The sequence below is a fragment of the Engystomops pustulosus genome, chromosome 5, assembly GCF_040894005.1.
Source record: "Engystomops pustulosus chromosome 5, aEngPut4.maternal, whole genome shotgun sequence".
NCBI classification, from domain to species: domain Eukaryota; kingdom Metazoa; phylum Chordata; class Amphibia; order Anura; family Leptodactylidae; genus Engystomops; species Engystomops pustulosus.
The window spans coordinates 203,449,985-203,522,073 of record NC_092415.1 but is presented as its reverse complement, the minus strand read 5'-3'; the positions used below and the strand labels follow the sequence as shown (position 1 = coordinate 203,522,073).

The window sequence follows — 72,089 nt, the reverse complement described above, 5'->3', positions numbered from 1 at the left end:
TGGCCCTCCTCCCTACTTGTAACAGTATCTGCACACGATAGTCAGTTCTTAAACTATCCCCGATCGGTATCTAATCGGTTATACAACCTACTATTTACAGCTTCTTAATATATCATGGATAGATGCCCTTTTTGGGTAATTAGCATACGTATTACCAGTTCGAACTGTGCAGAAATATCACCTAGCGGTTAATCAGTATACCCGTTACCTCTATACCAACAAAAGTGCTATCAATTCAGCATGCAGATGTACGACCATATATGCGTAATGAATAATATACACAGCAAGTACACTTATATCCTATTGTCCGTGATCATAAACCAATATATAAAGGCAACATAGGACTTAAGCAATCAAGCACTGATTTCCGTCTGTTCCTCTCGCAAGTTCCTCAACTCAGATAAGGAATTAGATAGTAGAGTCAGTATTAGTAGGGGTTAATCAATAGCAGTTAGTAGAGATTTCTCGCCTTTCCTTCCCCTCCTTAGTCCGGCATCCAATCCAAAGTATAATGTTAGTAAAAGTAATGATAATGATGACAATTAGTGGTGACCAGAAACAGTTCTCCACAACGCAGCTTGCACTCAGAAAGCGGCCTTATCCATATACCAACAGTCGTCCAGCACACTTGTTACATGGAAAACACACAGAAGCGGGAAAGAATAACAGCGAAGCTCTTCATAGATATTACACTGCCAAGCCAGTTAGTACAGAAGATAGAACACAGTTAGTTTACTCGCTTTCCAGTTAGGGATTAAATGGATTTAAATGGATTTATCTCACCAATCCCGCAACTTCCATAGGCTCCCAGGGGTATCAGGGCTTCAACGGGACCATCCTATGTCACTATCATCTTCAAAAGTAAAGGGCTCCAGACAACATTAGACCTCCAGGCTTCCAATCTGGACAGCAACCATCCGCGTGGACCCCCGACGTGTCACAGCTCACCGCACGCTCTCGGCGTCCTCCACGTCGTCCACTGTTTGCCTCCACTTCCTGTACTCGAGGTCACCGCTGGAGCTCCTCGTCGATCAGCTGACGGACCCTCAGCCCCGCTTACCACCATTGATCCCCAGACGTCCACGGCGCCACCAACGGGTTCACCCCACATGCTAGAGGTATTCACCCTCTTATTGCAGCCATCCGTCCAGCGATAGGGGTTCTCCTGTATGCGGGACGGCTACGGCGCTAGGCTATCACGATCTGTCCGATCTAGCTGGCAGCCGCGGAGACAGCAGACGAGGGGAGCCGTGCAGCATGACTTGCGTATTACGTCATGCCGTTACGCTTCCTCGCTGTTCCATCAGCTTTTTGGGTTTAATAGGGGATTCCTAGGGTTCACTGTATGAAAGATTAATAGAGATGAGCGAACATGCTCGTCCGAGCTTGATGCTCGGTCGAGCATTAGGGTACTCGAAACTGCTCGTTACTCGGACGAATACTTCGCCCGCTCGAGAAAATGGCAGCTCCCGCCGTTTTGCTTTTTGGCGGCCAGAAACAGAGCCAATCACAAGCCAGGAGACTCTGCACTCCACCCAGCATGACGTGGTACCCTTACACGTCGATAGCAGTGGTTGGCTGGCCAGATCAGGTGACCCTGGGATAGACTAGCCGCTGGCCGCGCTGCTCGGATCATTCTGTCTCTGGATGCCGCTAGGGAGAGAGCTGCTGCTGCTCAGGGAAAGCGTTAGGGTGTTCTATTAGCTTACTGTTAGGCAGGAGTGATTCTCAAAGAACCCAACAGCCCTTCTTAGGGCTACAATAACGTTCTACTTTTTTTATTTTAATTTGCATCTTTTACCATTTTGTGAGGAATTAGCAGGGGGACTTGCGACCGCTGTGTTTAGCTCTTAGTGGCACACATATCCATAGCAAAGACCGAAGTGGGAAAATTCAGTAGGGGTTGGATTTCTATTAGGCAATAACTCAGTGTCATCTCATCTGGCATAGTAGTGTGCTTCCTTTGATACTTGGCTAGAAAATAGCCATAGGAGAATACAACTATGCCAGATGAGATGACACTGAGTTATTGCCTAATAGAAATCCAACCCCTACTGAATTTTGCCACTTCGGCCTTTGCTATGGATATGTGCGCCACTAAGCGCAGAACACAGCGGTCGCAAGTCTCACTACAAATTGCTCAGAATTGGCAAGTACATGCACTGCAGAAACTACAGCCACCAGCAGATCAACCAGAAATCAAATATATAGAACGCTACTGTAGGCTTCAAGAAGCTGTTTGTATTCTCCTATGGCTATTTTCTAGCCAAGTATCAAAGGAAGCACACTACTATGCCAGATGAGATGACACTGAGTTATTGCCTAATAGAAATCCAACCTCTACTGAATTTTGCCACTTCGGCCTTTGCTATGGATATGTGCGCCACTAAGCGCAGAACACAGCGGTCGCAAGTCTCACTACAAATTGCTCAGAATTGGCAAGTACATGCACTGCAGAAACTACAGCCACCAGCAGATCAACCAGAAATCAAATATATAGAACGCTACTGTAGGCTTCAAGAAGCTGTTTGTATTCTCCTATGGCTATTTTCTAGCCAAGTATCAAAGGAAGCACACTAACAGCTTCTTGAAGCCTACAGTAGCGTTCTATATATTTGATTTCTGGTTGATCTGCTGGTGGCTGTAGTTTCTGCAGTGCATGTACTTGCCAATTCTGAGCAATTTGTAGTGAGACTTGCGACCGCTGTGTTCTGCGCTTAGTGGCGCACATATCCATAGCAAAGGCCGAAGTGGCAAAATTCAGTAGGGGTTGGATTTCTATTAGGCAATAACTCAGTGTCATCTCATCTGGCATAGTAGTGTGCTTCCTTTGATACTTGGCTAGAAAATAGCCATAGCAATAGGATAGGATTGTTTGGTTTTAAAAACTCAAAAAAAAACAAAAAACACAAAAAAAAAAAAAAACACAAAAAAACACCCAAAAAAACAAAAAGAAGTAAAAAAAAAAAAAAAGTTATAACTCTCATTTTAAAAATGTTTAACCCGAGGGCTAGGGGTAGAGGACGAGGGCGGGGACGTGGGCGTCCAACTACTGCAGGGGTCAGAGGCCGTGGTCCTGGGCGGGGTGAGACACCACCTGCTGATGAGGGAGCAGGGGAACGCCGCAGAGCTACACTCCCTAGGTTCATGTCTGAAGTTACTGGGACTCGTGGTAGAGCACTGTTGAGGCCAGAACAGTGCAAACAGGTGATGTCGTGGATTGCTGACAATGCTTCGAGCAATTTGTCCACCACCAGTCAGTCTTCCACGCAGTCCACCCATGTCACCGAAATCCCCACTCCTCCAGCTCCTGCACCTCAGCCTCCTCCCCCCCAGTCTGCCCCCTCCCAGGAAAATTTGGCATTTGAACCGGCATACTCTGAGGAACTGTTTTCTGGACCCTTCCCACAGTCACAAACCACTTGTCCGGTTGCTGCTGAGCAATTTTCCGATGCCCAGGTTTTCCACCAGTCACAGTCTGTGGGTGATGATGACCTTCTTGACGTAGTGGAAGTGTGTAAAGAGGTGTCCGACGATGAGGAGACACGGTTGTCAGACAGTGGGGAAGTTGTTGTCAGGGCAGGAAGTCCGAGGGGGGAGCAGACTGAGGGATCGGAGGATGATGAGGTGACAGACCCAAGCTGGGTTGAGAGGCCGGGTGAACACAGTGCTTCTGAGACGGAGGAGAGTCCTCGACCTGAACAGGTTGGAAGAGGCAGTGGTGGAGCCAGACGGAGAGGCAGGGCCAGAGCTGGTGCATCAGCGCCACTGTCAACTAGTGAAGCTCCCGTGGTGAGGGCTCTTGCGGCGAGGGCTAGATCTTCAGAAGTGTGGAGGTTCTTTAAGGAAACACCGGATGACCGACGGACTGTGGTGTGCAACATTTGCCAAACCAGGCTCAGCAGGGGTTCCACCACTACTAGCTTAACTACCACCAGTATGCGCAGGCATATGAATGCTAAGCACCCCACTCAGTGGCAACAAGCCCGTTCACCTCCGGCCGTGCACACCACTGCTCCTTCCCCTGTGTCAGCTGCTAGTCAGCCCCCTGCCCAGGACCCTGGCACAAAAACCCCATCGTCGCCTCCACGATCCTCCACAGCATCCACCAGCGTTCAGCTCTCCATACCCCAGACGCTGGAGCGGAAACGCAAATATAGTGCAACCCACCCGCACGCCCAAGCCCTTAATGTGCACATCTCCAGATTGCTTAGCCTGGAGATGCTGCCCTATAGGCTAGTAGAGACCGAGGCCTTTCGCAACCTCATGGCGGCGGCCGCCCCTCGGTATTCGGTCCCCAGCCGCCACTACTTTTCCCGATGTGCCGTCCCAGCCCTGCACCAGCACGTGTCAGACAACATCATCCGTGCCCTGACCAACGCCGTTTCTGACAAGGTCCACCTGACCACGGACACGTGGACGAGTGCTGCCGGGCAGGGCCACTATATATCGCTGACGGCACATTGGGTTAACTTGGTGGAGGCTGGGACCGAGTCTGACCCTGGGGCTGCTCATATACTGCCGACGCCGAGGATTGCGGGGCCTACCTCGGTCCAGGTGTTTCAGGCCTACTATGCCTCCTCCTCCTCCCACCCCTCCTCCACCTCCTCCTCCGAACTACCATCCGTGGGCACGGCGCCATCAGTCGGTAGCTCTAGGCACAGCAGCAGTGCCGTCGCTAAGCGACAGCAGGCGGTGCTCAAACTGCTGAGCCTAGGCGACAAAAGGCACACCGCCCAAGAGCTATTACAGGGCATCACGGCGCAGACTGATCTGTGGCTGGCACCGCTGAACCTCAAGCCGGGAATGGTTGTGTGTGACAACGGCCGTAACCTGGTGGCGGCTCTGCAACTCGGCAGACTGACACATGTGCCATGCCTGGCCCATGTGTTAAATCTGATAGTGCAGCGTTTCCTCAAGACATACCCCAATCTGTCTGATTTGCTCACGAAGGTGCGCCGCATCTGTGCGCATTTCAGGAAGTCCAGCCCAGATGCTGCCACTCTCAGGGCAGCGCAGCGCCGCCTCCAACTGCCCGCTCACCGACTGTTGTGCGACGTGCCCACGAGGTGGAATTCAACACTGACCATGTTATCCAGAGTTTACCAGCAGCGCAGAGCGATTGTAGACTGCCAGATGTCAACTTCCACCAGAACTGGTAGTCAGGTCAGTCAGCTTCCTCAAGTCTACAATGAGGAGTGGACGTGGATGTCTGATATCTGTCAGGTGCTGAGTAACTTTGAGGAGTCAACACAGATGGTCAGTGGCGATGCCGCCATCATCAGCCTCACCATCCCGCTGCTTGGCCTGTTGAAAAACTCTCTGGTCAGCATGAAGTCGGAAGCTTTGCGCTCGTCACAAGAGACGGGGGAAGAATATTCCCTTGTTGATAGCCAAAGCACCCTGAGGTCTGTTTCTCAGCGCATATCGGAGGAGGTGGAGGTGGAGGAGGATGAGGAGGAAGAGGAGGAGAATGTTGGCGAGACACAAGAGGGGACCATTGTTGAGTCCTTCACTGTTCAGCGTGTATGGGCAGAAGAAGAGGAGTTGGAGGAGTTGGAGGAGGAGGAAATGGACAGTCAGGCCAGTGAGGGGAGTGAATTCTTACGCGTTGGTACTCTGGCGCATATGGCAGATTTCATGCTAGGCTGCCTATCCCGTGACCCTCGCGTTCAAAGAATTTATTCCAGCACCGATTACTGGGTGTTCACTCTCCTGGACCCACGGTACAAGCAAAATCTTCCCACTCTCATCCCTGGAGAGGAAAGGAGTGTGAGAATGCATGAATACCAGCAGGCCCTGGTGCACAAGCTGAAACAGTATTTCCCTTCTGACAGCGCTAGCGGCAGAGTGCGTAGTTCTGCGGGACAAGTAGCGAGGGAGAGTAGGCGAGCAGGCAGCTTGTCCAGCACTGGCAAGGGTACGCTTTACAAGGCTTTTGCCAGCTTTATGTCACCCCAGCAAGACACTGTCACCTGTCCCCAGTCTCGGCAGAGTAGGGCTGATCTTTACAGAAAGATGGTGAGGGAGTACGTAGCTGACCATACCATCGTCCTAAATGATCACACAGCTCCCTACAACTACTGGGTTTCAAAGCTGGACATGTGGCACGAACTGGCGCTGTACGCCTTGGAGGTTCTTGCCTGCCCTGCCGCTAGCGTCTTGTCCGAGCGGGTTTTCAGTGCAGCTGGTGGCATCATCACCGATAAGCGTACACGCCTGTCGACTGACAGCGCTGACAGGCTGACGCTTATTAAAATGAATAAAGGCTGGATTTCTCAGAATTTCCAATCTCCACCAGGTGAAGGAAGCTCAACCTGAATAATTGATCCACTCCTCCTCCTCCTCCTCCTCATTTTCCTCCTTCTCCTCCTCTTTGTACAGTAAAGCAGAGGAAAATGGCTATTTTTTGACAGGGCCCACTGGCTCTTGCTATAGTACTTCATGCATTTAATTTTTCTGGAGGGCCACCTACCCGGTCCTCTGTTTGAAACAATTTTTGTGAGTGCCACATACAGGCACTCAATCTATTCCATTTTTCTGGAGGGCCACCTACCCGGTCCTCTGTTTTAAAAAATTTTTGGGACTGCCACATACAGGCACTCAATCTATTCCATTTTACTGCAGGGCCACCTACCTGCTCCTCTGGTTTGAACAATTTTTGGGACTGCCACATACAGGCACTCAATCTATTCCATTTTACTGGAGGGCCACCTACCTGCTCCTCTGGTTTGAAACATTTTTGGGACTGCCACATACAGGCACTCAATCTATTCCATTTTACTGCAGGGCCACCTACCTGCTCCTCTGGTTTGAACAATTTTTGGGACTGCCACATACAGGCACTCAATCTATTCCATTTTACTGCAGGGCCACCTACCTGCTCCTCTGGTTTGAACAATTTTTGGGACTGCCACATACAGGCACTCAATCTATTCCATTTTACTGGAGGGCCACCTACCTGCTCCTCTGGTTTGAAACATTTTTGGGACTGCCACATACAGGCACTCAATCTATCCCATTTTACTGGAGGGCCACCTACCTGCTCCTCTGGTTTGAAAAATGTTTGGGACTGCCACATACAGGCACTATCCAAATTAAATTGTCTCCATAGCAGCCTCCACACGTTGTCTCCATTGCTACCTCCAAAAGTCGTCCATATAGCTGCCTCCATACATCGTCCCTTTATCAAACGAGGTGTGTCAGGCAGAAATTTGGGTTGTTTTCATGGATTCCACATCAAAGTTGTTAACTTTGTCGCCACCCTGCTGTGTTATCCACAAAATATACTGGCAAACTTTTACCATTTAGGGATATTATTTCAGCGCTTCTTGCGCATCTGTTTACATTCCCCTCACCCGGCATATCCTAAACTTATAAGAACGCTACTACACTTGATCTTATACAAAAGGTTCTTAGAAGTGCTGTTTGGGGAGTAGCCTAGAGACAGGGGCTTGGATTGGCGAAAGCTCGCCTGGCAGCGGAACGCCAGCTCCATGCGCATCATGCGCTTCTTGCGCATCTGTTTACATTCCCCTCACCCGCCATATCCCAAACTTATAAGAACGCTACTACACTTAACTTGGTGCAGGCTGGGACCGAGTCTGACCCTGGGGCTGGTCATATACTGCCGACGCAGAGAATTGCGGGGCCTACCTCGGTCCAGGTCTCAAAGGCCTACTATACCTCCTCCCACCCCTCCTCCACCTCCTCCTCCTCCGAATTACCATCCGTGGGCATGGCGCCATCAGTCGGTAGCTCTAGGCACAGCAGCAGTGCCGTCGCTAAGCGACAGCAGGCGGTGCTGAAACTGCTGAGCCTAGGCGATAAAAGGCACACCGCCCAAGAGCTATTACAGGGCATTCCACATCAAAGTTGTTAACTTTGTCGCCACCCTGCTGTGTAATCCCCAAAATATACTTGCAAACTTTTACCATTTAGGGATATTATTTCAGCGCTTCTTGCGCATCTGTTTACATTCCCCTCACCCGGCATATCCTAAACTTATAAGAACGCTACTACACTTGATCTTATACAAAAGGTTCTTAGAAGTGCTGTTTGGGGAGTAGCCTATAGACAGGGGCTTGGATTGGCGAAAGCTCGCCTGGCAGCGGAGCGCCAGCTCCATGCCAAGATCCAACTAACATAGTTTTAACTGCAGCACCTTTAATCTACTACTAGTTCACTGCCTCCATACATGGTCCCCTTATCAAACGAGCTGTGTCAGGCAGAATTTTGGGTTGTTTTCATGGCTTCCATGTTAACTTTGTCGCCACCCTGCTGTGTAATCCACAAAATATACTGGCAAACTTTTATCATGTACCGATATTATTTGAGCGCTTCTTGCTCACCTCCTTTGGTTCCTCTCTGCCACCCATTGGTTTGAAGCCTGAGTCCATTTAGGGTATGTCGCCATGACACTCTCTAGCCTGCTGCCGCTGCCTCTGCATGCCGTCCCCTATAGTGTCAGGGTCAATTATTGGATGTTTTAGATGCTATCTAGCTTCATTCTGTCACTCTGTCATGGCCATGCTGTTGCCCATAATTTTGGCATAATGGTGCGATTAAGCAGCCTCAGAGGCATCCATGCATGCTGCCCCTGCTGTTTCCTGTCCATTTCCGTGGTGTTTCCATCCTTTTCTGAGGTTCCCAGGTGTTTGGCCAAGCTTCCCTGTGCAGAGCCTTGGTCCCCTTGAAAAATGCTCGAGTCTCCCATTGACTTCAATGGGGTTCGTTATTCGAGACGAGCACTCGAGCATCGGGAAAAGTTCGTCTCGAATAACGAGTACCCGAGCATTTTAGTGTTCGCTCATCTCTAAAGATTAATTATTCCATTAACCTACGGCCATAATCGTCATCTGAATATGGGTTTCACATCTAAGCTTTATGAAGCTTTATCTACATGTTATATCATTCCTCTGCAAACCCAGTGGCATAACTGGGTTTCTCCAACACCCTTTCTGTAGCCCCTCAAATTCTGCCTCCTTTCTGTACCCCATCTTATGTCTTTCTTATGAAGCCCCCCATGTCTCCCATTGAAGCCCACACATACCTTATATCTAATTTTTGCCTCCCTTTCTTTAGCCCTCACTTCCCCATTTGCAGCCAAAATTGGAAAAGAAAAATCAGATCCCTACCTTTCCCTCTTACCCCGCAGAAGCTCTTCTCTGCGCCTCTGTTATTTTTGTGGCTCTGAATCCGCCAGTTGCAATGATGACATCACATCGCGCCTCCTGGTCACTGCCGCACTCAACAATGGCAGGAGCTTAATTATGGAAAGGGGAGTCTATGGCTTCCTCCTCCTCCATCAAAGTTTGGCCAATGTTGAATGGGTCGACCGGGGTTCCCCATTGTGAGCTGTGACGCTTCTACTGCTCAAACCCAAGGAGTGAAATGTTCTGCTGTAAGTGCAATGTATCTCAAATTTTGTCCCAAATATTTATATTTATAGGGGATAAATATTTCAACACAGGGGGTCCAAATGCTGGGACACCCAGTTATCAGCAGAAGGGGGACAACAAGTTGGCCTTTACTGCCTAATGATGCTGACTTCCAACATTAAGGGTTTTTTAATCAGATTATCCAATTGTGTCTAAGGTTATCATCGAAACACGTTGGTCTGATCTGTGTGTGTTTATGTACTGCTGTGGATGAAGCTTCAACTGACCGAAATAATCAGTTTTTTCACATTTGACTTCCAACATTGGCTTGTTCCATGCTAATGGGACTTCTGATGCCTCACAGGACAACTAAGGTGATGCCTTGATTGTGAATTCATGGATCACAATGTAATTGCTCATCTGTGGGATGTGTTGGAGAAGAAGTCCAATCCATGGTGGCTTCACAGAGCAACTTCATGACTTATAGTGTGGTGTCAGATACTACAGGACTCCTTCATAGGTCTAGAAGAGTCCAGCGCTTGATGGGTCAGAGACAATTTGGATAACAGAACGGACCTAGACACTATTAGGATGTGGTTTTAATGTTATGGATGTCTGGTAGAAGGTCTCCGTTGGCGCTGCTTTGATTGACGGATCAGATAATAGACCCTTCCCGGCAATAATCTGCATGTAGTGGCCCTGAACAATGTGGTCGTCGAGCTCTGATCACACTTCACCTCCGGCCCAGTTTCATGACTTTATAACAAGATTTTGCAACTAATCAGCAGTGAATGTCAGCTGATAATCAAGTCTATTGTTCAGAAGCTTCGTGCCATGAGCCATTGGAAATGATTTGAGGGCAGGCAGACTTATTGAATTATAGGTTTGTATTCAAGTATTGTATCTGGGAAACATTGAGAGTCCCCGCATGAACTCAGAAAGTTACTGAACCTCCGAATACGAGAGAGGAAACAATCAGCACAGAACCGTGCGTTACATTGTTACCCGGTACACCGCCAATTATTCCGCTATAATATTACCACTCGTATTACAACACAATAGAATATATTCATAAATATCTGTATCTCATCAACCTCTACCGAACTTCTGGCTGAACATTGCGGTTCTGATCTGCTCATCCCCATTTGTAACTGAATGTTCCTCTTTAACGCTGAGGTTTTCTTAATGACGCGCCCCTGGACCGGGCTCAGGCGTCTCCACAGTGATTGTCGCTAAAAGGTTTGTAAATATGAGCATTTTAACAGAAGTTTTGCAGTTATGATCACATGACTATTAGTTCTAGAACTGTGAGATTTGTTAACACCTTGACTACATTTCTTCACTTATCAACACCTTGTCCTTAATTCCTCCATGTCTGAACACAATGCACCCGGCACTGTCATCAGCTCTAACTTCTAATTAGTTTGCAATTAGATGGATCTAGACCAAAGCCGTGACAGTTCTGTTCTTCACGTGGGTGCATCTTACCACCAGTATCGGGCATCTTCTTCCTCTCTTACATAGTATCCCATGATAAAAAGCCCACCCGTCGTATGGTGATGGTGGCGGGTGGCCAAGCCCAGACGGCCATAAGGTCTCCAAACGGAGCTCCTGTAAATAAACATGGGAACAGCATGTAGGGACTGCGGTATCACCATTATGAACAAGTTTATTTTTTTATTCAGCCCCGCCCATCTCGCTATTTTTTTATTACTTTCGGACAACCCCTTTAAAAACCTGCACTTATTGAGCAGTTCTGTAACATTAACTGATGTATTAAGTATTTGAACAGTGCCAATAAAATATTTATAATGGCCTTCGGGGTAGGCTCTAGTTTCCCCTCAACCTCCTTCTTCACGGGAGAAATAATAAGGGTTTTTCAGGCTGAAAATATTGATGCCCTATCCTAAGAATAGGTTTGCACTATAAGACAGGTGGGGGGACCCAACACTTGGCACCTCACAGATCAGTTATGAATGCATCCAAAACAGGCAGCTCCGTTCTCTGTGTGGTGAGTCATAAATGATCTGCAGTATCCTGATTGGATCACCACACAGGAAATGGAGTTTTTTTACTTCCTGTTTCCTGCTCCATGCTCTATGTGTGAGAGTGCTGGGTACTGGACCTCAAATATCCGACGCTCCGAGTTCTTTACAAAGATTGTTCATGAAAAATTGTATTTGCTTAATTTATTTACAACATGGTCCCCTTGGTATTGTTCTAGTAAATGGGGAACAAGGCAACCAGCCCTCCGGTTTCTCCTAAATGCGATGAATAAGGAGTAGACCCTTCAGTCTTATCATGTTGACCAGAGAAGAAAGCATTTTTTGTATTTTTTTTTTGTAATAAGGTTGTCTCCACCCCATTGGTATCATCCTATATACATGGACATCCATATCATCTATCCCATTATTTTTAACCTAAAATTCCCATATGATGTCCCCACCTCCCCTCGTGCCTTTTTGTTTTTTCGACTTAACACAAAGAATGCTCCATGCCCCATAGTTAATAACAAAAAAAAAAAAAAAAACACACACAAAACAAGAACGTGCAGAGACCTCCTCCTTCCATATGGCTTTATTTGTGTTCTACTGGCACAGCTAGAGACATACAGTAACCAACATAAATTTTTAGTTTTATTATCACCTCTAAAAAGAGACAGAAATGTGAAAATTGAAGCCAGAAGGTTTGTATCACAGGATTAATTAAGCAGGGCCAAGTGAAGTCACACTCCTCTTGGCAGTGAATGCCTTGAGAAAGTGCCTGTCTTCAATTATGAAGAGCACAAAGCAATTAAAAAGCCTGTTTCTTTTTTCCTGAGGTGTTACTTGTTACTAGATAAATCTCTCTCTTTTTTTTTTTTTGTTTCTAATTCTCTGGGGACTTGAACCGGCCTGAGGTGTAGTCTACCGGGGTAAATTTCCAACAAAATTGATTTAATCATAACAAAAGGTGTAATAGATTTACAACCAAAATGAAAAAATTGAACCAGGTGGACAAGTTAGTTAGTTATTTAGTTAGGATGCAAGTTCCTTGGTCAAGTTGACTTTAGATTTTTTTGATGTACCCGAAATTCCCGTCGTGTTACATTTTTGCGGGGGCTCGAAAGGAGTCAAATATGTAATATTTTGTTTGACTCTAAAATATTTGTTAGGACTTTACCAAGAAATGTTATCTTTGAAAATATCCTTGAAGTAGTAGGCTCCTAAAAAAAACCTTAGTTTTGGGAAACTTTCAAGGAGTTGGCTTCTCAAAACCTTAGTTTTGGGAATTGTTTTTTTAACTTTTTGTAACAAAAAGTGAAAAGTTGGAAAGAAAGAGATTGAGATACAGTAAAAGTCACCTTCTAAAACTGATCATACTCTTAAGATGCCATTTGGCTACAGATAAGTCAATTTACCAAATTTTTTTCAGGTTCTATTTTGTTAAATTACCCCAGAAATTCAATTTTGTAGAAATTGAATTGAAAGGTTGTATAGAACACTCAGGGGTGTCCAAAACAATTATTAATGGACAGTATTGGTATTGCCAAATTAAATGGTTACATGGCTAGTAGTACATTGTGGAATTTTAAAAACTATTAAAAGAAGTTTTTTTTAAAGATACATTTTTTTTGTAAAAATGTGCATTTTTTGCTACATTTTACATATACAATAAATAATACAAAAAATTCATACTCAAGCAAACAAAGTATTCCTGCTTCCTAAAAAGATGCCCATACTCTTAAAATATAATAAGAATTTCCCCATGTGAGATAATGAGATAAACAATGTAAATACGTGAATACGTAAGTTTTTTGCCATTTTGGCCCATAACAAACTGAAGAAAAAGTAATCAAAACCTTGTACATTTTTTTAATGATTTCTTACATCACACAAAAATGGAAAATATGAAATATGAAAATATATTTTGCCCCAAAGGTTTAAATTCTTAAAGGCAGGTAATGCAGGGAATGGGAACAGACTAAATACACAGCCAGAGACAGTGGGCCTTGAGACTAATCCCCCTCCCAGATGTGCCTACCTACTTGCCTCATCTTACTGTAAGCAATAGGTGGCAACTAGAAGACATTTCCTCCCTGCAAAACGCAGAGACAGCCCAAGATAAGACAAACACAGAATTTTTGGTAGTTTCTAGAGTTTGGTTACAACGAAGATGGTAAACACAGTACAAAATCGCAAGACAGAAGAAAAATCACCAGGAGCTTATTACAAACTGGGTCTATAGGAGGCACAGAAATGAGAGCAGATGATGCCAGAGTTCTGGGTCCAGGAATGATGGAGCAGAGCTCTAGACCAAACAGACCAAACAGAACTACATGGGAGTGATGTGAGTGGATGGAGAACTTGTCAGTAACAACGGGTTCATTGTTGATGAGCAGAGCTGTAGGAGAAGGATGGGTGTAGTGTAATGGGTGTAATAAACTACTATTTGCAAGGTAAAAGCAAAACATAGCTCCTATAGGCAATGGCCGGAGGAATAAAGCTAAAGGGGCATATTTATCAGGACCTGAAATAATCGAAAATGCTAGCTTATTGCTAGCTCTTGCAAATATTTAGCCGTCTTCACCACCTTCACGCCAGTGGGGCGTGAAGAAGCGTGGTGGGGGGCACGGTCGGCCGAGCAGAGGGCACGGCCGGCCAGGAGTGGGCCGGCACTTAACGTTACTGACCCCGTGTCGGCGCACTCGGTGCTGCCGGCAACTTATTCTGTCTGGCGTAGAATAAACGCTGTGCAGCCTCCAGCCCGATACATCAAGAGGCGGACCTTTGAAATTATGGGTATGGCCAAGTTAGTCCGAACCCAAACTTGAAAAATCTGTTTGGGTTTAGGTACTGAACCTTAATCCGAACCCCCAATCACTAAAAATTGCTGAGCCAGACCTGAACCTGTTGAACCTGAAATTCAAATGAAGTTCGGGGTCAGATCCCGGGGACAAATCGTAGGCATGGAAATAGTGATGAACGCTATTAAAACAATGAGGGAGATTTATCAGAAGTGTCCGAGGGCAGAAGTGTCCGAGGGCAAAACTGTTCTGAGAAAGCTTCCCAGTACGTTGTTCCTTGCTCCTGTTCCCATTCCTACATTTATCTCCAGTTGTGACCTTGGACCTGCCCTTTGACCTCTGCATTTCTGCCACCTGCCCTGACTTTCTGCCTGATCACGAGCCTGGACTCCCATTGTGTACTGCGACCTCGGCTGACACCGCGGGCTAGTCGCACCTGTGGAACGACCTGGTGGTACCCTGCAGCAGCAAGTCCATCCCACTTTGCGGCGGGCTCTGGTGAAAACCAGGTGCCACTTAGACTCCGGTCCCAGGCATTGGCTAGTACCATCTCCTGTGGTGGTCCTGGGGGTTCACTGACCCTGAGCCCTGACATTGGGCCATTTTCTATCAGTAAATCTGGTGGTAGATTTCCTTTAAATATACAAGAGCAAAACAGCACCTGCAATAATAGCCGAATACACATATGAAATAAAAAAAAAATAGATGAATAATAGAAAAGAATAAAAAAACATAGAAAGAGAGAGAATATTCTCCTCTCTCCAGAACATATGTGATACATTTTTAAATTCATACTTCCACATTTTACATTTTAGAGGGCTCTTCCCCTGGCACAAGGTCTTCTACTTCATTAAAAGTCATTTTAGCATCTTCCTACTATTTACCATCTAAAGCTTTCTAGTATGCTTCCATGAAAAAAGAAGAAAGGAACAAATATTCAGACATACACCAATATCAACAAAGGATGATCAAGAACCAATCATACACTACCACACATCACCTTCTTTTTGTGCCGTAGCAGGTGGCGCCAAGTTAAGAGAGAGAAGTTGAGGTAACTTTTCTGGTAATGATGACCCTTGGCATCTTTTGCATCAGGGCTATTGCCACCAGTCCAGGACTATTTTGAGGACCATGTCACCTATGATCCTTCTGTAGAGGTCATTACCTAAATGTGGAGGAAGACTAGAGGATTCCTTAGGTGACATATGGCTGCACCCCAACGTCTTTTATCCATTTCCTGAAAAAGGCCAGCACCAATCAGCTGTGCACTGGCCCTTTAAATCTTCTGATTTCCTAGGAGACGGGAATGTGTGCACATGGCCGTCGGATGGGAGTCAGGAGCGGGGAGAGGTAAGACAGAGCAGCGGGGCTCTGGGGCACACAGATGATCACAGGTGAGCCCACGACCCGCGACACAAGGGGGCAGATTTACTTACCCGGTCCATTCGCGATCCAGCGGCGCATTCTCTGCGGTGGATCCGGGTCTTCCGGTGATTCACTAAGGCAGTTCCTCCGACGTCCACCAGGTGTCGCTGCTGCGCTGAATGCGCTGGAGTTTACCAAGCCGGGCCGAGTGAAGGTAAGTGCATGCCGGCGCCGATGCGCCACAATCCGGTCGTGTGCACCAAAATCCCGGGGCAATTCAGGGAAAATGGGCGCAAATCGGAAATATTCGGGTAACACGTCAGGAAAAAGCAAATCGGGCCCTTAGTAAATGACCCCCAAGGTGTTGGAAACCCAGCCCGAGGAAAGATGCAATTAATATTAGTTTTCAACGTCAATTAAAAGTTTGTTTCAAAAATAGGAGTCTGTGAAAAACACAAAGTTCCTCTTTTCACATTTGAGGGAACAACCTCATAATGAGATGTATTGTATTGGAATGAGGTGTTCACCAAATATCTCTGGATGTGACTCTTAGTTGGCCACCTATTTGCCACGAGCTATGTGTCGTAGACTCATCATGGCATCTACACGTTGGATGGTCTTGCTGATCCTTCACACCTCAACACGGAATCGATCATTTGCAGCACAGTAGGAGATCCTACTAAATTATACATCTCCCCATCTGGACCTAACCTGTAAATCAACAGCTTTGAAGGGTGGGATGACCCCCTGCTATCAATCCCATATAGCGACTCTCCTCCGTGCTTCTCCATTGCATCCTTGATAAGAAGGGCACATGGTCATCTCTATGCCGGAATGTATCCATATAATACAAGTCATTAAGGTATTACCTATTACACACCCTCTGGGGTCACTGTAGGTTTTATTTTAAGGTCGTATTAAAAATGATGATTTTACTTTTACCATAAAGTAGCGTATTTATGTCCTGATGTAGGGAGCACAATGTCAGAGATATTCATGGCCATTGTGAATTTTAGTCTAGTCCAGGATAAATTCTACCCCCGGAGATTGCAAAATTTACTTTTTTGGCTAAAAGTCCAACCCCATCGGTATAAACAAGGGCCGTATAAAATCTATTAGTCTGAGGTTATAATTTTATATCTTCATCATCACTTCTGGTAATAACGAATATTTTACTTTAATTACTCAGAAGAGGTGAATTAGCTAAATACTCAGGAAATGACCAAATGACTTTAGTCCAGGAGACATGTTTCTGTTGTATATCAACACTATGGAAATGGGAAGATTTGTACCGTACCAGGAAAAAAGAACCAGAAATATCCCATTGTATAAGACTTCCATTTAGTTCTTGGGACTCATCAAGCCTCAGGACTTAACCCTTAAATGTCATGTGCGACTACTGTACAAAGCAGCAAGCGGATGGATCCCACAAGGCAGATGATAGTCAGGGGAAGTCCAAGTTCAGGGCAGGTGGCAGTCAGACAGAATCCAGAATACAAGCTATCAGGGTAAACGCGGATCAGGACCAGAATACAGAGTGACAGATCAGAATCAAAGTTATGAAATGGAGATGGGGTCAAGCACAGAAGTCCCGAGTGCACACCAGAATAGTGCACCTTTGCTGGACAACACTGAACCTTAAAAATCGTGGGTTGTAGGGATGAGCAGACACAATCAGGTTCGGATTCATCGGGTTAGACCGTAGCTTGAAAAAAGGTTCAGTTTGGGCACGCCAACCGAACCCTACCTCGACCGTCTGCAATCAGTGCCGGGCATTAACCCTTTAAATTCAGCCAGCAGAGTCTGCGTGCCACCAGCATTCAAAGAGTTGACTCCTGCAATTAATGATAGCACCGATCACAGGTTCGATGGGGGTGATCCTAAAAGTCAAACCTGAACTGAAATCCAAGTTCAGTTTTGAGGACCCGAACCCACAATGTTCGTCTGGGAGGTAAACATTGTGGTTTGGATAAGCTTACCCCTAGTAGGCACCTCTCATGTCGGAAGGCTGCCTTTCATCCTCAGGGATGTGCACTGATTCAATAGGGAAACTAGTGGAGGGACCAAGTTGTATTCACCTTTCCCCAAGAAACTGATTCTAGTACCAGATGTAGAAAGTGATTCCAGACTTGTAGGGGCCATAATATTGATACAGCCCAGGGCCCATGGCAGTCTTACTCCGCCCCTGGGTGTCAATGTGGGAAAGTAGTGGGAGCAAAGTAGTGGGAGCAGGATGTCATTAATGGTGGGGTTCCATGCTCTTGACCGATTCGCATCCAAGCAGATCAGATTCTTATCCCCTATACTGTGCAATACCAAATCTAGCCTAAAGGGTGGTTATTCCAGAACATGCCATAAAAATATGAGAAACAGCACCCCTCTGGCCTGAGGTGGAATTGCATCTTTTGTTTATTTTCATGGAATGCAAAACCAACACAGCCCATGAGAGGAGCTGATGCCCAGAAGGTTTTCTTACAACCCCTTTAATTGCTCTTCGTTTTGTACTAGTATATTTCTATATAGTCTTCTACCGTCCTCTCTGTCTGCTAAAGTCACATCTTTTGCATTGATTCGGTCTCGATTGGAAGGGAACATCTGTTCTGGCTCTTTGCCTCTTGATGTGTTACTCTTGCAGAATCTGTCATCAGGAAGAGAGAATGTACCCTCTGCCGTTCATTTGATAAAAAGTGTGACCCCCTTGAGAAACTGTTCCTTTGTAACAGGTCAAAGGGGACAAAAACTGTGAAAATATGTCACTGGTGTCCCGGGATAATGTGTGTGAAAACATATGGAGTTGCCGCTGTTTTCCATGTTACGTGTCAGACATAAGAAAGATGTTTGCGCACCGGTTGGCTCGCCCTCCATATGGCTCGTCGCGTGTTTTGCTTTCTCAGTGTAACACAGGGGGGGCCGATGACTGCTACCATTGTGTAAGAAGGGAAGACCCATCTGATATTTACACAACAGACCAAATAACAATATGTTTTACCATAAAATACCATATTTAGCCTCCAAATGGGAAAGAATAATGGGACAAGTGATGCAAAATACCATGGTGGTAGATATTCTGGTGCCAGGGACCTGGGGTCATTGATGAGCTCAACTTTACTTGAAGTAAAAATTCAGTTTTCCCTAGATATAAATCTTAATACCTTATTGGAACATCTACTGGATTGGTCAAATGGCTGGAAGGATGTTATACAATGGCTGGAGGGATCTCCAAGGGACATATAGATGAGATAAAATGGCTGGAATGATCTCCAAGGAGGCATCTTCCAGGAACAGGTGGATGGGATTCAATGGCTGGAGGCATCTGCCAGTTGACTAAGTGGATGAGATACAATGGCTGAACAGATCTCCCAGGGACATGTGATTGCAAAACAATGGCTGAAGGGATCTCTAAGGGCCATATGGGTGGCATACAATGGCTGGAGGCATCTCCCAGGGAAATGTGGATGGGGTACAATGACTGGATTTATGTTCCACAGACATGTGGATGAGATACAATGGCTGGGATCTCCTAGGGACATGCGTATGGGAAAATGTAGGTGGAAAAGATCCATTAGGTAGTTGGACATTGTAGGTTGGGGGTCAGTTTGGGGGAGTCCTTGCTCTACCTGCGTATCCTCTACACATGCAACATAGCATCACTGGGACCACCGGGACCCCTAGTAATCAGGAGAATGGGGGCTGACAATTGCCCCATGTGAATGGAATACTGACACTCATACCCAACCATCATTCTATTCAGTTCAGCTCTTAGTAGCAGTCCTATAGAACTGGGTGAACCACTGGTCCTGACAACCTATTTATATAGAAACCTAAGGGGCACTTACCATGATCTCTGTGGGTCCCATATGTCAAACACTTTTCCCCTTGATAGTTGATAAATCATAGATTGCTAGAAAAGGGAATTTCATTTTATGATTGAAAATGACCTAAGGATCAGCTCATATTTCCAGGGAAGGGTGTTCCCTACAGCAGCCACTAGAGGGGAAAAGTGGTATTGCATGTTGTCAATACAATGAACAGGCTTCCTCTCTAGTGGTCTACAGTACACTAGGTCATAGAGGAACCTCACTCTGTGACCTCCATATATCCTCACTGGTCTAATGGAATGGAGCTGCCTTTATGAGAAGACCCTTAAAGGGGTCAAACAGTTGTTACAGTCACTCTAGTATGAAGAACCAAAACCCAGTTTCGATTCCTCTAAGGATTTTTCTGTTTCCATCAGACGTTCCTGTATCACTGTACTAGTTTAGAATTGAACAACATCAAACTTTAAAATCCCATTAGTATGGATGATTCCAGCTATGAATATTTAACATTCAGTGTCTGAGCATTTTACAGAATCAACTATTCTGATTGCAAAACGCCAAAAAATGAACCTACTCCATAACATGTTATAAGAAGCCATAGTATTAGTCTATGGGATGGGGCCACTGGCCAAACATCAAGCAATATTTGGAATCAATGTGCGCCTATTAATTTGCGCTGCCCTTCCTGTAATAATATTGAGACAGACTGTCTGCCTGTTTGTGCATTATGACTTGCTCTGCAATCTGTATACAAACTAATGAGGTGTGTAATTCTGTAAACGCATCGATTGGGAATCCATCTGAATTGCTGGCGTGCATTTAGACAATTTTGATACTTTTGTGTCTCTTTCGAATAAATAATTGAATTAAAATTGGATTAAGCAACAATGTATCGATTTCGGATGTGAAAAGTCATGAACCGTTTCCAAGTGGCAAAAAAAAGGAGATTAGGTTAATGAAAGAATTAATGAAATAATTGTTACAATTACTAATTACAGATTATTAAAACTGTAAACATTCTATGACCTCACATCACTCTGCTGTAATACTCAAAGATCTCCACACTCAAAATACTCCAGGAGAAGAAGCAATGCTGACGTGTAGGAGTGGTACCTGCAGCTCATTAGATTTAGTGCATCACGTAATAAGGAAATGATTCTCTCCTCTACTACTCTTCACCGCTCCTCTTCTTCTCTCCTCTGCTCTACTACTCTTCACCTCTCCTCTTCTTCGCTCCTTTGATCTACTTCTCTTCACCTCTCCTCTTCTTCTCTCCTTTGATCTACTTCTCTTCACCTCTCCTCTTCTTCTCTCCTTTGATCTACTTCTCTTCACCGCTCCTCTTCTTCTCTCCTCTGCTCTACTTCTCTTCACCTCTCCTCTTCTTCGCTCCTTTGCTCTACTTCTCTTCACCTATCCTATCCTATTCTTCTCTCCTCTTTTCTACTACTCTTCACCTCTCCTCTTCTTCTCTCCTCTTCTCTACTACTCTTCACCGCTCCTCTTCTTCTCTCCTCTTTTCTACTACTCTTCACCTCTCCTCTTCTTCTCTCCTCTTCTCTACTACTCTTCACCGCTCCTCTTCTTCTCTCCTCTTCTCTACTACTCTTCACCGCTCCTCTTCTTCTCTCCTCTTTTCTACTACTCTTCACCTCTCCTCTTCTTCTCTCCTCTTCTCTACTACTCTTCACCGCTCCTCTTCTTCTCTCCTCTGCTCTACTACTCTTCACCGCTCCTCTTCTTCTCTCCTCTGCTCTACTACTCTTCACCGCTCCTCTTCTTCTCTCCACCTCTCTACTACTCTTCACCTCTCCTCTTCTTCTCTCCTCTGCTCTACTACTCTTCACCGCTCCTCTTCTTCTCTCCTCTTCTCTACTACTCTTCACCTCTCCTCTTCTTCTCTCCTCTTTTCTACTACTCTTCACCGCTCCTCTTCTTCTCTCCTCTGCTCTACTACTCTTCACCTCTCGTCTTCTTCTCTCCTCTGCTCTACTACTCTTCACCTCTCCTCTTCTTCTCTCCTCTTTTCTACTACTCTTCACCGCTCCTCTTCTTCTCTCCTCTGCTCTACTACTCTTCACCTCTCCTCTTCTTCTCTCCTCTGCTCTACTACTCTTCACCTCTCCTCTTCTTCTCTCCTCTGCTCTACTACTCTTCACCTCTCCTCTTCTTCTCTCCTCTGCTCTACTACTCTTCACCTCTCCTCTTCTTCTCTCCTCTTCTCTACTACTCTTCACCGCTCCTCTTCTTCTCTCCTCTGTTCTACTACTCTTCACCGCTCCTCTTCTTCTCTCCTCTTCTTTACTACTCTTCACCTCTCCTCTTCTTCTCTCCTCTTTTCTACTACTCTTCACCGCTCCTCTTCTTCTCTCCTCTGCTCTACTACTCTTCACCTCTCCTCTTCTTCTCTCCTTTGCTCTACTTCTCTTCACCGCTCCTCTTTTTCTCTCCTCTGCTCTACTTCTCTTCACCGATCCTCTTCTTTACTCTCTCTGATTTCCTTCTGATTCCCTCTCTCTTCTTCTTTGCTCTCCCTCTCAACTGCTTTATTTTCCTGTTTCCCTAACATTTGTTATCTCTTCTCTACTTTTACTCTCCTCTACTTTTATCACCTTTAATCTACTCTTCTCTTCTTGTCATTTTGTAATGAATGGTCTGGGAACAAACGGAAAAGATAGACAGAGACAGTGGGCCCTGAGACTAGTCCCGTTCTCAGCTGTCCCTTCCTATTGCCCAGCCCACCCTAGGCAGCGGATAATCAACTAGAAGATGATCCCTCCCTGTACCAAAGTGCATAACACATAGACCAAGACAAAACAGTAGAAACAGATATACATAGTTGCCAGAGCCAGGTCACAACAAAGAAAACGAAGTACAAAATCACAAAACGGTAGAGTAGTCTGAACAAGAGCCAAAGAACAGCAAAGCAATGAACAATGAGTAACAAGCAAAGTATGGTGCCAACTAGAGCGACTTAGGAAAAGTGGGCAGGACTCTTATTTCATCTCAGAACCCTGGACTAGGGATTGGTACAGAATTCTGAGATCCAGACAACACAGAAAGTAAGTGAGAAGTGTGAGAAGCTGTCAATCAGAGCTAATGCTGCAGCAAAGAGACAGGGATGGTTGGTGCTTAATCAATCCAAACAGTATAGCCAGCTAAAACTGTCCTCTTCCCCCTTCCATTACCTCTTCTCTTCTTTTCCATTCTTTTTTCTCTTTTCTTTTGCTTTAATTTTCCTTCTCTTCTATCTTTCTTGCTGTCCTCCTTCTCATTTCATAATTTCTACATTTCTCATTTTCGCTTTTTGTTTTTATCATTTTCTTTCCTTCTCTTTATCTCTTTTCTTACTTGGACATTACTCTCTTTCCCTTCCTTTCTTATCTTTTTTTCTCTCTTCTAGTTTGCTCTCCCTTTTCTCTCTTCTCCTTTGTTCCTAACATTCTTTCCCACTGTCTCCTTTAATCTCTCCTTTTCTCTCTTCTAGTTTGCTCTCCCTCTTCTCTCTTCTCCCTTATTCCTAACATTCTTTCCCACTGTCTCCGTCAATCTCTCCTTTTCTCTCTTCTCTTCTCTTTTCTTCTCTTCTTTTCCATCCCTTTCCTGTCTTCTCTTCTTCACATTCACTCCTACTTTTGTCCGCTCCTTTCATCTCCTCTACTCATTTTATTGTCATCTTCTCTTCTCCTTTGCTCTCAAACTGTTATGTGCTGCACATACTTTGATGCTGTAAATCTACAAAATTTGGTCAAGCCAACAAATTGCGCAGACGTTCATATCTTGCTCTTCAAATCCTGTCTCCCCTGCGAATTCCCAGTTATTTGACATATAGGAATCTTGTCCACTGTATGTATGATTGGGAACCACTCTGTAAGGACATGTAGTGCTGTACATTACATCCATCACCTTGGAAGTCTGAGGCATAATAATCAGTAACACAATGGCCCATGAATGCGGTGCACCATGCGGACGTCCAAAGTACTTAAATTAAGTGCACCAGTTTTTTTTTCTGGTGCACTCAGTTTAACGGGCCTGCACCACAATTATGCTGGACTGGAACATCCATTTATGTGCACAGTATTGCATAGTGCAGCCACAATACTGGAAACACTTCATAAATACATGTGCATCCAGTTTGCATTATGTGCGATCTACGCCTGAAATCAGGTGCTGATTGCCCCATAAATGTGGCCCATAATCTTTGTATTTGCTTGAGGAAAACCCCTGGGCATAGGTCCTCTTTTGCTTTATGGATATATGGATATCATAGAAGAATTCCACTTTCAAGGTCCTCTTCTATGAGATGAGAGTCACTCTACGAGAAACAAAAGAGGAGAGGAGGCAGCAATCCAAAAATCTGTAGTGTTTCAGATATAGGGTGCACGTAGTCCAGGGTTCTGGTGCTCAACAAAACCTCGTGGAGACATAGTGATTGGAGAAGACCACAGCACCGGAAGGGTAAAATTCCAACGATTTCTTTATTTACAATTCATCCATACTGAGGAGGACACACTAATAACTGTCCAATAATACTTGGACAAATACGTGGGTAGAATACCGGGGTATCGAATCCACGTGGAAGTGGTCGAAATTTGTCCCCGTGTAGGCCCTATACGTTCAGTCCTATGAGCTTGCATTGAGTGCCGTTCAGGAGTTAATGTTGGGACACGATGGTGTGATTTGCAGCAGTGTGTAACCTGACTAGCTACTTGTGGCACGAACTATAGTCTCTTTAGGTGGCCTATACTATACAAGTACGTCTGGATATGATGAACGATTGTACCTCCGAATCAAGGATACAAAAATCCAGTACTCTTATTGAAAAATCTAGAGTTATTTCTTTAATAACATAAGTTTTTTGTTTTTCTGTGGGGATCCATCTAGATATATCGTTTTATTACCTACATGTGGCTGGTCCATGATTAGGGAAATATTCTTCTACGAGATTTAGAGGTACCCTATGGACTTATGGATAGACCTGTGTCTGGGCTGTAATTTATTTAAATGTAGCCACCTATGCAGACTAATCCCTCAAATTAAATCTATGCTATATAGTTCGTTCATTATACTTACCTAGAATCCTCGTCTGTCTTCTGATCTCGGAATCCCGGAGGAGATCACATGATCGGGACGGATGATGACGTTCAACCTGAACAGATCACATGACGAACTAGGCTGCTATGACAACCATGCCAACTACGCATGCACACTGAGGATAGCTGGCTCGGAGACGAGGGGTGGTGTCCGATAATGAAGTTCACATGTGGAGTATTTGTATATGCATATAATGCCTGGTATTGTAAAGTATAATATAAAAATTTCACTTGAAATTCACATATATAACCTGTAGAGATGAGCGAACACTAAAATGCTCGGGTACTCGTTATTCGAGACGAACTTTTCCCGATGCTCGAGTGCTCGTCTCGAATAACGAACCCCATTGAAGTCAATGGGAGACTCGAGCATTTTTCAAGGGGACCAAGGCTCTGCACAGGGAAGCTTGGCCAAACACCTGGGAACCTCAGAAAAGGATGGAAACACCACGGAAATGGACAGGAAACAGCAGGGGCAGCATGCATGGATGCCTCTGAGGCTGCATAATCGCACCATTATGCCAAAATTATGGGCAACAGCATGGCCATGACAGAGTGACAGAATGAAGCTAGATAGCATCTAAAACATCCAATAATTGACCCTGACACTATAGGGGACGGCATGCAGAGGCAGCGGCAGCAGGCTAGAGAGTGTCATGGCGACATACCCTAAATGGACTCAGGCTTCAAACCAATGGGTGGCAGAGAGGAACCAAAGGAGGTGAGCAAGAAGCGCTCAAATAATATCGGTACATGATAAAAGTTTGCCAGTATATTTTGTGGATTACACAGCAGGGTGGCGACAAAGTTAACATGGAAGCCATGAAAACAACCCAAAATTCTGCCTGACACAGCTCGTTTGATAAGGGGACCATGTATGGAGGCAGTGAACTAGTAGTAGATTAAAGGTGCTGCAGTTAAAACTATGTTAGTTGGATCTTGGCATGGAGCTGGCGCTCCGCTGCCAGGCGAGCTTTCGCCAATCCAAGCCCCTGTCTATAGGCTACTCCCCAAACAGCACTTCTAAGAACCTTTTGTATAAGATCAAGTGTAGTAGCGTTCTTATAAGTTTAGGATATGGCGGGTGAGGGGAATGTAAACAGATGCGCAAGAAGCGCTGAAATAATATCCCTAAATGGTAAAAGTTTGCAAGTATATTTTGGGGATTACACAGCAGGGTGGCGACAAAGTTAACAACTTTGATGTGGAATGCCCTGTAATAGCTCTTGGGCGGTGTGCCTTTTATCGCCTAGGCTCAGCAGTTTCAGCACCGCCTGCTGTCGCTTAGCGACGGCACTGCTGCTGTGCCTAGAGCTACCGACTGATGGCGCCATGCCCACGGATGGTAATTCGGAGGAGGAGGAGGTGGAGGAGGGGTGGGAGGAGGTATAGTAGGCCTTTGAGACCTGGACCGAGGTAGGCCCCGCAATTCTCTGCGTCGGCAGTATATGACCAGCCCCAGGGTCAGACTCGGTCCCAGCCTGCACCAAGTTAAGTGTAGTAGCGTTCTCATAAGTTTGGGATATGGCGGGTGAGGGGAATGTAAACAGATGCGCAAGAAGCGCATGATGCGCATGGAGCTGGCGTTCCGCTGCCAGGCGAGCTTTCGCCAATCCAAGCCCCTGTCTCTAGGCTACTCCCCAAACAGCACTTCTAAGAACCTTTTGTATAAGATCAAGTGTAGTAGCGTTCTTATAAGTTTAGGATATGCCGGGTGAGGGGAATGTAAACAGATGCGCAAGAAGCGCTGAAATAATATCCCTAAATGGTAAAAGTTTATATATTATGTATATTTTGTGGATAACACAGCAGGGTGGCGACAAAGTTAACAACTTTGATGTGGAATCCATGAAAACAACCCAAATTTCTGCCTGACACACCTCGTTTGATAAAGGGACGATGTATGGAGGCAGCTATATGGACGACTTTTGGAGGTAGCAATGGAGACAACGTGTGGAGGCTGCTATGGAGACAATTTAATTTGGATAGTGCCTGTATGTGGCAGTCCCAAACATTTTTCAAACCAGAGGAGCAGGTAGGTGGCCCTCCAGTAAAATGGGATAGATTGAGTGCCTGTATGTGGCAGTCCCAAAAATGTTTCAAACCAGAGGAGCAGGTAGGTGGCCCTGCAGTAAAATGGAATAGATTGAGTGCCTGTATGTGGCAGTCCCAAAAATGTTTCAAACCAGAGGAGCAGGTAGGTGGCCCTGCAGTAAAATGGAATAGATTGAGTGCCTGTATGTGGCAGTCCCAAAAATTGTTCAAACCAGAGGAGCAGGTAGGTGGCCCTGCAGTAAAATGGAATAGATTGAGTGCCTGTATGTGGCAGTCCCAAAAATTGTTCAAACCAGAGGAGCAGGTAGGTGGCCCTGCAGTAAAATGGAATAGATTGAGTGCCTGTATGTGGCAGTCCCAAAAATGTTTCAAACCAGAGGAGCAGGTAGGTGGCCCTGCAGTAAAATGGAATAGATTGAGTGCCTGTATGTGGCAGTCCCAAAAATGTTTCAAACCAGAGGAGCAGGTAGGTGGCCCTGCAGTAAAATGGAATAGATTGAGTGCCTGTATGTGGCAGTCCCAAAAATTGTTCAAACCAGAGGAGCAGGTAGGTGGCCCTGCAGTAAAATGGAATAGATTGAGTGCCTGTATGTGGCAGTCCCAAAAATTGTTCAAACCAGAGGAGCAGGTAGGTGGCCCTGCAGTAAAATGGAATAGATTGAGTGCCTGTATGTGGCAGTCCCAAAAATTGTTCAAACCAGAGGAGCAGGTAGGTGGCCCTGCAGTAAAATGGAATAGATTGAGTGCCTGTATGTGGCACTCACAAAAATTGTTTCAAACAGAGGACCGGGTAGGTGGCCCTCCAGAAAAATTAAATGCATGAAGTACTATAGCAAGAGCCAGTGGGCCCTGTCAAAAAATAGCCAGTTTCCTCTGCTTTACTGTACAAAGAGGAGGAGAAGGAGGAAAATGAGGAGGAGGAGGAGGAGTGGATCAATTATTCAGGTTGAGCTTCCTTCACCTGGTGGAGATTGGAAATTCTGAGAAATCCAGCCTTTATTCATTTTAATAAGCGTCAGCCTGTCAGCGCTGTCAGTCGACAGGCGTGTACGCTTATCGGTGATGATGCCACCAGCTGCACTGAAAACCCGCTCGGACAAGACGCTAGCGGCAGGGCAGGCAAGAACCTCCAAGGCGTAGAGCGCCAGTTCGTGCCACATGTCCAGCTTTGAAACCCAGTAGTTGTAGGGAGCTGTGTGATCATTTAGGACGATGGTATGGTCAGCTACGTACTCCCTCACCATCTTTCTGTAAAGATCAGCCCTACTCTGCCGAGACTGGGGACAGGTGACAGTGTCTTGCTGGGGTGACATAAAGCTGGCAAAAGCCTTGTAAAGCGTACCCTTGCCAGTGCTGGACAAGCTGCCTGCTCGCCTACTCTCCCTCGCTACTTGTCCCGCAGAACTACGCACTCTGCCGCTAGCGCTGTCAGAAGGGAAATACTGTTTCAGCTTGTGCACCAGGGCCTGCTGGTATTCATGCATTCTCACACTCCTTTCCTCTCCAGGGATGAGAGTGGGAAGATTTTGCTTGTACCGTGGGTCCAGGAGAGTGAACACCCAGTAATCGGTGCTGGAATAAATTCTTTGAACGCGAGGGTCACGGGATAGGCAGCCTAGCATGAAATCTGCCATATGCGCCAGAGTACCAACGCGTAAGAATTCACTCCCCTCACTGGCCTGACTGTCCATTTCCTCCTCCTCCAACTCCTCCAACTCCTCTTCTTCTGCCCATACACGCTGAACAGTGAAGGACTCAACAATGGTCCCCTCTTGTGTCTCGCCAACATTCTCCTCCTCTTCCTCCTCATCCTCCTCCACCTCCACCTCCTCCGATATGCGCTGAGAAACAGACCTCAGGGTGCTTTGGCTATCAACAAGGGAATATTCTTCCCCCGTCTCTTGTGACGAGCGCAAAGCTTCCGACTTCATGCTGACCAGAGAGTTTTTCAACAGGCCAAGCAGCGGGATGGTGAGGCTGATGATGGCGGCATCGCCACTGACCATCTGTGTTGACTCCTCAAAGTTACTCAGCACCTGACAGATATCAGACATCCACGTCCACTCCTCATTGTAGACTTGAGGAAGCTGACTGACCTGACTACCAGTTCTGGTGGAAGTTGACATCTGGCAGTCTACAATTGCTCTGCGCTGCTGGTAAACTCTGGATAACATGGTCAGTGTTGAATTCCACCTCGTGGGCACGTCGCACAACAGTCGGTGAGCGGGCAGTTGGAGGCGGCGCTGCGCTGCCCTGAGAGTGGCAGCATCTGGGCTGGACTTCCTGAAATGCGCACAGATGCGGCGCACCTTCGTGAGCAAATCAGACAGATTGGGGTATGTCTTGAGGAAACGCTGCACTATCAGATTTAACACATGGGCCAGGCATGGCACATGTGTCAGTCTGCCGAGTTGCAGAGCCGCCACCAGGTTACGGCCGTTGTCACACACAACCATTCCCGGCTTGAGGTTCAGCGGTGCCAGCCACAGATCAGTCTGCGCCGTGATGCCCTGTAATAGCTCTTGGGCGGTGTGCCTTTTGTCGCCTAGGCTCAGCAGTTTGAGCACCGCCTGCTGTCGCTTAGCGACGGCACTGCTGCTGTGCCTAGAGCTACCGACTGATGGCGCCGTGCCCACGGATGGTAGTTCGGAGGAGGAGGTGGAGGAGGGGTGGGAGGAGGAGGAGGCATAGTAGGCCTGAAACACCTGGACCGAGGTAGGCCCCGCAATCCTCGGCGTCGGCAGTATATGAGCAGCCCCAGGGTCAGACTCGGTCCCAGCCTCCACCAAGTTAACTCAATGTGCCGTCAGCGATATATAGTGGCCCTGCCCGGCAGCACTCGTCCACGTGTCCGTGGTCAGGTGGACCTTGTCAGAAACGGCGTTGGTCAGGGCACGGATGATGTTGTCTGACACGTGCTGGTGCAGGGCTGGGACGGCACATCGGGAAAAGTAGTGGCGGCTGGGGACCGAATACCGAGGGGCGGCCGCCGCCATGAGGTTGCGAAAGGCCTCGGTCTCTACTAGCCTATAGGGCAGCATCTCCAGGCTAAGCAATCTGGAGATGTGCACATTAAGGGCTTGGGCGTGCGGGTGGGTTGCACTATATTTGCGTTTCCGCTCCAGCGTCTGGGGTATGGAGAGCTGAACGCTGGTGGATGCTGTGGAGGATCGTGGAGGCGACGATGGGGTTTTTGTGCCAGGGTCCTGGGCAGGGGGCTGACTAGCAGCTGACACAGGGGAAGGAGCAGTGGTGTGCACGGCCGGAGGTGAACGGGCTTGTTGCCACTGAGTGGGGTGCTTAGCATTCATATGCCTGCGCATACTGGTGGTAGTTAAGCTAGTAGTGGTGGAACCCCTGCTGAGCCTGGTTTGGCAAATGTTGCACACCACAGTCCGTCGGTCATCCGGTGTTTCCTTAAAGAACCTCCACACTTCTGAAGATCTAGCCCTCGCCGCAAGAGCCCTCACCACGGGAGCTTCACTAGTTGACAGTGGCGCTGATGCACCAGCTCTGGCCCTGCCTCTCCGTCTGGCCCCACCACTGCCTCTTCCAACCTGTTCAGGTCGAGGACTCTCCTCCGTCTCAGAAGCACTGTGTTCACCCGGCCTCTCAACCCAGCTTGGGTCTGTCACCTCATCATCCTCCGATCCCTCAGTCTGCTCCCCCCTCGGACTTCCTGCCCTGACAACAACTTCCCCACTGTCTGACAACCGTGTCTCCTCATCGTCGGACACCTCTTTACACACTTCCACTACGTCAAGAAGGTCATCATCACCCACAGACTGTGACTGGTGGAAAACCTGGGCATCGGAAAATTGCTCAGCAGCAACCGGACAAGTGGTTTGTGACTGTGGGAAGGGTCCAGAAAACAGTTCCTCAGAGTATGCCGGTTCAAATGCCAAATTTTCCTGGGAGGGGGCAGACTGGGGGGGAGGAGGCTGAGGTGCAGGAGCTGGAGGAGTGGGGATTTCGGTGACATGGGTGGACTGCGTGGAAGACTGACTGGTGGTGGACAAATTGCTCGAAGCATTGTCAGCAATCCACGACATCACCTGTTCGCACTGTTCTGGCCTCAACAGTGCTCTACCACGAGTCCCAGTAACTTCAGACATGAACCTAGGGAGTGTAGCTCTGCGGCGTTCCCCTGCTCCCTCATCAGCAGGTGGTGTCTCACCCCGCCCAGGACCACGGCCTCTGACCCCTGCAGTAGTTGGACGCCCACGTCCCCGCCCTCGTCCTCTACCCCTAGCCCTCGGGTTAAACATTTTTAAAATGAGAGTTATAACTTTTTTTTTTTTTTTACTTCTTTTTGTTTTTTTTGGTGTTTTTTTGTGTTTTTTTTTTTTTTTTGTGTTTTTTGTTTTTTTTTGAGTTTTTAAAACCAAACAATCCTATCCTATTGCTATGGCTATTTTCTAGCCAAGTATCAAAGGAAGCACACTACTATGCCAGATGAGATGACACTGAGTTATTGCCTAATAGAAATCCAACCCCTACTGAATTTTGCCACTTCGGCCTTTGCTATGGATATGTGCGCCACTAAGCGCAGAACACAGCGGTCGCAAGTCTCACTACAAATTGCTCAGAATTGGCAAGTACATGCACTGCAGAAACTACAGCCACCAGCAGATCAACCAGAAATCAAATATATAGAACGCTACTGTAGGCTTCAAGAAGCTGTTTGTATTCTCCTATGGCTATTTTCTAGCCAAGTATCAAAGGAAGCACAGTACTATGCCAGATGAGATGACACTGAGTTATTGCCTAATAGAAATCCAACCCCTACTGAATTTTGCCACTTCGGCCTTTGCTATGGATATGTGCGCCACTAAGCGCAGAACACAGCGGTCGCAAGTCTCACTACAAATTGCTCAGAATTGGCAAGTACATGCACTGCAGAAACTACAGCCACCAGCAGATCAACCAGAAATCAAATATATAGAACGCTACTGTAGGCTTCAAGAAGCTGTTTGTATTCTCCTATGGCTATTTTCTAGCCAAGTATCAAAGGAAGCACACTACTATGCCAGATGAGATGACACTGAGTTATTGCCTAATAGAAATCCAACCCCTACTGAATTTTCCCACTTCGGTCTTTGCTATGGATATGTGTGCCACTAAGAGCTAAACACAACGGTAGCAAGTCCCCCTGCTAATTCCTCACAGAATGGTAAAAGATGCAAATTAAAATAAAAAAAGTAGAACGTTATTGTAGCCCTAAGAAGGGCTGTTGGGTTCTTTGAGAATCACTCCTGCCTAACAGTAAGCTAATAGAACACCCTAACGCTTTCCCTGACCAGCAGCAGCTCTCTCCCTAGCGGCATCCAGAGACAGAATGATCCGAGCAGCGCGGCCAGCGGCTAGTCTATCCCAGGGTCACCTGATCTGGCCAGCCAACCACTGCTATCGACGTGTAAGGGTACCACGTCATGCTGGGTGGAGTGCAGAGTCTCCTGGCTTGTGATTGGCTCTGTTTCTGGCCGCCAAAAAGCAAAACGGCGGGAGCTGCCATTTTCTCGAGCGGGCGAAGTATTCGTCCGAGTAACGAGCAGTTTCGAGTACCCTAATGCTCGACCGAGCATCAAGCTCGGACGAGCATGTTCGCTCATCTCTAATAACCTGCATTAATTATGGGATATTTTTAACATCACCTTTTTAATGAAATTACATGTTTTTGATTGCTCATTACGTCACTGGGGGAAATGATGTCACATATGTTTTTACTATATATATGTTTGTCTTGACCATGTCTGTTATGCTTGATAAAGATTCAATGTGAATCGAAAAGTCACTCTACGAGGACATGTATTGCGTCTTTTTGGAGTCTGATCAGTAAAGACAAAACAACTTTTAATGTGCTCAAAGTTTGTGAGTCAAGGGATGAACACCATTTATGGGTTATCCTCAGGATAATTGATAGATTTGGGCTGATATCGGGCTCTTACCCTTATTATCTCATCTGCCCTGTCCAAAGTTGACTTGTTCTCCTTCGCAGCCCCTTGGGGTCCCCCAATGGTTCTACTACTAATGGCAGTGCATGGAGTCTATTACTTTAAGTTCTGTGATAGGTTTAAACTGGAGTCCTCGGGGCATCAGCATTGGGTCCTATCACTCCCTTGGGCCCCAAGCAATTGCATTAGATGCTTTTTGGGTAACTCCAACTGAGTTTAAACAAGATCCAAATGAATGGAAGCCTTCATTGCTTTTCCGCTACAGGGGTCCGGAGCCAAGTATTTCCAAGTTTATAGTGGAGGTTTACATGGTGCTGAACAGCGGATCAGTGCACTCATCCCCCACAATCAGCTATTAATGGTTTATCCCAAACAAAGTTGGCTGTACCTGGTACCATGCATTAGGTATTCGAGGGATCTCCCTCCAGGTCTGGGGTCCACAGACTTAGACCGATACCTACGTTGAGAACATGTCCGGAGCCAAGTATTTCCAAGTTTATAGTGAAGGCTTACATAGTGCCGAACAGCGGATCAGTACAGTCATCCCCTACAATGAGTTATTAATGGTAAATCCCAAATAAAGTTGGCTGTGCCTGGTACCATGCATTAGGTATTCGAGGGATCTCCCTCCAGGTCTGGGGTCCACAGACTTAGACTGATACCTACGATGAGAACATGTCACCTCCTTTGTGATCCTGGCAAATGAAGCCGCGTGTAACCGCACAAGACAAATGAAAATATTTAACAAGCCTAATTCTCTGTTTGATTTAATAGGGTCCAATAAATGGAATCTATAAACCCCTGGTAATGAAATGAGCGCGCCATTCATCTTCTTCTGTTGTCCTCTCCGTGTTCTTTTGTCCTTTGATTGCACTGGTGGATAATATTATTTTGTTCCCAAGGAAATCTGTCCCTTTGATTAGGTTGCTGATATTCCCTCATTTGTCACTGTTCTATCAAGCTAAGCCACGGAACAGCAGGGACTCCTGATTATTTAATTGCTTGTAAGAACTCATTAAATTTTCCTATCAATCACGGGACATATGGTGAATATCACCCAATGGTGTGAGAGGCTGAGACAAAGATCTTTCACCAATTATACAGCGCGCCCCTGCCGCACCCGCTGCCGCTCCTTGTTTGCACAGATCTTTTATGTGAAGTATAAATTGTCCCTTGTACAATACACAATCCATTATGTCACCTATAACCTGGAGATGTAGTGAGAGACTACAGAGAGGAGAGCGAGAGAAAGAGCCTAGTATATATGTAATATCTATCCAGCTCATGTCTATCCAATATCTGTCTATCTACCGTATGTACCCGAGTATAAGCCGAGGCCCCTAATTTTACCACAAAAACTGGGAAAAACTATTGACTCGAGTATAGCCTAGGGTGGGAAATGCATTGGCCACAGCCCCCCCCCCCCAGTATATAGCTAACAAGCCCCCAGTAGTATATAGCCTGCCAGCCCCATGTAATATATAGCCAGCCCCCTGTAGTATATAGCCAGCCAGCCCCCTGTAGTATATAGCCTGCCAGCCCCATGTAATATATAGCCAGCCCCCTGTAGTATATAGCCAGCCAGCCCCCTGTAGTATATAGCCTGCCAGCCCCCTGTAGTATATTGCCTGCCAGTTCCCTGTAGTATATAGCCTGCCGAGCCCTCATGTAGTATATAGCCTGCCAGCCCCATAGTATATAGCCAGCCAGACCTCTGTAGTATATAGCCAGCCCCCAGTAGTATATAGCCTGTCAGTCCCATAGTATAGCCAGCCAGCCCCCTGTAGTATATAACCACCAGCTCCCAGTAGTATATACACTGCCAGACCCTGTAGTATATAGCCCCCCCTTTAGTATATAGCCTGCCAGCCCATGTATTATATAGCCTGCCAGCCCCTGTAGCATATAACCAGCCAGCCCCCAGTAGTATATAGCCTGTCAGTCCCTGTAGTATATAGCCTGCAGCCCCTGTATTATATAGCCTGCCAGACCCTGTAGTATATAGCATGCCAGCTCCCTGTAGTATATAGCCTGCAGCTCCTGTATTATATAGCCTGCCAGCCCCTGTAGTATGTAGCCTGCCAGCCCCTGTAGTATATAGCCAGCCATCCCCCTGTAGTATATAGCCTGCAGCCCCTGTATTATATAGCCTGCCAGCCCCTGTATTATATAGCCTGCCAGCCCCCTGTAGTATATAGCCAGCCAGCCCCCTGTAGTATATAGCCAGCCATCCCCCTGTAGTATATAGCCTGCAGCCCCTGTAGTATATAGCCTGCAGCCCCTGTATTATATAGCCTGCCAGCCCCTGTATTATATAGCCTGCCAGCCCCCGGTAGTATATAGCCAGCCATCCCCCTGTAATATATTGCCTGCAGCCCCTGTATTATATAGCCTGCCAGCCCCTGTATTATATAGCCTGCCAGCCCCCTGTAGTATATAGACAGCCAGCCCCCTGTAGTATATAGCCTGCCAGCCCCCGGTAGTATATAGCCAGCCAGCCCCCTGTAGTATATAGCCAGCCAGCCCCATTTATTGATCTGTCAAATCTATCTTACTCAATCCCAATCTGTAAATCTATAGTATTATCTATTTATTTATCTGTCTAAAAATTCCAAAAATGCAGCAACCCCGGGTAGTGAAAAAAAAATTAGTTTCATCACCTGATGTGCAATGTTTCAGCTATACATATAATACAATCATGCAATAAACCTTTCTCAAGTCCTGAAATGGCTCTTGTGCATTGTGTAGAGCAGGAACATTCACAAGGATTTCATGGGTGAAGATCATTCTCAGTACAAAATGTGGTCATTGTGTGGTCAGTGGGTGCTCATGGGCCACTCCATGATAGGGTATAAATGTATCATTACAGCCTAGAAACCCCATCACCCATTTCATATGCAGAACAGGAGATCAGAGGTCCCTTTTATTTACCCCTTAAAAGATAGACTTTGAGTTTCAGCCACTAAATAGTTGACCTGTGCTCCACCGACCTTTGTGGAACTACCTGGCATTGAGCACATCAGGGGCAATTGGGTAGAAGCTACAATGGCACTGTCTACTGTAAAGCTGCCTCGTGGGGCCCAAATATGGGAAACAGTCTATAGGAAAATCCAAGTAGCAGAAGGAAAGGTGGCTATCATCCATATGAAGACTTTGAAAACCTTTATTGGTGCACAGCAGGTAGGTGAAACGGTGAAACAAGCCATTTTACGCATTCGTGGTTCTCCGAGCCTTTCCGGGGGTCTTGCAGTCTTCCCGATCTTAGGTGCTCCATTTTGAAAGACCATGATCGCAGATAGAGGATACATCCTATCAATGACACAAACCTTTCAAAGTTAAACCTCCGTTGACCTCTCCTCCGAGCTTCTAATAGCCAAAAAAAACTAGTTTTTGAAATTTTTGAAAGTTTAACCTCAAAGTTAAACATCCCCTGAAGACTGTGGTTTTTACGTGATTAAAAATGGAGGAGCAAATCCAGGATAAGAGACCCCGCACCTGTATATTCCTGGCTGCTGACGGATATGTACTGGATTACACTCTGGAGTATAATAACCACCCGGGGGGTCTCCAGAAATATTACAAGTCTTTGTTGTTTCAGGAGTTGGAAACGCTCAAATGGGTCATCTTATGTTATATTAATCACTGAATGAATATTTTAATTCCATTTTTCTTTCTAGTTTTGTTGCTTGTGGCATTCATCGTTTTACTCGTGAAAATACTGAGTAAGGATTTACTTTGATTATCGCGCTGTACCGCAGGGTTGGGAGATAACAGACTTCACAGATACTCTACGGAGATTCTTCCGAGATTACGAGGACAGTTAAGCACTTTTTTATTGGGACGTCGTTGTTGGATTGTAAGGTAATTGTTTCAGTAGGGAAGACCCTGGATCTAATGGTTCTACAAAGGTCGTTTTATGGAAACAGGTCCCATCGTTGTCTTATTGGGTAAAGTCTAAAGAGGTTCTACACAACTTTCCTACCGACATGCTATACTGAATCTTCAGTGTTGTTCATGTTCATCAATGTCATCAGTGTTGTATCCAATTTTTCTGATTTAGTTGATTTTCTAAAAATGTTATCAATTACAATGGGGCACATTTACTTACCTGGTCCGCAGAGTTCCCCGAAAGTGTATTGTCCATGTATAATGCCCTGTGCTGCGATTCACTAAGATGGTGCCCCGATATCCTGCATGTGTCGCTTCCCCGCTCAGGTCTCTGGAGTTCACCTTCTTCTTCCTGGTGCATGTAAGTGCATTGTCCGTGTATAATGCGCTGTGCTGCGATTCACTAAGATGGTGCAGCCGATATCCTGCATGTGTCGCTTCCCCGCTCAGGTCCCCAGAGTTCACCTTCTTCTTCCTGGTACATGTAAGTGCATTGTCCGCGCATAATGCGCAGTGTGGGGAGTCACTAAGATCGTGCTACCGATATCCTGCATGTGTCGCTTCCCCGCTCAGGTCCCCGGAGTTCACCTTCTTCTTCCTGGTGCATGTAAGTGCATTGTCCGTGTATAATGCGCTGTGCGGGGAGTCACTAAGATCGTGCGCCCAATATCCTGCATGTGTCGCTTCCCCGCTCAGGTCCCCGGAGTTCACCTTCTTCTTCCTGGTGCATGTAAGTGCATTGTCCGTGTATAATGCGCTGTGCAGGGAGTCACTAAGATCCTGCGCCTGATATCCTGCATGTGTCGCTTCCCCGCTCAGGTCCCCGGAGTTCACCTTCTTCTTCCTGGTGCATGTAAGTGCATTGTCCGTGTATAATGCGCTGTGCGGGGAGTCACTAAGATCGTGCGCCCAATATCCTGCATGTGTCGCTTCCCCGCTCAGGTCCCCGGAGTTCACCTTCTTCTTCCTGGTGCATGTAAGTGCATTGTCCGTGTATAATGCACTGTGCGGGGAGTCACTAAGATCGTGTGCCCGATATCCTGCATGTGTCGCTTCCCCGCTCAGGTCCCCGGAGTTCACCTTCTTCTTCCTGGAGCATGTAAGTGCATTGTCCGTGTATAATGCGCTGTGCAGGGAGTCACTAAGATCGTGCGCCCGATATCCTGCATGTGTCACTTCCCCGCTCAGGTCCCCGGAGTTCACCTTCTTTTTCCTGGTGCATGTAAGTGCATTGTCCGTGTATAATGCACTGTGCGGGGAGTCACTAAGATCGTGCGCCCGGCAATATATTAAAATTCAAAACAATCCCCTTTCCCTATAAAACATATAACAATAAACAAGTAAAAGCATAAACATGTTAGTTATCGCTGCATCCCAAAATGTCAAATCTTTCAAAATATAAAAACACTTGTAAAGGAAAATAAAAAATTGCTTGGTAAGGAAGTGGGTAACAACTTTTATGGGTGGTCAATTTCTTTCGAAATCTAAAGTATTCTTTCGAAGAAGTTATTTTTTATCAATTTTTAATACATTTTTGATAAACCATCTATTCTTTTAAAGGAAATCTAACATTTGCAAATCCAGCTTTTTTAACCAAACACTTCTACTCATCGGTGTTTTCATACTGATACAAGATCATATCGTTATTAGCCCTAAAACTGTGCCATTTTGACCAAAAAAACAAACATTTTTTTAAATATTAGTTTCAGGTACTCCAAGGTACGTCACACGGGCTGCTTTACTCTTCCCCTATGATAATTATGCCTCCCGCCTCCTCAGTCTCCACCCACTCAGTCCCATTGCCCACCCTAAAAGCAGGTGACATCATCCGGCTTCTGGGAAGTTTTGCGCATGCGCGGTCATCATCCGTATCTCGCAGTTGGCTGCTCCTCAGTGCGGCTGCCAGTAAGTGTCTTTGGTTAAAAAAACGGCTATCCAGCGGGTTTCCTTTAATACAGCAATACAAGAAGTCAACCTACAGTGTATCCGTACAACATTCAGTTTTATTCGGTTAAATTCTGGTCTTACTACACCAGAATCTCTTTGGTTATCAGGCACAAGCGTCTTTAAACAATGAATCAAGAGAACCAAAGACGCCTTAGAATTTCATGGCATCTCCCAGTGGTCTTGTTGTAGCCACTTTTCCATTATGTGGTCCCGTTGCGGCTCGGTTCAATTCAAAACAACTGATTTGATGTCTCTTTCCACTGGCTCATGTCTACTTATCATAAGCCCCTTTTCCACTGCATGGTACTGGGGTCACCTTTAGTTGACCTTACTTGATCCGAGTCAAATCTAATTTGAGCCAAGATGACCCAGTACTATAGCATAGAAAATAGGCTGTTTCTAGACCCCCTTGGACCTGCCTTGATGTTCTGGTACCACTGTGGCTTCCATGGTACTTAGTCCAATGTAGACTCTTAGGCTGGGTGTCCCCTTAAAGGGAACCTGTCACCAGGAGACCCATTTTTAGCACTCCCCCAGTCCCCACAGAGCATAGTACATACACCGCCAAAGTGTTTTTGCATAAAAAATAGGTTTTACAGAAAAAAAAGATATGTTATATAGCACCTTTCATTAGCATCTGCTGTGTGACTAGCCACCTGGGAGTGGCTGGAATGGGACCGCCCCCCCACCCTTGGGAAACTGCTCCTCCATGTGTCCTTTTCAAATATATGAAAACACCCATCACTTGGCTTAGCGACGCCCCCTGTTCCTCTACAGCCAATCCCGAGTGAGGGGAGTGCTAAAAATGGGTCTCCTGGTGACAGGTTCCCTTTAATGTTGAGTTGGTGACCCCGACACTCAAAGTTAACTAAATCCTTCTTATTACAATACTAATGAAACACTATAAAAATTAGCTTGACCTGTTCTAGAGGTAGGGTGAATGCAAAAAAACAACCTACTGACTAAATGGAGACCAATCTGTTGTATTTCCCCAGTCTATCACACTAAAGGTACAGAAAATGTGGACTAAAAACACCAACACTAACATTCCGACACCGATGTCATCAGTGGATATGAAGCAATGAATGCAAAGTCCAACGTAAGTGCAAAAATAAGGACCAAAACAAACTCAGTTGACCAATATTATGGAAAATGGACTCTTGACAAGTGATGAGTGGACCCAAAGCCAGACTTTACTCATCCCCCTCCCACCGGTAGTAACACCCATGATCGGTGCTGCTTTCTATATGATGTCGGCACATGCTGGAACTTACTCTAGGTTCGTTGTTCCTCAATGAGATGACAGGGAGCAAAGATCCCTGGGAAAATGCCACTGGCATTTAGAGGGTAACACATGATCTGTGGTCTTACCGGTGGAGGTGAGCCTACTCTAGGTGCTACCTCTTTACTTTAAAGACAACCATGAACACGAGGTGGATACATTCTACAATGGGAAACCAACTAAGATGAAGTGAGTTGAGTCGAGCCAGTCCCATCATTCAAAGTGACTTAGGTGTCACCTACAAACTATGATTACAAATTGATATAGTCTTCCCCTACTTTCGAAGACAGCCCTCTACACCATCCGACCCTCATCGCTACTAATAGTTGTCTTCATGTTGTGATTAAACATGACTTTATCTCGAATTTATTGGGACCTGCTAAGTGCCTTCACACCACTAGGCATTCGGCATCTCATTAAGCACCTTCTTAACTCCTGACCCATGTGAAGATATGACAATTATCAATAGGTAGTAAGACAGATAATTTACCGGGAAAAAGCTCTAATTGGTCTAATTCACTAACTGACCTCTCACCACTTGATTCACTAGTACAATTGAGCTCTGATAAATCCTTTAATTGTAAATTGCACACAGCTGTGAGCTGCTTCTCATGCTGGCACCAAAATACTATCATCGACTGTTTCATCTCGACGACCTGGTAATTTGAAGCATATGCAACTGTTCTTAACGCTGAAGGCTTGACATACCACAAACAGCAGATGTTGCAGCTGCCCCAGCCACGCTTTATTTAATTCAATTACGTCTTTTTGGAGATATGTTAAGAAGCTAAGAGGGAGAGAGAGACAAGGGAGGGCAAGGGAATGTTAAAAATGGAGCCCCTGGTTGAGGCCCAGGTGGCTCTGTAGGCAAATGATTGGGTGAATATCTAAATGATCTTTTTAATTGAGTAGACTGACGACTAATCAGGGTCATGAAGTGTTATCATACTGATGAGCTGAGTGGAGCCCCGGGTTGCTCTGCAATTAATGCCGCTTTTGTGAAAGGAGAAAAAGAATGATAATGTATGCCATCTGGCAATTGTTTATGATAAAAGCAGCGGTTTTTTTCGAGGAAAAAAATTCCACTGAATTGGGATTCATAAATGATGAGAAATTTGGGGGGCAAATTTTTGTAAAAAAAAAAAAAAAAGTTGATGCAAAAACACAACAAATTCAGACCTCGATGGAAATAAATTGTTGCGAGAGGCCAAAACATTGATTTTGTGGCAAAAAGTTGTCATTCGATGTTGATGTCTTGTCGTTTGCTTAGCTCCTTAAAGGGGTTGTCAAACCAATATACTTTAACATCTCTGATGTCCACAGGATAGGCATAAGTTTCGAGATCACTAGGGGTGAGTGGCCCTGTTCAAGTTCAAGTTTGCCAAGTTCAGTCGAACCTTGAACAAAAGTTTGGTACAGGTACCCGAACTCGAAGGCCCACTGGTTACCACCTAATGTTCGTGCCATCTTCCCTAGGATTGTTAATCTCCGATCAAGGGGAGTGCACCTACTGCAGGTTTTACTGATGGGTTGAAGCTCAAATGCCAAAACGAATTTCCATCTGAAGTCTGAGTTAGGCGACCTGAACTCACAATGTTTGGCAAAGACCGATTCAGCTTAGGAGATATGGCCCACTTCCAGTCCTACTATGGTCTCTGTTCTGTGTGCAATGACTCCGTATAGATCTGTAAATCATCTATGTACCCCAATCGTATTTAGTTCCTCCAATGGTATGTGAATTAGTAAGGGGCACCAGAAACCCACCAGAGATTCAGAAGACCATAAAAAGACCACCACAGGTCTACCAAAACAATCCATTTTTGACGAACCATTGTCGAAAGAGTTGATTGAGGTTGGGTTACCGGAGCATTGGAGACAAAGGAACCCTAGTCCTGCTCTTCAGAGCATTTGCCATTATTTCATTTTTGTGTCTTTTGGCCATCAATTCAAAAGGCATCAAATTAACATTGGCTACTTCTCGAGCACTCAAACCTCAAATATTTTTGGCCACGTTAAGGACAGTTCTGGTTCTACTAAGATCGAGCCTCATCTCCCTTTTGTTACCATATTTCTAAAGATGCGTATGGATGTTTATGAGTAAACTGTTCTCTAGATCGAAATTTGCATCATGGTGTCACACGATGAGTCTCGATTTGCCCTTAGTCAGTTGTATTTTTATAATAAATTTGTACATTTCACCCTGGAAGGAGAAGAAGCTCACGTGTGAACGCCTGCATCGTGTATATTTTTGCATAAATCACACGCTTTGTTTGCCAACAAAAGGTGGTGATATTTTAGCCCCTCGGATAAAAGTACAAACAGCTCAGTAATCTAAAACAAACAACCAAGTGCGAAGATGGTCTTTTTTTTAAGTCAGATGCGTCCTTAGTACAGGTTTGAGTCGTTTTAAAGGGCTCTTGTCCATTGATCGAGGAAAACAAAAACATCAAAAATATTCATCGATGACAAACTTGTCCAAAAATGGTTTATCTATTCATTTTTTAAATTCGTTTTTATTAATTTTTTTTTTTTAAATCAGATTGATCTTTATTTATTTTTACATTTTAAGACAAACAATACAGTGCCAACAATACCCCAAATGGGGAAAAAACAAAGAAATACCCCCCAGCCACCCCCCCCCCTCAACCCCCACTCCCTCCCCCCGGTTCCGGCCCCCGAAAGCTTCACCTACAGCAATTCTGGGATGGACCTTGTCTGCCCAATGTTATCGCTCATAAAAGGTTGAGCAATGCCCCAGCCCTTCAGCATCGTCTCAGACCAACAAAATCATTCATACCCCGACATTCGTACCCCCCACGCTAATCCTACCCCTCAGCAATGCTTGTGACACCAGCCCTGGTGTATCTAACCACTCACTCCACAATTTCTCAAATTTCTCCGGCTTCCCCCTTTTTTGGAATACCGCCCGCTCGTTTAGCAATAGCCCATTCGCTTTTGTGAGAAATTCCGCCTCAGTGGGCGAAACAGGTTGTATCCAGTGGGCAGCAATAGTCTTCCGCGCAACCAAGAGTATACGGCCAACCGCCGTTTTACATCTCTTAGTCAACTGCACCTCCTCCATGCATCCCAACACACACAGCAATATGTTTCTAGGCAAATGTGTAGAGAAAACCTTATCAAGTAGGTCAAGCACTCCTGACCAAAAGGATGACAGATGTGTGCAGGTCCACAACATGTGAGCCATATCTGCTGGAGCTTCCCCACACTTTGGACAGTTATCATCAGGACGGATACCTATATCATGCAATAATTTAGGCGTACGATAAGCGCGGTGTAAAATGTAGATTTGAGATAATCTACCCGATTCACTAATGGACATAGACGGGATCTCCTCCAGTATCCCCTCCCATTGCTCATCCGTGATAGTACCTACGTCCCTTTCCCACTTCTGCCTAACCCTAAGGGGGTGGCTATCCAGGAACTTATCTAATAAAAGACGATACACCAAGGATATCAATCCTGATAGATAATCAGCATTGGCCACACATCGAATAATTGGATCCTTCCTGATTTCTAAGGGAGTTAGTCGCTTTTGTGCGTCAAATGCATGGCGGACCTGCAAATATCTATAAAAACTGCTGTGCGGTAATGATAATTCCTCCTGCAGTTGCTGAAATGGTTTAATACTACCTTCCTCACATAGTTGGGACAGTGTAACCCGGCCCACCGAGACCCAATACTCACAATCTTCCATTTTAGCGAATTCCCCGAGCGTCCCATTATGCCATAAGGGGGTATATTCTGTAAAGCCTGTAACCCCTCTAATCTGCTTCACTTTTCCCCATAGAGTGTGAATCAGCTTCATAGTCGGAAGCCAATCAGTCTCCCGGCGGAAGCCCCCCCCATCCAAGGTCATGAGTAGCCTCGTTGTGCCTAAGTAGTAGCTAACCATCCCTGCTGAGACCCCTACCAATCTGTCAGCCCCCCACCCCCGTAGGTGTTGGAGCTGCGCTGCCAAATAATAGAGCCATGGATTGGGGAGGGCTAATCCCCCGTTCGTCTTTGAGTGCTGTAAAGTTTCCAGCTTGATGCGAGGGTGTTTCCGCCCCCACACCAAGTCTCTTATCAGGGCATTTATCCTGTGAAACCTATTAAGGGGTAACCATATCGGGGCATTATGCAGGGCATACAGCAGCTGGGGCATCACCACCATCTTTACAAGGTTCAGACGACCTATTACCGACAAGGGAAGCTTACACCAAGCTGCTATCTTGGTTCTTATCTTAGCGAGAAGTGGTGTCAAGTTAAGGTCTTCAAAGTCCCATATACACGGAGAGACCTCTATCCCCAAGTATCTAAATCTAGAAACCACTGGTATGGGAGTCCCCAATCCCGCCAAGGCCCCATCCAAACGATCCACTGCCATCAAGGCCGACTTGTGCCAATTAACGGTAAGGCCTGATAGGAATCCAAATTCCTCCAGCAGGCGCATTGTCGCCACCAAAGAGGGCCCGGTATCTCCCAGAAACAATAATGCATCATCTGCATACAGCGCTATTTTATTGTGTAACTGGCCATATCGAAACCCCTCAATATCCGGAGACAGCCTCACCGCCGCTGCTAATGGCTCTATGGCAATGGAGAACAGCATGGGTGACAAAGGGCAACCCTGTCGTGTACCCCTAGTGAGGGGAAACCACTCAGACAATTCTTCATTTGCTCGTATCCTCGCCCTGGGTGCAGAGTATAACACCTTGACCCAAGATATAAATTTAGGTCCAAAGCCCATCACCCGCATGACCTCCCAAAGATATTGCCATTCCACGCTATCAAATGCCTTAGCGGCATCTAGTGTTAAAACTGCTCTCTGACCCATGTTATCTGCGGGGATTTGTAGGCTGAGTAGCAATCTCCGGATATTGATAGAGGTCGATTTCTGAGGCATGAAACCCGTCTGATCGGAATGAATTACGGAGGAGATGACACGAATTAATCGATTGGATAAGGTCTTGGCTAGTATCTTCACATCAGTGGATAACAAGGAAATGGGCCTATATGACTCCGGCACCTGAGGGTCCTTCCCTTCCTTAGGTATTACCACAATAATGGCTTCCTGCATCGATCGTGGTAAGTCCCCTCTCTCAAAGGATTCCTCAAACACCTTTAACAATCTGGGCAGCAAGATTCCCCCAAATTTTTTGTACAACTCCGTTGGCATCCCGTCCACACCTGGGGCCTTGTCATTGGCCATCGCCTGCGTTGCCTCTTCTATCTCCTCCAAAGTCAGAGGGCCCTCCAACATATCCCTATGCTCTGCCGATAGTTGAGGTAAAGAGAGTTTAGTCAAAAAATTCTCAATATCTCCACCTGACGCCTGCAGTCTTGTTGTGTACAAGTCTGTGTAAAAGGTCTGCAAGACATCCAGAATCCCTTTAGCATCAGTGCACACGACCCCGTTTGGCGCCTTGAGAGAACCAATATGGGTTGCCCCTTGCTGCGCCTTCGAAATGACCGATAGCAAGTGGCCTACTTTCTCCCCTTCCTCAAAAAATCTTTGTTTCATAAACATACGCTTCCGAGCCGCCACCTCCAACAAGTGTGTGTTAAGTACCTCCTGAGCCTGCCGCAATCTAGCTTTGGTCAGGTCAGTAGGACTTTCAATAAAGTCCTCTTCTGCCCTACGCATTTCCAGGTGCATAGCCTCATCTAATGCCCGAGTCCTAGATTTGGTAACACTCACGTATTTCATAAGAACCCCCCTCAAAAAGATTTTCATGGTCTCCCAAGTCCATTGCTGCGAGTCACAATCTACATGTGCCTCAAAGAACTGAGTGAGGTCGCCCGGAACATTACTAGTCACCAGCGGTTGAGTCAACCAAAATGGATTAATCCACCACAATCTCTTAACAGTGTGAGGTTCCCCAGGTGTAGTAATGGAAATCAACATAGGGGAATGATCGGACAGTGTCCTCTGGAGGTACTGAACATCCGTCACCCGGAGTGACATTCCAGAATCCCCCAACGCCAGGTCAATTCTAGAGAGACTAGCATAAGTAGAGGAACAGCAGGAATATTGTCTAGAGCTCGGGTACCGGACCCGCCATAGATCTATCATACCCACCTCCGATATCAGAGTACCAAAGGGAGTCACCCCTACCGCCCTACCATCTGTCAGCAGTCTATGTCTGTCCAGGCCTTCATGAGGGACATTATTGAAATCTCCCACCACCAAGTAGGGTATCCCTGGATGCTTCGCGATATATGCCAACACCAAAGTACATACCACATTTGAATAAGGAGGAGGGATATATACTGCGACAAGCAGAAAGGAGAATGTGCCAACATTGCACTTCAGGCAGATATATCTCCCCTCCGTATCCACTACTTTATCAACACATTCCAGAGGTATATTCTTATGTACCAGAATGCTCACCCCCCTCGCATATGTGGAATAGACAGCATGATAGGCATTCCCTACCCAGGGCTTCTTCATCAAATGGACATGATCCTCAGACAAATGTGTCTCCTGAAGACAATATATGGCAGGCTGCTGCCTAAGCAGGTACTGAAAGACCCCCATACGCTTGGTTGCATCGGACAGGCCTCTCACATTCCAACTAACTACCTTCACATTCATCGCCATCTATCCTTACATACACACTAAAGTCACAGCCGCCCATTCCCACCACACACCACCATATCTTCCATTTTCTTTCTCCCAAGGCCGGAACCAGACCCTCCCCCCACCCCCTACCCCCCCACAACAACAACATATACCACAAGTGACTCCTAATACATCTCCATCCTCCTGAGCCCTTGTTGGGGCTATGCGTAAACTTACGATATACCCTCTGAGCATGTATTGCATATTTCTCATACATAACCATCTTGAATTCAGTACTACTCATCAGGTGCATCTCCCACCCACCTCCCCCCAGTTTCCACCAAATAGTGGAGGGAAGACAGGATCATTCTACCCTTAACAAAATATCCGGATCACTACTTTTACTCCAGAACCATTGACAATAACACCTTATAATAAACATTAGATGTAGAAAACTGCCCCTTCTGTAGACATCTTATCAGGAGCCCCGTACAGTAACAACCATAGGTGCATTAGGGCAACATATCAGAAACTCTTATAGTAAACATTAGATGTAAAAAACTGCCCCTTCTGTGAACATCTTATCAGGAGCCCCGTACCGTAACAACCACAGGTGCATTAGGGCAACATATCAGAAACTCTTATCTTAAAGGTCTCTATAACCGGGGTCGATCAGTCCCCCTCCTCCGGTACACGATTTCGCAGTTGGCCTTCATGTTGGTCTAGCCATTGCAGGGCCGTTTTAGGATCCTCAAAAAAGTGGGTATTCCCCAATGCTACCACTCGCAACTTGGCAGGAAATATCATGGAGTAGGGGACATTCACGGCTCGTAGCCTGCGCTTTATGTCCAAGAACTTGGCTCTTCTGCGCTGCACATCTTGAGAGTAGTCCGGAAACAGAGAAATTTTAGCCCCGTTGATGGTGAGGTCTGGATTATCCCGGGCTTTGCGCAGAATAGTGTCCCTGTCTCTGAAATGTAGAATCTTCGCCAATATTGGTCTAGGTGGGCGACCTGGTGGTAACGGTCTTGTGGGGACCCTGTGGGCCCTTTCGATGGCAAATAATGGAGATAGCGTCTCTTTCCCAAATTTCTGGAGCAGCCACTGCTCAATGAATGTTGTGGGGTCTTGGCCCTCTTCTTTCTCAGGTATCCCCACTAGCCTTACATTATTTCTGCGTGCCCTATTTTCTAGGTCATCCGTCTTATCCCAAAGAGCGCCAATCTCATCCTGCGCCCTTCTGGAAGCTTTTTTGCATTTCTCCATATCATCCTCAAGATCTGAGGTTCTCTGCTCTACCTCAGTAGTGCGTTCAGATATTTTATGTACCTCATGGCGCAAAATGGAGAGGTCTTCCCGCATGCCCCCCACTTGTTGTGTGAGGGAGCTAATGCCTGTATTACAGCGGGTCACTGCCTTCAAAACATCAGCAATAGTAGGCTCCGCTTCCTTTGAGGAGACTTTATTCAGCCTAGGTGTCTGAGTAAGTGTCCGGTCACCCACCTCCATATCAGAGAGCTCATCCTCTGACAAGTCCGGGTCCCCTCCAACCGAGCCATCTGTCCGCTGCCATGAGTCATCAGGAGGACCCGATCGTTTCCCTCCCGTCTGCCTGGCAAAGCAGCCCAGCCGGTCCGCGATGTTCTTCTGCCGGCGGGAAGATGCGGGAGTAGACGCTGAGGCGCCAGCGCCATCTTGAAAATCAGGGCCGCGGGAAGATTTAGCGCTGCGGGTGCCTTTAGACGGCATTCTCTAAAGCTCAGCCGGTGTCTGAGCGTACCGGAGGGTTTCAGCAGCAGGATCCTCGGTTCTGGAGCCAGTTCTTAGACCACCACCGGATAAAAAACAGGATAACTGGTGGGAGCTCTCCCTATGCGCGTCTTACTGCATGCTCCGTCAGGCCACGCCCCCGTTTTTATTAATTTTTAAAAGTAAACATAAACACAAATGGAAAGAAATACACGGCATGGATGACAAGAACCGAGCACAATATGGAAGTCTCTGCATGCGTATTAAAGGATTGATGTGTATACTGAATTATGACAGTCCCTTCTACGCTGGTTCTGCAGTGTGACCAGGGCCGCATCTGCCATGAAACGAGATGAAAATCTTGCCTCAGGCGGTTGATGCCCAAGCCCTGAGTGAGGTGGCGAAATTTGGGGCCATAATGTGGGCAATTCGGGTGGCGATTGCCGCCCGAATCGCCCACATTAAAAAAATCGCGTCTGTCTCTTTAAGAGACAGATGCGAACGATGTACAGAGCGGCGCTGGCACAGATCCTTCTGTCTGTGCCGCTCTTTTGCTTTGGAGGACTTAGGCAGCGTGCGATGATGTCACGCTGCCTGCGTCCCTTCACAGAGCCCAAGGCAGCCGAAGACCCTGGAAGAGGACGCGAACGCCGGCAGGGGAGCGTGACAGGAGTCGAGGTGAGTTGATTGCTTTATTCTTTTTATAAAAGGGGGGCTGTATATAATAGAAAACGGGGGGCGTATATATAGTATAAAATGGGGGGCGTATATAGTAGAAAACGGGGGGCCATATATATTAGAAAATGGGGGGTCGTATATATAAGAAAAGGGGGGCTGTGTATATAAGAAAAGAGGGGCTATATATATTAGAAAAGGGGGGCTGTATATATAAGAAAAGGAGGTCTGTATATATTAGAAAAGGGGGGCTGTATATATTAGAATAGTGGGGCTGTATATATTAGAAAAAGGGGGCTCTATATATTAGAATAGTGGGGCTGTATATAATAAAAAGGAGGGCTGTATATAATAGAAAAGGGGGGCTGTATATAGTAAAAAGGGGGGCTGTATATATTAGAATATTGGGGCTGTATATACAAGAAAAGGGGGGCTGTATATATTAAAATGGTGGGGCTGTATATTCTAGAATAGTGGGGCTATATATAATAGAATAGTGGGGCTGTATAAAATGTAAGGGGGGCTGTAAATAATATAAGGGGGGCTGTATATAATATAAGGGGGCTATATATAATATAAGGGGGCTGTATATCATAATAAGGGAGCTACATATTATTTAAGGGGGTTGTATATTATAGAATACGGGAGCTGTTTATATTATAATATTATGCATTGTCACTTGTCTATGCAATCTTTGTTTTTTGGACATATAAGGGCTTATTTTCTGCGACATTAGATGCACCTTACAAATACTTCACTTTAGTGGGTCTTTAGCTTATTGATGAGATTTTATTTACTCTAGAATGTAAGGTGGAAAAGACCATCGTCAATTCTAATTTTTCTATTTTTGGAATTTTTTAGAGGACTTACCCCACACCATAAAAATAATCTGTTATCTTAATTCTCTAGATCACTATGATTATGGCGATACCTCATTTATAAAGTTGTTTAAATATATTTTTTTAACTTATTGAATTTTTTAAATTTTGCTGAAGAAAAACTCATATAGAGAAAATCATTTTTTTTTTGCTGGTTTAGGGTTTATTTTTTTACGTGTTGAGTTGTTCTTTTCAGAGGTATCATTTTAGCACACAGAACTTTTTCTCACTTTTTGGAACATTTTTGTGAAGAGACTTTGTTTGCTCAGGAAGTTTTTTGGGTTTTGTTTTTACGGCGTTCACTGAGCGAGATTTATTGTACAGACTTTTTTATGACTGTGTTTTTTTGTACTTTATTAGATGTGTATAGGGAATCTTGGTTTTTAGGGAACTTTTATTTTATTTAATTAATTATTTTTATTTTTTTTTAAATTATTTTTTAGTGTTTTAAACTTTTTTTTTACAGGTTGGCTTGAACAAGCAATGTTCTGACCTTCAAGCTCTTATTCATCTAACACAGTGTAATACAGATGTATTTCACTGTGTAACATAACAGCTGGAGGCAGGGCTCAGCTCCTAGAGCACATTGTGCAGCCCTGGGGGACTTGGCTGACCCTAGGGCCTTCATCACAGGATCAGATCCCCTTTCTCTAGAAAAAAACATCATCATAAACATGGTTATTGTGACCAAATTACAAAATGGCCAATTTTCAAATCTATTGCATTTATTGCTGTAATAAGTTACCTTTTTTTACAATTTCTTCAGAACCTACAGTGGTTCCTGACACTATTCACCTTTCCAGCTGTCCCTACCTACTTGCTTCAACTCATCCCAGGCAGTAAAGGACAACAAGAAGATGCTCCCTCCGTGCGCCAAAATGCAAAACATGGAAACGAACACAAGACAAAATTAACACCAGAGATTGGTCACAACAAAGAAGGCAAATGCAGTACAAAATCACAAGACAGAAGTAAAGTCTAAGTACAGGTAGAAGGTCAAGATACCAGAATACAGAGATCAGAAATAAAACAATACCTAGGTACCAGAATCTTCCTACAACCTGCGTCTATAGCAGGTAAAGAGCTAAATGTGAGCAGATGATTTATCTTATGCCGGATCCTGGACCCAGGAATGATGGAGCGGAGCTCTGACCTCCAAATGAAACAGAATGGCAATGGACTGATGTGAGTGGATGGAAAGGTTTTCAGTTACAGTGGTTTAACTGTTGATAAACCGGAGCAGAGCTGCAGGATATTGATGGGTGTGAAGCAAATCATCAATGTATTCAACAAACATAAACTACTGTTCACACTAGCGGTGTCAGAGTAAAATCTAATAACCTGAATGGAATGGTCACCAGTTATGAGTGGTGTACCCCAGGGTTCTGTGCTGGGCCCACTACTATTTAATATATTTATTAATGATATAGAGGTAGGAATTAATAGCACTGTGTCTATTTTTGCAGATGACACCAAACTGTGTAGTGTAATGCAGTCTATGGAGGATGGGAGTAGTAGTACAAGCTGTGTAGTGTAATACAGTCTATGGAGGATGTTCATAGGCTGCAGGGTGACTTGGGCAAACTGAATGTTTAGTCATCCACTTGGAAAATGAGGTTTAATGTGGATAAATGTAAGGTTATGCACCTGGGGGCCAATAATCCAAAGGCAAAATATGTCCTTGGGGGAGTAAATCTGGGAGAGTCACTTGTTGAGAAGGACCTGGGTGACTAGTAGATCATACATTGAATAACAGCATGCAATGTCAATCAGCTGCCTCTAAAGCCAGTAGGATCTTGTCATGTATCAAAAGTGGTATGGACTCTCGGGATAGGGATGTAATATTACCACTATACAAGGCATTGGTTCGGCCTCACCTGGAATATGCTGTCCAGTTCTGGGCTCCGGTCCATAAAAAGGATGCCCTGGAGCTGGAGAGGGTTCAACGTAGAGCCACAAAAATGATAAGGGGTATGGAGGGTCTTAGTTATGAGGAAAGATTAAAACAACTAGATCTATTTAGTCTGGAAAAGAGACGACTACGAGGGGACATGATTAATTTATATAAATATATGAATGGTCCATACAAAAAATATGGTGGTAAGTTGTTCCAGATTAAATCAAATCAAAAGACGAGGGGGCACTGTCTTCGTCTGGAGAAAACAAGGTTTAATCACCAGAGGTGACAGGGCTTTTTTACTATGAGAACGGTCAATCTGTGGAATAGCTGAGCTCAGGCGCTGGTCACAGCAGGGACAGCAGAGAGCTCAGGCGCTGGTCACAGCAGGGACAGCAGAGAGCTCAGGCGCTGGTCACAGCAGGGACAGCGGAGAGCTCAGGCGCTGGTCACAGCAGGGACAGCAGAGAGCTCAGGCTCTGGTCACAGCAGGGACAGCAGAGAGCTCAGGCGCTGGTCACAGCAGGGACAGCAGAGAGCTCAGGCGCTGGTCACAGCAGGGACAGCAGAGAGCTCAGGCGCTGGTCACAGCAGGGACAGCAGAGAGCTCAGGCGCTGGTCACAGCAGGGACAGCAGAGAGCTTCAAGAAGGGTCTAGATGCCTTTTTACACCTAAATAACATTGATGGTTATGTTACATAGAATTGTTTCCCCTAAATCCCTTCCTCATCCCAATCCCTTCCCTTCCTTGGTTGAACTTGTTGGACAAGTGTCTTTTTTCAACCGTATAAACTATGAAACCTGATCAGCGCATCCTCAGCTGACATCGGCAAAGATGTTGCAATACTCCATCTGGATTAGACCCAACGTCTATTTCAGATGGTTCTGTGACAGCCATGGGAGCCTCAGAGATGACATATGTAGAGGGGAAGTGGGATGATATTTGGCCTTTTTGGGGGAAAAAATTAAGGGCCACATTTATCACTTTTGTGCGCCTAAGTGTAGTAGTTGCGCCTAAATTCGGGCGCACTGTTTTGCCAGAATTATCACAAGCTACAACCATCTGTGATAAGTGTATTTTCTGCCTCTTATTAATCACTTCACTTTAACACAGTTTAGGCGCAGATTAGGCGCAATGTTAGATTCGGGCACTTACATGTCATCCTGCTACAAGCTCCTCTCTGCTTCTCCCACATCCCAGAATGAGAATAACACTCACAGCAGCACCCAGGTGTGTGACACCCAGCACCCAGTGACCTCCTCAGCAGCACCCAGGTGTGTGACACCCAGCACCCAGTGACCTCCTCAGCAGCACCCAGGTGTGTGACACCCTGCACCCAGTGACCTCCTCAGCAGGGGCTTCTCCTGGAGGGGATCCCCCAGTGCTGGTCTCCTGCTGCACCCCTGTAATTCTGCACAATATCCCCCTCAGACACACTGGTGATACTGTGCAGAATTACATGGGGGACACTTGTATGTAGTATCTGCAACATTCTGCAAAGTTCTGCAAACTTCTCTTGCTCTTGCTTTGAGCTCAGGTTTTGCAGAATATTTTGTAAATAGAAGGTGATGAACTGTAAATAGAGTCTGCAGCTCCTGTCTGCAGTGTATCCAATGTATCTATTATATGTTCCAGTGTCTGTAATGTATCTAATGTATCTATTATATGTTCTAGTGTCTGCAGAGTATCTAATGTATCTATTATATGTACTAGTGTCTGCAGTGTATCTAATGTATCTATTATATGTTCTAGTGTCTGCAGAGTATCTAATGTATCTATTATATGTTCCAGTGTCTGGCTGAGCTTTGCTGCTAGAAATGAGCTCTTCTGCAAAGGGGCTCAGTGCTTTCTTCTCAGATAACGCCACCTTCGGGCTGGAGTGTTTTTGCGCCCGTTTTTGCGCCTAAATGCAAAAGTTGCACGTGATGAATATCATTAGGCGCAGCAAAACATCTGGAATTGAACGATAGATGAGGGAAAGGTGGTTATTTTAGCTGCGCGGCTAATTTGACGTTTAATCGCAAAAATGGCGCAAAAACGGTGCGCCTAAACGAAAAGGCGCAAAAACAACAGAGAAAACAAGTGATAAATGTGGCCCTAAGTTTTCAGATGCTGGACAGGCCCTTTAATAAGTGCAAATGTGGTGTAATACAAAACACTCTAGGGGTCATTTATCTTATTTCCCCCTTCTTTGAGCTCTTTTTGTGCCTTTTATGAGTAGGTTTTGCATCTGATTTGTCTTTGGTTTTGTCAAATAAAGTTTTTTTTTCGGGTTTTCTTACGGCCACGCCCCCCCCATTTCCGTTGCGTGCATGCTGGCGCCGATGCGACACAATCCGATCGCGCGCGCCAAAATCCCGGGGCAATTCATGGAAAAATTGGAAATATTTGGGTAACGCGACGGAAAAACGCGATTCTGGCCCTTAGTAAATGACCCCCATTGTTATACTGTGCATTTATATCCTTCAGACTATTCAGATTCAGAATAACAAATTCTCTGTAATATCATTAATTTGGTGAGAAGCCGAACGCTGATCTGTAAACTTTGAATAAACATTTTTTTTTTTTACTTTCCAAACTCCAGGAATTAAAATAATTACAGATTCTTGAATATTTTAGTAGTTTCAGCTTTAACTTTTGGTTTTGCTAATTGAACGAACTTTGTCTTTCGTTTTTTACTGTAATTAATTGAAGAGCTCGATACAAAGTTGAGATTATTTGTAAACAAGAATAAAAATAAAAACAAACAAAAAACTTTGTTTTTTTTACGAGGGATTTGTTGGTGGAATGGTCACAAGTGTAATATGGAAAAATAATATTTGGGTATAATTAGGGATGGTGGGTCCAAACCCACAATTTTTAGTTTCATTCCGAACACTGGGGCTTATTTACTAAGAGTCACTGGATCACATTTCCATCGGATTTCCCGACATTTTCGGGATTTGCACCACTGTAACAGGTATTTAGAACGGGATTGTGTCGCACACGATCGAATTTTGGCGCAGTGGCCCCGGCTTTCATGTGACAGTAATCGGGGGACGGCCGTCAGATGATCCGACTGATTCGGACGAGTGTGGGATTTAACATTCAATTTGTGTTGCATCCAATGCACTCACATGCACCAGGAAGAAGAAGGTGAACTCCGGGGACCTGAGTGGGGAAGTGACACATGCAGGATATCGGGTGCACGATCTTAGTGACTCCCCGCACAGCGCATTATACACGGACAATGCACTTACATGCACCAGGAAGAAGAAGGTGAACTCCAGGGACCTGAGCGGGGAAGCAACACATGCAGGATATCGGGCGCACCATCTTAGTGACTCCCCGCACAGCACATTATACACGGACAATGCACTTACATGCACCAGGAAGAAGAAGGAGAACTCCGGGGACCTGAGCGGGGAAGTGACACATGCAGGATATCGGGTGTACAATCTTAGTGACTTCCCGCACAGCACATTATACACGGACAATGCACTTACATGCACCAGGAAGAAGAAGGTGAACTCCGGGGACCTGAGCGGGGAAGCGACACATGCAGGATATCGGGCGCACAATCTTAGTGACTCCCCGCACAGCGCATTATACACGGACAATGCACTTACATGCACCAGGAAGAAGAAGGTGAACTCCAGGGACCTGAGCGGGGAAGCGACACATGCAGGATATCGGGCGCACGATCTTAGTGACTCCCCGCACAGCGCATTATACACAGACAATGCACTTACATGAACCAGGAAGAAGAAGGTGAACTCCAGGGACCTGAGCGGGGAAGCGACACATGCAGGATATCGGGCGCAGGATCTTAGTGACTCCCCGCACAGCGCATTATACACGGACAATGCACTTACATGCACCAGGAAGAAGAAGGTGAACTCCGGGGACCTGAGCGGGGAAGCGACACATGCAGGATATCGGGCACACGATCTTAGTGACTCCCCGCGCAGCACATTATACACGGACAATGCACTTACATGCACCAGGAAGAAGAAGGTGAACTCCAGAGACCTGATCTTAGTGAATCATGGCACAGAGCATTATACACGGACAATGCACTTTCCGGAACTCCGAGGCCCCACTGTGTCAAACCTGGACTTCAGCCAGAATATGGGTTCAGCGTTTGCTGAATCTCAGGGGTTGTCCAATCTCAACAAGTTAGCCCCTATCAACAGAATTGGGGCTTATAGGGAATAATTTTCTCATTGATGGGGCCACAATGGATCATGAGAACTGGTGCCCGTTGCACCCAAAATAGTGAAGCAGCCAGTCACACCTGTGCTGCTTCTCCATTCACTGTCTATGAAACTGAGGGCGATAGCTGAGCACCATGTTAGACTATCTCTGTCCGTTCCATAGGCAGTGAATGGAGCTGCAGGATGCATGTGCAACTGTGCGCTCCATTGTTTTGGACTGGAATGGACCTCCATTCTCTTGATCCATTGTGGTCTACTGTGGCTAGAAGAAAACTTGTGGTGACTGGACAACCCCTTTAAGAGGCAGATATATGTCATTTGTTTTGTTCTTGGTCATAGAGGGGGGCATTTTTTTTGTTTGTTCCCTAAACTAAAATAATAAAAGTGAATTCATTAATTATATATACTCTCCAATTTTAACAAAAATTAACCCTTTAAGGGTTTTTCCCGGTCCACAGAATAAATAATAAATAAGCGATCAGTGGGGGTACAACACCCGGTCCTGTCGATCAGTTGTTACACCAACAGGAGCCCCTTCCATAGCCTCAGTCTGTTGCAGTCCTATTGACCACCTAGTAATAACCTATCCTTCAGACAGTAATATTTTAAGTGCAAAAAAAACCTTTATGGTCCAAGAACGGAATGACAGTGTTCAACCCCCCTCCCCTTTATCTAATACTGACCTATTTTATTGATCAATAATTAGTTTAATCCTGAAAACCCCTTTAAGAACCAAACTAGGGTAAATGCCGACAAATACGTATATCTTGTATTCCTTACTATGAATGGCAGGTAGAGGCATCATCCAACCTATGACCAGCCCTGACTACGACTACAAGCAGATATGATTCTATTCGCCCAATTACAAATTTGCTAAAATCCACTTTCTGTCCCATAGAATATTTGTATGTATATTTTTTGGCTTGTATTTTAGAAGTGCAGGTCTTTAAGAAAATTACAAGTTCTTTAAGAAGTTCCCATAAGATCCTTATTGATTCCCATTGTCCCAGAAGTGATCACCAATAATTAGGTTTATACCTTAACTACTGCCAATCTATGACCAACGCTGACTACGACTACAAGCAGATATGATTCTATTCGCCCAATTACAAATTTGCTAAAATCCACTTTCTGCCCCATAGAATATTTGTATATACAGTATATATATATATATATATATATATATATATATATATATTTTTTTTTTTTTTTTTGGCTTGTATTTTAGACGTGCAAGTTTTTAAGAAAATAACAAGTTCTTTAAGAAGTTCCCATAGGCTCCTTATAGATTTCCATCATCCCAGAAGTGATCACCAATAATTAGGTTTATACCTCATGTACTACCAATCTATTTCCATCCCTGACTACGACTACAAGTAGATGCGATTCTGTTTGCCCCCATAACAAAATTGCTGAAATCCACTTTATTATTTTTTTTAGTATGTAATTTTTTTGCCTGTATTTTCGACATGTAGGCATCTAAGCAAACAACAATTTTTTTAAGACGTCCCCATAGGATCCTCATTGATTCCCATCATTAGTGATCACCAATAATTAGGTTTATACTTGAATTACTACCAATCTATATCAACCCTGACTACGACTACAAGTAGTTCTGATTCTATTTGCCCACATAAAAAAAAATTTCTGAAATCCACTTTATTATTATTATTATTATTATTTTTAGTATATCATTTTTTGCCTGTATCTTTGACGTGTAGGTATCTAAGCAAACAACAATCGTTTTAAGACGTTCCCGTAGGATCGTCATCGATTCCCATCGTCCCAGAAGTGATCACCAATAATTAGGATTATGCCTCAATTACTGCCGTATTGTCTTTTGTGCTTTCCACCCCTCATATGTCGCAGTTTTTTTGTGTGTGTTTTAAGTCCTGTGCCTTACGGCGTGAGAGAATATGGCACCTTTTCTGTTAAGAAATTTGAGAACGTTATGAATGCCTTAAATAATTCATGACTCCCGAAGATCAGAGGGAAGCATTAAACACCAAAGCAACGTTAGATTATGCTTTGATAGGAGCTCGTGAATAATTCAGCTGAATGTAAATCATTACATCGCCGGCGCTCCTAACAATTGATTTGTCCACATAACGGCTAACAAAGCGACTGAGTGTGGAACTCTCTTCAGAACACACACAACTGACTGCCTGACGTCTCATTGTGTCGGAGCTTTGTACTTGAACGACTTAATTGTCGCTGTCATCCGGGTCGGAGCAGAGATCGTCGATAGAGACGTGTCCTGGGTCACTATAGAGCTCCGCCCACCAGATGCTGCAACGGGAAGAGATTTTTAGGTCATTTTGCTGCCCAGTTTTCCTTACACAAAACTCCATGTCCACTGCATAGACCTAGGGAGGGTTATTAAAAAATACAGTCTAATGCTAAACATCTAGAGAAGATCTGGTAGATAAATGGTCCGGAAATATCTAATGACTGAGGCACAGGGAGTAGGGAAATAACCTAGTGGAGATGCCTGATGAAGGCTCACGTACTGAGCCGAAACGCGTTGCATATACATATTTTATATTTCCTAAATAAAAAAAACCTTTTTGATCTATACTACAAACGAGTAGTGTCCTGGAAGATTGACGGAGCGCCAAAACATCCCCGAAGATCTGGGGCTCATTTACTAAGGGTCCGAATCGCGCACTTTCGTCAGGTTTCCCGAATATTTCCGACTTGCGCAGGCTTTCATGCAACAGAACTCGGTGGGCGTGGCCGTTGGACAACCTGACGGATTCAGAAAAACCACAGAATTTAAAAAACCTTTTGTGTCGCAAGGTCAAGCACTCACATGCACCAGGAAGAAGAAGGTGAACTCCGGCAGACCTCAGCGCAGCAGCGACACCTGGTGGATATCGGGCGAACGACCTTAGTGAATCCCAGCAGACCTGTTTCCACTTCGGACAAAGCATCGCGGGATCGCCACTGGACCGGGTAAGTAAATGAGCCCAGTTGGGTGCCTCCATTGTATCTCTGCAACCCTGTTGCCTGGAAAGGGACCTGTTTACCTCAGGGGACCACAGGCTGCCGATACTTTCATCATTCCATCTTACATGCGCATATACTCATACATACATACTTACATACATATACTCCTGATACAAGGTGCACGGTATACCTGCTTCATATGTTTTTATATTACGCTTCTAAGATTTACTTCTCAAGGTCAGCGCACCTCCTGTTTGTCTCCTCTACTTATCCCTCTGAGTTGGAGACATTTCTGACCATCTTAGAAAGCAGCATCTTCCCAGACCCCTACTACATAGAGGAGAAGACATTAGGGCTCATTTATTAAGGGTCCGGGGACCGCACTTTCGTCGGGTTTCCCGAATATTTCCAATTTGCCCCGGGATTTTGGCGCACGCTATCGGTTTTATGCCACATCGGCGGCAGCTTTCATGCGACAGAAATCAGGGGGCGTGCCCGTCGGACAACCTGGCGGATTCGGAAAAAACGTGGAATTCAAAAAACCTTTTGGGTCCCAAGGTCAAGCACTCACATGCACCAGGAAGAAGAAGGTGAACTCCGGCGGACCTCGGCGCAGCAGCGACACCTGGTGGATATCGGGCGCACGACCTTAGTGAATCCCAGCAGATCCGAATCCACGTGGGACAACGCATCGCGGGATCGCGACTGGACCGGGTAAGTAAATGAGCCTCGTTGGGTGCCTCCATTGTATCTCTGCAACCCTGTCGCCTGGAACGGGACCTGCTTACCTCAGGGGACCAGAGGCTGCCGATACTTTCATCATTCCATCTTACATGCGCATATACTCATACATACATACTTACATACATATACTCATGATACAAGGTGCACGGTATACCTGCTTTATATGTTTTTATATTACGCTTCTAAGATTTACTTCTCGAGGTCAGCGCACCTTTCCCTCTTGTTTGTCTCCTCTACTTATCCCTCTGAGTTGGAGACGTTTCTGACCATCTTAGAAAGCAGCATCTTCCCAGACCCAGAGGAGAAGACATTGAGGAGCAAGGTCTTGGCAGGAGCGAAGCCTTTGAAACCCTGAGTCGTAAAAGCTACGTGGAAGCCAATCCCAAAGCGGAAGCAAAGAATGGGACGCTGGTCATAGATGATGGCTGGTGAGGATGGTATGGTGGCCCTTTGATGAGAACATGACTTATGAAGGCTCATGTGATCCCTACCATCCATCAATATCACACACCACCATGAATTACATTTGCTACACACAATGTCAGAGTTTAACTTATTTTCTGTAGCAAAGTATCAGCAATCTTATCCATCGATGGAAAAAGGTCAAGATACTTGGCTTGGCTGGGCTGTCTCCATAACTTCTATAGGCTTCAGTAGACACGGCCACATGTAAGGGAGAGCCACCTTTCCTATACGAAGCTGTTAGAGATCAGGTAGGTCGGGTTTCCATAGATCAGATGGAAGACGTAGGTGGCAGGACCAATGGTAGCTGATTGTCTAAGGTCACATAAGGGTTGAGTTGATCCAGAAATGGACATCCCCTTAATGTGTGTAGATCTGGTGTTGTGGAATCTCCTTTAGGCTCGTGACATGGGGATGACTTCAGCATTGTCTGATCGGTCGGATACCCCTTCCCATGCAGATTTTGGAAGGTTCCCGGTTCCATTGCACTTGGTTGATTTCCTGGTATTAGTTTGAGCTGATCAGGCAGATGGTGGATGCCTCACGCTCGGATGATCTCAGTTTGTAGTGATGGCATCTTACATTTCTGGGGATTTATGGAATGTCAGAACAGCACAATAAGGCCAAAAGGGAATTCCTGCGAGTAAATATTTTCATCCTCCTTGCTGGTTCCTCTGAAATGCCACTGACAGAACCGGGCAAAGAGGATTTTTTTCAGCACGGAAAGTTCCATGGAGCTGATTATTGGAGCAGAGTGAGAACTTCTGGCAGTGATTATTACATCCCGGGATGGAGAATAACAGACGAAGTCACAGCGGCCAAAAACACAATCCTGTGGAGGCTGCCATGGCGCTCATGGATAAATGTGCGAGGGAACACAACGGTTATCTGCGAGCATTACATAACAAGATTGTACTGTAACCTGGAGAACCTGGCCTGGGAATCATTCATACTAAACAACATTTCTATTTATTTTACAAAACAGAAGTTTTATATCCATCTCCTATCTATCTATCTATCTATCTATCTATCTCATATCTATCTATCTCCTATCTATCTATCTATCTCCTATCTATCTATCTATCTATCTATCTCATATCTATCTATCTCCTATCTATCTATCTATTTATCTAAGTATGGGAAAGTCCAGAGCAGCACAGCAACAATGTTGGGTGCAAAGTCCTTGACACTTTGGCAAATAGCGTCTTCAATATATAATTCAAAAAGCAGGCAGCACTCCAGGATAGTGATCAAAAATGATGGGGTATCTTTATTCCATGTGCGACGTTTCAGCTCATGTAGAGCCTTTATCAAGCATAGTGAGTATGGCCAGTAAACAAGCATATAAGGGCCAACCTTACATTTCATTGGTCTGACACCAGACCGTGGTAATTACATTGCAAAATAAGCAAAATATACAACATTCCATTTGATAAGTGAGAAAGTGTTATGCTAAACTCAATCATTGGTTTAGTACAGTGAAATGACAACGTTAAATCAGTGAAAAATGCATGTGTAGGCATAAATAGATAAATACCCTCCCAACTGCAATCGGACCGCCCCCTGTCTCGGCTTTCATTCATAAAACTCAGTGGCAGATCCTGAACAGGATCTGCCACTGAGTTTTATGAATGAAAGCCGAGACAGGGGGCGGTCCGATTGCAGTTGGGAGGGTATTTATCTATTTATGCCTACACATGCATTTTTCACTGATTTAACGTTGTCATTTCACTGTACTAAACCAATGATTGAGTTTAGCATAACACTTTCTCACTTATCAAATGGAATGTTGTATATTTTGCTTATTTTGCAATGTAATTACCACGGTCTGGTGTCAGACCAATGAAATGTAAGGTTGGCCCTTATATGCTTGTTTACTGGCCATACTCACTATGCTTGATAAAGGCTCTACATGAGCTGAAACGTCGCACATGGAATAAAGATACCCCATCATTTTTGATCACTATCCTGGAGTGCTGCCTGCTTTTTGAATTATCTATTTATCTATCTATCTATCTATCTCATATCTATCTATCTATCTCCTATCTATCTCATATCTATCTATTTATCTATCTATCTATCTATCTATCTATCTATCTCATATCTATCTATCTATCTATCTATCTATCTATCTATCTATCTATCTCATATCTATCTCCTATCTATCTATCTCATATCTATCTATCTATCTCATATCTATCTATCTATCTATCTATCTATCTATCTATCTCATATCTATCTATTTCCTATCAATCTATCTATCTATCTATCTATCTATCTATCTATCTATCTATCTATCTATCTATCTGAAACATCCCCCACCAGGGCTAAGCCTTTTTCTGGCTTGGGGCAGCTGTATCCTTTAGGTACCTGGATGGCTGGCAGAGTGCGGTGAGCACTCGTCTGCGGTCACGGTCGCTGGGTACCAGGGGAAGAGGCTTCGTACTCAGCCTGGCAGGTCTCCGACAGGTAGAAGAATGAGAAAAGAGGGAGAGGCTGGAGGTGTTGGATAGTTCTCCCTAGGACAACCCGGATGTAAGTATAGAGATCCCTGGTGGTGGTGAATGGGGCGCCCCTGATGTTATCAGCTTCACACGGGGATCACTCAAAGACAAAGGATTTCAGGGATTAACCTTACAGTTCATTTATTTAGGAACACGACAATGGCCAAAACAGCAGGAACAACCAACTGGTGCAATGTAGCTGGTTGGATGTGTCCCACAGGAGTTGCTCACAGCCTGGTAGAGGAAGCTTCAGGCTGGAGATGGAGGAGACAGACTCCTGGTGTAGCTCAGGGTCCTGGGGAGACCTGATGGCTGCAGGTCATGTGGTGAGGAGCGCTGTGCCTCAGCACTCTCTGGACTATCTCTGGAGAGACCTCAGGAGAAAGAGACCAGAACTTTCCACCCCAAAGGGGTCATCCAAGGTGTGTTATCCAACCAACACCTTTGTACAATATAATAATAACAGTGCGTCTAACTGGTTACAAGAATCATACATTCCTTCTCAGCCAGATATTTTACAGCTGCATTGCCATTTCCAGACACTGGAGGTCGCCCTGAGTTGATCAGGCTCAGAGAAACCCAATTGAATGGATGGAGGTTTTAATTTCGCAACACTGCACTGGCAGGGGTGTTGCATATCGATCTAGAAAATCCAAAAAATGAAGCAGCACTACAAATCCAAAGACAGTGAAAAATGAGGTCGAGTTTATTCTAAACCAGGCAACGTTTCGGAGTGTTACCACCTTTCTCAAGTCTGGTTTGGTAATACCCCCAAACATCGCCTTGTTTGGAATAAACATAACCTAATTTTTGGATTTGATACCTCATACACTCCCAGCTTCTGTGTGACATAACATGTTCAGAGATATAATGAGCCGTGCACCTGTGTGACATCACATGACCAGGAATATATTACGAGTAATGCACCTGTGTGACATCACATGACCAGGGATATAACGAGTAATGCACCTGTTTGACATCACATGACCAGGGATATAATGAGCCGTGCACCTGTGTGACATCACATAACCAGGGATATTATGAGCCGAGCACCTGTGTGACATCACATGACTAGGGATATAACGAGCTGTGCACCTGTGTGACATCACATGACCAGGGATTTAATGAGCCGTGCACCTGTGTGACATCACATGACTAGGGATATAACGAGCCGTGCACCTGTGTGACATAACATGATCAGAGATATAATGAGCCATGCACCTGTGTGACATCAAATAACCAGGGATATAACAAGCTGTGCACCTGTGTGGCATCACATGACCAGGGATATAACAAGCTGTGCACCTGTGTGACATCACATGACCAGGGATATAACGAATAATGCACCTGTGTGATGTCACATGACCAGGGATATAATGAGCCGTGCCCCTGTGTGACATCATATGACTAGGGATATAACGAGTAATGCACCTGTGAGATATCACATGACCAGGGATATAACGAGCCCTACACCTGTGTGACATCACATGACCAGGTATATAACAAGCCATGCCCCTGTGTGACATATCATGATCAGAGATATAATGAGCCATGCACCTGTGTGACATCACATGACAAGGTATATATCGAGCCTTGTACCTGTGTGACATCACATGACAAGGTATATATCGAGCCTTGTACCTGTGTGACATAACGCGATCAGGGATATATAACGAGCCGTGCACCTGTGTGAGTATGTACCAGTTTCAAGGGGATGTCATTTGAAGTGTTACACCTGTAGTGGACCTTTTGGAACTTCCAGAAGATGTTCTTGTGCAAGTTCTACCTCCTGTAGCCAAGGCAGAATTAATAACGATAACCTCTGGTCCAATTTGGCAGGAACATAGAAAACTCAAGAAGAGGAACATGGGTTAGAATGTTCTTAAATGAATAGATCAACTCAAACTTAATAGGAGTTTTGGAGCAAAGTGACTACATGCAGAATTAAAAACATCTTATCTTCGAATAAATGGCAATTATGGCCAGCACTAGGGTGGTCATGTAGGGTGGTCATGTACGGTGGTCATGTAGGGTGGTCATGTAGGGTGGTCATGTAGGGTGGTCATGTAGGGTGGTTATGTAGGGTGGTCATGTACGGTGGTCATGTAGGGTGGTCATTTAGGGTGGTCATGTAGGGTGGTCATGGAGGGTGGTCATGCAGGGTGGTCATGTAGGGTGGTCATGTAGAGTGGTCATGTAGGGTGGTCATGGAGGGTGGTCATGTAGGGTGGTCATGTAGGGTGGTTATGTAGGGTGGTTATGTAGTGTGGTCATGTAGGGTGGTCATGTAGGGTGGTCATGTAGGGAGGTCATGTACGGTGGTTATTTAGTGTGGTCATGTAGAGTGGTCACGTAGGGTGGTCATGTAGGGTGGTCATGTAGGGTGGTTATGTAGGGTGGTTATGTATTGTGGTCATGTAGGGTAGTCATGTAGGGTGGTCATGTAGGGTGGTTATGTAGTGTGGTCATGTAGGGTGGTCATGTAGGGTGGTCATGTAGGGTGGTTATGTAGGGTGGTCATGTACGGTGGTCATGTAGGGTGGTCATTTAGGGTGGTCATGTAGGGTGGTCATGGAGGGTGGTCATGCAGGGTGGTCATGTAGGGTGGTCATGTAGAGTGGTTATGTAGGGTGGTCATGTACGGTGGTCATGTAGGGTGGTCATTTAGGGTGGTCATGTAGGGTGGTCTTGGAGGGTGGTCATGCAGGGTGGTCATGTAGGGTGGTCATGTAGAGTGGTCATGTAGGGTGGTCATGTAGGGTGGTCATGTAGGGTGGTCACGTAGGGTGGTCATGTAGGGTGGTCATGTAGGGTGATTATGTAGGGTGGTTATGTATTGTGGTCATGTAGGGTAGTCATGTAGGGTGGTCATGTAGGGTGGTTATGTAGTGTGGTCATGTAGGGTGGTCATGTAGGGTGGTCATGTAGGGTGGTTATGTAGGGTGGTCATGTAGGGTGGTTATGTAGGGTGGTCATGTAGGGTGGTCATGTAGGGTGGTCATGTAGTGTGGTCATGTAGGGTGGTTATGTAGGGTGGTTATGTAGTGTGGTCATGTAGTGTGGTCATGTAGGGTGGTCATGTAGGGTGGTCATGTAGGGTGGTCATGTAGGGTGGTCATGTAGGATGGTCACGTAGGGTGGGGGGACAGCAGCGCACAAGTATGTAACAACAAATGTGATACAAAAACATGGCTCTGGATACAATGGATAGATGTGTGATTAATTGATTGATTTCATGGATAAATAGCGATTCATATAAAACAGTTATTGAATCAAAACAGGAAGAAAAAATGTTGACCTAATTTTTGAAACTAAAGTTGTGTAAAAGAGACTATTAATAATAATTCTATTCCTACAGTTAACGTTCCATATTTCATTTATAGATCTGCTAATTTGTCTCAGATGCGAAATTATCCTAAAATAACAAAGCGGTGAGAGTAACGATCCCTCCCCAGTCCTCTCCTCGGGTACATATTGTCCCTTGCCACTAAACCTCGGGGACAGAAGGTGACACCAGAGGGAGTCTCGGCGGGAGGCTGAAAACCTGATGAAATAGTTTGCATTTAATGAAGGTATGGCCCGTGGCCGCCGCTGCTCCGCCATATGCTGGAGAAATGTTAATCTCTTCAGCTCGAGTGCCTCGTCTCATCGCTGCCTGCAAAAAGAAAAACACACAAAAAAAACCACACCGAGGGTTTGTAAAAGCTTGTAAGACGACGTTATCACACTCAAAAAGAACACAACGAGCGGGTGTTGTTTACACATGTATTATACATAATAATTAAAACCAAAGCCTCTCGCCTTAATTACACCTCGCGGAAAACCCAGACTTTTTTAATTTATTTATTTTTTAAAGAATAGGTTAAAAAAAAATACAAAGTTCAACAAGCAAAAAGGACGGAGTTGAATAATTAATGACTGAGATAATTAAGACGCCAAACAAAACGTGTCGTTGGAACATGACTGAAGGCCCTCGTTTCTCGGATCCATTATGGGACTTTGAGCGTCGCTGAAGGAACTGCAGAAGCGGCTTGCACTAATTGTGTCAATTATTGCGGCTGACGTGAGCGCTAGTTAGCTGCTGGTTACGTGACGTCTCCGGAGCTAAAAAGAACATCCTGGAATAGACAGACTCGTTAGCGAGCTGTCTACTAATGAGGCATAACAACACATCATCTCCATAGACTAGAAGACTCGGTGAACTCTAGCTCTATCGATACCGTTCAACCACCAAAAGCTTCATCGTCGACCCAAAAAAATATTTTTGGAGTAGACGTATCAAATTTATGAGATGGGAACTTTGATTTTCAGAAAACCCATTTGGGTCGAGGGCAGTGGTACACAAATAAATGAAAGTGTTCATATCCTGCTCCATCTCCTGGTTCCAAGATCTTGTTGGGGTAGGACCTATCAGTGGTCAAAGGACAATCAGTGGCCTCAGCCATCAATAGAGAAGATCCCAGGAACATGGATCAGTGATATCACCGGAGATTGATAAGGTCACTGCAATGGTCCACTGACTGCCAAACTTCGGGACTAGCCAGGAATGTTAACATGCAAACCAAGACTTTCAAGACAATGACAGACAACTGGAGTTGGTTAAGTGCTGGAGTCCCTGGACCTCTTTTGGCACCAGTGGCATCACCATCACATGTAAGCATCTCTCAGGGCTCCTAACGTCACTGATTTGGTCCCATGTCCAACAAACACTCCTGGCCCAGGAATGTCAACAAACCAACTGGGGACCATGATGTTGAATGGGAAGTTGGAACAGGTAAAGTTGGAGCATTTTTTATGTGGAGACTGTAGGGTGAAGAACAAGAATATTCTAAAGACTTCGGGAATCTCAATATAGCCAAGTTGTTTCTAAAGGAGCTTCCTATTTTTTGGAAAACCATCTGGGGGCCGAAGCATAATCATCATTCTACCCATCACATCATCAAAGTACCCAGTTGGTTCGGACAACTGGTGCTCCTGCTCTAATGAATAAATGGTCTCTTCCTCTGCCCCCTGCCGGATCATTGTGCCTCATGCCATAGGGAAAGCTTGTTTCCGTATGCCCTGCGCTTGCATTGAGATTTCCTGTTGTAAGCCCGGTTCCTTTCCTGTCTTCCTCTGCTTCCTGCCCTGACCTTTTGTTTTACCGTTGGCTTCGGTCCCTTGCTGCCTGTCCTAACCTCCTGCCTGTCCCCGACTGTGGTTCTGCCTCACGATTCGGCACCTCGCCTTGGCCACCACCGAAAACAAAGTCGCGTCTGTGGAGCGACCTGGTGGTATCCCGTTGCAGCAAGTCAAACCCACTTTACAGCAAGCTCTGGTGTACACCGGGTGCCACTTAAATTTCGCTCTCAGGTGTCGGCTCACGGTGGTCCAGTGGGTCCACTACCCCTGATCCTGACACATAACGAGCCACATTTGTGTCCCGGCTGCTCTGTGTCCGACAAGATGGAAAAAATGTCACCTAAAGAGGCTGTTACTGCTTGGCCAAAGTTTGCACCACATTTATTACTGCCACTCAAATGAACTATAGCATTCTATATTGTGGGATAAGTTATATAGTTTGGGATACCTACAGTATGAGGTTTTGATTGCTTTATATTGCTGTGTCTGGCAGATGATCCCAAAAAAGTGATTCTCCACATTGTTTAGGGTTAATATTAGTAATGTTTCAAATTGACGGCAGGTATCACTGTATATAAACTTTATTGAGAAAATCTCAGTTTATCTTTGGGAACTTGAACATTAGGTCTACAGTATTCGTGGCGTTTATAATCCATTGTATCTACTACTGGATCACAATGTTTTCTTGCTTGTCAGTCTCACGGTGACAGGCGTCCTATTACCCTCTTTTATCATGTTATTATGTCTAATGAAGGATTACAATGTTTGAGTGATTTTTCATAATGAACTTTTCATGTATCGGGGCTATAAGTAACAAATAAGAGCAGATGTTTTGTTACAGTGTATCCCAGTTATCTCCTGTTTCTGGATAGAAATGGCGCCGCTCCTCTTTACTGGTCGATCTTACAAAATCTATGAGAAAGTTGGTGAAGTTTTCATGTGATTATGGAGGAACTACATTTCTACATGTGTTGAATTTCCAGGAGAAGACTCCCCCAGCGATCTCAGGTGACACTAGCGGCTCAGTGGGAAGACCTGACATCCCTTACAGCCTTCCTATAGGTGACATGACAGGTTGATGCGGCTTACGTTGTACCACAGCTCTTTAGTTTACATGTGTAACTCTTGTCTATGGGCTTATGCTATACATAGTGTTGTGGTGCACAGGAGTATCGGGAAGGGTTTTCAGGACATACGTCTAATGCGTATGACCAGCATCAGACCAGCGCTTTGCAAAACAAATGGAGCACGGTTTTGGCTTTGGACCGATGGAGATTGGTAGTGACTTTTGAATATTCTGGTTTTATCCCCCTCCCCAAATAGCTTGTATCCTGGCTTCTTGTCCAAGGATAACGACTGGTGATACACAGACTCAAACATTTAAGCTTTGGGTCCATGAACCCAAACTTCAGCCAGAAGTTTGTGTTCGGCATTCGGTCTATCTCTTGATAGGTGGATGAGGTTTGATCTCGGGTGATGATCACTTCCCGTCAATCATGGGAAAAGCATTTCAAGGATAAATACCCGTGGTCATTACCAGCAAACTTTTGTGAAAGTTTTGGCTAAAGTCACTGAACCTGTATCCGACTGGGTCTGCTCATCCCTAGAGACTCCAATAGTATCGGCACATTGCAGTCATGGGGTTGTGTAGTGTAGGCAATGAAGGGATCTTCCTTTAGCTCATTGGGGATGACATCACACAACGCCTCATACGACCGGATTTCTTATACCATTACTCGTATCAGACCTGGATGAGGTGGCCCTTGCTTTCATCTGGGCCCATTTTCTTGAATCAGACCACCTATTGGTCCAAGCTGACACCTCACTCCAAGCTACTGTGTCCACCTACAAAGCCAAGGATCTCAATGTCCCTGCATGGGTGGTCAATGTCCTCCTCCTATAACCTGCTGAATCCCCTGCTACCAAGGAACTTTACAACTCATAAAAACAACTCTGTGACACCCTACATAAATAACATAATATTCCCTGCCATCAGGTAACCATTTATCTATAGTACGAAAGCGGCTGCCAGGGAAAGCGACACATAGTAACAACATCGGTAGTTACATCTCTGGTTACTCTAGTGGCCGAACAGAACCAACCCCATTGGAAAGGGACTTACCATCCTGCGATCCAGTCCATGTTTATAGGAATCCTATATATCTATATATTATCTGTTAAAGGTAACTTTGATCCGGTTAATCGATTAAGGTAGAAGGTGACAAGTAGTGACCAGAACATCTAAGAGGTTGGACAGAAGACAAGTATTTGCTCCCCAGTGTTAGGAGGTTGTTAGAAAGCCGGGGGCCTATGTCCATCCCTGGGTTTGCCTTCTTATTACACTTATTAGGTCAAAAGTCCTTTACTGAATTTCTAGGATTCCAGCATTGCATCTTCTCCAAGTGATGTGTCCTCACACTGCTGTGCTCGTTGTTGTACATTGATTTCCTCTGAAGTCCATCTCTTCAGCTCTGAGTGACCTCTGTAGTATTCAACCAGACATCTGCTGTAGCTTTTAATCAGAGCGAGGGTGTGGGGCAGTGGAGCTGTTCAATGCTTGGAGCCCAGAGCACAGCAGTGTGAGGACACATGCCCAGTGCACGTGGAGACACTACAATTACACAATAATGTGATTATACAGCTCTTCAGGAACCTTACCTAGTATTGGCTGCAGTGCACTAAGCACAGCAGTGTGAGGACACACCTCAAGTGCACTTGGAACATTATTTAAATGTCCTTAATTTGTTCTTAGGGGGAAAACGTATCCGTGTATTTGGTGTCAGAAATTTTCTGAGATCTCTGAGATTTCTGAGATCTTCGATGTAATACCATATTCTCCGGAATCTTCCCCCATAGCTGCGCGATATTATACTCCAAATATTTCCAGTCTCATCCTATCACTTTACACGTTTCGATCTCACGTGTTTCCCCACAAACCCCCGATGTATGAAAACACCTGCGGAACATTATGATTTCATATTTCTCTTCACCTTCAGACGGATACAATGTATCTGCTTGAGTGGGGATACGAGTGACTCTGCGCGGCGCAGGGCAGCGCTCGCCCCGGGGGGGCGCATTGTATCACCCCGGCTCGCTGTAACGCGGAATATTTATGTTTGCTGATCCTGGGTTTCTTCGGGTCTATACAGACGACTAATTATCTCCTGAGAACTCGCTATCGTTATAAGGGCTGCGCACAAGATGCTAATGAATCACACCGCTCCCAGATATTTGTGACATGCAGCGTGGATGTGACGGCGCATTGGAAATGAGAGCGCGCCCGAGACCGCAGATGCCGTTTTTGGGAGTGCTGCACAATAAGCAAAAACACGATATTATTTTCGGCCCGGATCATATGTTGTGTCAAATATAAAAAAAAATTATTATAATATATCCGCAGCGTCAGAGCGAAGCTGTCAAGACACTTGAGGAACTCGTGTGCTTCAACTTTCCTGCGCGAGAGGGAGAACATCTGTCTGCAAATCGAGACGCAATGCAAGATGTATCATGGATGGCAATGAAAAAGGGAGGGCTTTTGTTTAAAGAGGTCCTGCAGCAGCTGGAGTGTGCACTGAGCTCATTTATAACATAGAGTCCTTAATATTGATGATATTGATGACCTATGACTGATTCATAATAGTCTACTGGGGGTCCGACACTCTTAGATAAGGCCACAGAGAACGGAGCTCCATGGGGGTCCGAGTGTCCCACCAATATGGTATTGATGACATCTATTGTAGAGGATCATTATCCATGAAAACCCTTAGGGCTCATTCACACGGATGTTCATGGGGACGTGCATGTGTCCGCATAGACGGCAATGGCGGCCTGGCAGCGTTACAGTGCCACACATGTGGCACAAATCCACACCGCACACCGCAAAAAGATAGAGCATGCTGTATTTTCCTGCAAGTGTGCAGCCGTGCGCCGCTGTTTTCTATGGAGGGAGGAAGGTCACCTCCTCCTCACCTTCTGCATGGTGCCCATATATACAGGATAGGAGTAGTAGTACTGTGCTGTGCCCATATATACAGGATAGGAGTAGTAGTACTGTGCTGTGCCCATATATACAGGATAGGAGTAGTAGTACTGTGCTGTGCCCATATATACAGGATAGGGGTAGTAGTACTGTGCTGTGGCCATATATACAGGATAGGAGTAGTAGTACTGTGCTGTGCCCATATATACAGGATAGGAGTAGTAGTACTGTGCTGTGCCCATGTATACAGGATAGGAGTAGTAGTATTGTGCTGTGCCCATATATACAGGATAGGAGTAGTAGTACTGTGCTTTACCAATATATACAGGATAGGAGTAGAAGTACTGTGTTGTGTCCATATATACAGGATAGGAGTAGTAGTACTGTGCTGTGCCCATATATACAGGATAGGAGTAGTAGTACTGTGCTGTGCCCATATATACAGGATAGGAGTAGTAGTACTGTGCTGTGCCCATATATACAGGATAGGAGTAGTAGTACTGTGCTGTGCCCATATACAGGATAGGAGAAGTAGTACTGTGCTGTGCCCATATATACAGGATAGGAGTAGTAGTACTGTGCTGTGCCCATATATACAGGATAGGAGTAGTAGTACTGTGCCCATATATATATAGAATAGGAGAAGTAACTTTGTGCTGTGCTCATATATACAGGATAGGAGCAGTAGCACCTCGATATAAACAGGATAGGAGTAGTAGTACTGTGATAAGCCCTTACATACACAGAATATTAGTGCTGCATATATATTTATGATAGGAGTAGTAGAACTGTGGTGCACCA

The 72,089-nt window shown here is 45.4% G+C and overlaps 1 long non-coding RNA gene across 2 annotated transcripts; it reads right to left on the bottom strand.

Moving 5' to 3' along the window:
• Positions 1–35,632: 35,632 nt before the first annotated feature.
• LOC140134295 (uncharacterized) lies at positions 35,633–50,605 on the bottom strand. 2 transcript variants are annotated; one of them, XR_011856177.1, is made up of 3 exons: positions 50,472–50,605; positions 38,147–38,286; positions 35,633–35,760 (listed from the first exon to the last, which is right to left on the bottom strand). It is a non-coding gene; the product is annotated as an uncharacterized lncRNA (long non-coding RNA). The 2 variants fall into 2 exon arrangements; XR_011856178.1 differs by lacking the exon at positions 50,472–50,605 and adding an exon at positions 50,181–50,313.
• Positions 50,606–72,089: the final 21,484 nt, after the last annotated feature.